We start from the raw sequence: 72089 nt of genomic DNA, 5'->3' as shown, positions 1-72089 counted from the left end.
GAAGGGAAAGGAAGAGGAGAGGAGAGGAGAGGAGAGGAAAGGACAGGAGAGGAGAGGAGAAGAGAGGAGGGGAGATGAGAAGAGGGGAGATGAGAGGAGGAGGGGAGAGGGAAGGGAATGGAAGAGGAGAGGAGAGGAGTGGAGAGGAGAGGAGATGAGGAGAGGAGAGGAGAAGAGGGGAGGGAAGGGAAGGGAAAGGAAGAGGAGAGGAGACAAGGGAAGGGAAGAGGAGAGGAGAGAAGAGGAGAAGAGGGGAGGGAAGGGAAGGGAAGGGAAAGGAAGAGGAGAGGAGAGGAGACAAGGGAAGGGAAGAGGAGAGGAGAGAAGAGGAGAGGAGAGGAGAGGAGAGGAGAAGATAGGAGAGGAGACAAGGGAAAAGAGGAGGAGAGAAGAGAAGAGAAGAGAAGAGAAGAGGAGAGGAGAGAAAAGAAGAGAAGAGAAGAGAAGAGAAGAGAAGTGTTATGATCTTGTACACCAAAAGCGTGGACTCAATTGCAGACAACAAACAAAAGTCTTTTGAAGGTGTAACAAAATATAATTTATTACACTAATCTAATAGGAGCTGTGAACAGGGCTGGAGTTCCTGGAGGTAATGATCCAGGTCGAGGAGGAGCAGCGTGTAGGAGTGAGCAGGCAGGTTGGTACCAGGAAGCAGCAACAGCTGACAGGTGAACAGACCTGAACGGAGGACAAAACAGGGTGAATCCACAAATCCGAAAACACGAGCATGAGCAAGTCAAAAAGCCAAAAACACAAGGGAGCCTGAATATGTAATGTACCACTGTGGGTGACGGAACGATCTGGCGATGAGTGGCAGGAAGACCGGGGTAGATATACTGCAGGTGTGTGTGATGATTGGTTGATTACTTGATCTCTGTCAGCTGCTCCAGCAATGCCTGCCCAGGAGGAGGAGGAGGAGGAAGGCCACACCTCCCAACATACTGACAAACTAGACAAACCAGGGGAAAACACACAAGAGACAAAAGGGCAGGGAAACAGAGGAAACAAAAGGAAACACTAGACTGCCAACGTCATATCATGACAAGAAGAGGAGAGGAGAGGAGAGGAGAGGAGAGGAGAGGAGAGATGATTCCATATGAAGGGATGTGGCCTGTTTAGGAGCCTGAATCAATCTTTTTGTGTCATTGCATTAGACCATTCAGGCGTTGTGTGTGTGTGTGTGTGTGTGTGTGTGTGTGTGTGTGAGTGTGTGTGTGTGTACAGTGTCATAATAGATAGCCCTGTAATATACTGCAAACAAATTGCTCTATAAATGTTGAAATGGATTACTTTACTGGCCAGTCTGGGTCAGTTTTAGCAGCCACATGATTTTGGACAAACCAGAAAAGCTCCCTCTGTTTCTGTAGTCTGCAGTCTTTGATACGTGATGACATCGTTCTAATAGCTTTGGACTTTGTTTTAAGGTAACCCCTGGCAGAGATGGTGACACAACTGTTACATCATAAAAGTCAAAAAAATGCCTATACAATATGAGTGGTAATCTAATTTTAGCACGCTACCCCTCCACATCCTCTTAACAGCTTTTAGGATCTTTTAACTTTATACAATAACATGCATTATAAAGGTCAGACCGCTGTACGTATTCACCATAAAGTTCTTTAACCTCTTCAGGAGCCCAAAACCTCTCACTTTTCACAACATCTTGTGAAATTGATGTAAGATCGATACCACTTTCATGTCTGTCTGTAGCCAGAGCCAGCAGTAGCAGCCAGCTACTTTCAAATTACACTAGCTTTCCAACATCGTCGACCCTATCTTTAAAAAGTGCTGTAACTCTTTCTTGGCTTGACCTCCTCCTGAGGAGGACTTCTTTTGGAGTGTTCACTTATATGCACAAAATGCTGACTAATCACTCTGAGTTCGTTTGGAGGGCTGAAAGGGACCGAGTGTGAAAACACCCTTAAAGCGACTATTTGTAGCTTTCAGAAATGCTTGTTAACAGCGACACCTGTGGCCGTTAAGTCAATGAAAGTCAGCGTCGGGCTCACGCTTGATTGCTCTAAATGGACATGAACGAGCATCGGTCAAAACAGTGAGGCGACACACGTCAGCTAAAACCACAATATCAATCTATATTTCACCTGATTGGCAGTAATGTTAGCTGACCAGACGAAGGTCTCTCAATGAATAAATGCTGGCTTTTCCTGCCTCAGCCTCCGGGGCCGAAGCAGGAAGAGAAACGTTATTGTCTACCGGCTGCGCCCGCAGGAAGACACCGGCAACCGACCGGAGGCGATAACGTTTCTCGCTGCGGAGCCCCGTCACTTCACAAGACACGGAAAACCTCTCTTGGTCTGGAGGAGCTGCAGCATTTATTTCTGCACAAACGTCCACTGTACATTCACTAGATATTCTCAGAGCTAAACTAACTCTTCGGCAGTGTGGAGTGAGCGCGCATGTTCGTCTAGAGGTGGAGCGAGACAGCGAGAACGCGCGCGCTGTGTGAGTGAAGGCAAGCAGGCAGAGGAGCAGTGACTCCGGCCACATACGCGAGCGTGCATGAGATCCCGCCCCAGTACATTTATACGCTTAAAAAGTTACAAACAGTCCCTTTAAATGTAAAAACAATTTGAAGAAATCACCTTCGGCTTTGGAAAAAATTGTATCGGCCATTTTCCCGTAACAGATAATCAGTTGCTCTAAGAAAACCCCAATCTGATTAAATGATATTAAAGACAATCGTTAGTAACTTGCAACCCAATATCAGAAGGACATAACAAAGCATCCAACCAAAACCTGACCAGCTCATGCAGGAAGCAAAATTAAGTGACTGTTACCAGGAATTGTGCTACACCCACTGTAATATGAGTGTGTGTTTTATCAGTTCAGCCCAACTCTCTCTCAGTGTAAACGAGTCCTCCGCCCAACCTCGCTATCACCTCCCTCGACAACCAGCAATTACTATGAACCCATGTGATCCAATTTAGGATTTATGTTTTACGTGTTATTATTGTCTCTTTCTGTAGTGCACTCACTCTGTGTGTGTGTGTGTGTGTGTGTGTGTGTGTGTGTGTAGGGGGGGGGCAACCTGTCAAGACGGAGTAGACCTCATTGTCACATTGTTGTCAATGCAAACTGACAGGCTGTCAGCAACACTATCTCTTCCTCTCCTTAACTCTCTCTCTCTCTCTCATATTATTAGCATGAACGCTTCAAGAATCAAAATAAGTACGCAATAATAGTAATATTAACACATTAACACATTAAGATTGATATATATTGATATATGGGTAGGTTGAACAACAGCAAAACTATATCAGGTGCAACAAAAATTAAAGTCTCATTTATGCTCAGCACTTACCAAACACTATTTAAAGAATTTCATCCATTACCGTCTCATGCACGGACTCACAGCGCCCATGTGCAAGCATGAGGCCGTATTAGTGGCGAAAATGCATGTTTGGGAAATACCGTACTCCGAATATGACTGGATAAGCGAGACATGGATTATACTGCACGTGAGAGTTCGTAAACGGATGTGTTAAACTGGGCGTACAGTGTACGATTTTAGCCTGTTTCTAGCCCCAATTTTGAGCCGCACGACTCATTTTAGAGTTGGATCTAATTTCAGCTTCATCGGGCGTCGTTTGTCGTTCAGCGTACATTGGGGGACATAACTGCCACATAACTCAACTTTTGCCAAAAGCTAGAGAGGGACAGGAATCACCTTCTCATTATGGGTGTCAAACATGATGCAGAGTGCCAGGTGTGTTCGCTAATAAAATCTGCACTTAGTTGGTTGTGTAATTCACTTTTATCTTGTAATAAATTTTAGAGCTGTGTGTATATTGTTTGAATGATGTTGGGGTTATTCAGACTACTCAGTTGCATCTTAGAACAAATAAGATAAATCACTAAACAAAAGCTGCAGTCCTGTAACAAGACTCGGTCCAAACCGAGTATATGTCTGGACCGTGTACGGTTAGTCCGTGAATATGTGGCTAACTTGTTACACAAATAGTCAGTGATCATGTCTATAATGTTAAATCCAGCGGTACATGTCCACCCGGTCCGGCGAGGACACTAGGGGACGCGCGGCTGCACTCAACTGGCCGTTCAAGCGGTGACGTACCCTCTCGTTGAATGCACCTGATTGGTCCCTGGTTTTCTGATTGATGTTTCAAACAGGAAACAACATGGCTGTCGTTATTCCGCCTGAACAATCCACCAAAATCTACTTCTGAAAACATTTTAAGTGAGAAATAGGCGATGCCACTGATGAATCTGGTTTCATTTTAGAACTAATTCGCCTAGTTTGACAGCTTGGTCCAAGTTTCATGAGCCGGACGCGTCGCGCTCAGTGACAGACTTTTTGCGTTTGTATGGCTGGCCCTCTGCAATCCAGACAACAAAAAGTCATGATCAGTATATATACTGTATACTATAGGCCTTGTGCAAGCTTATGTATTTTGCATATTGTGTGGAAGGATAAACTATGTTGTGTTATCTGGTTGCTAGACGTTTTCAGACAGCGTTACAAGAGAGACTTTGGATGTTCTGTCATAAAAAAACATCATTTCAGTTTCCTCTGTGGGCAACAATATGCAAAAAGTTATAGATTTCTTTGAATTAGAAGCTAACCGAGGCTGATAAACAGAAAGGCAAATGGTCACAAAGGTACAAAGTCAATGGTGATTTCACTCCCGACCTAAATACTGACTGAAGAGTGTGTTGATTCAGTTTAATTTGGGTGTGCTGAGCTCAGTTAAATCTACATATCTGCTTAGTGAATAAGTAAGATGCTGCCAGGTGTGCTGCACTATGTAACTGGTACCATTACTGTAAGTGCATACATTTTTAAATGGCCCCCGCATCACATTCACTGAGCTACACAGGACCTTTAAAGGAGCCCAGTTCAGAGCTTTAGTCGCGTCATTTTCCATTCAGATCACTTCAAAATGCTCCGGTGCAAACTGCAACTTCACTTCCTGTCATACAAGACTTCCCTGTCAGCTATTTGGGTTAAGATGAAAATGCCAAATGACAGCTTGTACATGATATGATTTACAGCGAATACTCTGGGGTGTGTTATAAAAAGATGGAATTTAAGGGGTGCCGTTTTTGCAATTGACTTGTGAAGACCTCACATTCAAATCCTGTCAAATGCGGTTGTATAATTAGAAGCAGAGACGCTGATATAGACTCATACTTGTGAGTGTTTGGACTACTAATAAACAGAGCGACGGAATATGGTAAATAAGTATTATGAAGGGAAAAGAAGAACATTAAGCTACTGTGTACATGTGTGTAAATGCAATATAAGTTACTCTCTAATAAACACAAGAATCATCTGTGTTTTCCTTCAATAAAATTGATAAATCGTACCTCGTTGATGGCGTGGTCCTTGCTAGTGAAAGTCCAACTGAAATCACATTTAATAATCATTTTTGTAGTCAATAATAATGTCAATATGTTTTAGAATTATTGTTAATAGTTCAATATTATTAAAAGGAGGAAAGCGTGTCCTTTAGGGTTGTATCAGAAATGCTCCTTTTCCTCTCAGCAGCTGGGGGAACTGGTTGACGTCTGTGTTTGATTGACAGCAGCTGGCAGGCTGAGCCCCAGCAGGGGAGTTCACAGTAAACAACCTTATGCCGTAGCTTACAAACCATGGACAGACTGTGTGTTGTTAACTGTGGTATTGAAGAGTAATGACCACACTGACCAATTATATCAGATATTTATTCTATTTTTTTAGGCTCCATCAGTTTTATACACATCTCTTTGTTTTATAAAATGAATAAATCAACCAAGATTCAAGATGTTTATTGTCACATCGGTTATACAAGTACAATCATGTGAAATGCTTTTTGCTGGGAAGCTCCATTAAAAAAAGTAAGTTATATACAATACATAAAGGAAATACTAAAGGCAAAACAAAGGCATATTAAGAACATATGTATACATGTATAAAGAGGCAGTGAGATAAATATAGAAGCATATACTCTATGTATATATGTATATATATGGGAGAAGTGAGGTTGGATACTATAAACATATTGCACAGGCATTTAAAAAAAAAAAATGTATATTGCACATATTGCATTAATTGAAGAGAAAAGTTCAATTGCATAACGTAAAGTAGGAATCGATAGATGTTGCATTGGATTTTGGTGCCTGTGTCTTATGTCATATCTCATGTAAGTTATTTAAATTGGTCCCATAAATTTGGTCTTGTCTGTAAAGGTCCCATATTGTAAAAAGTGAGATTTTCAGATCTTTTACATTACAAAGCAGGTTTAAGTGCTATATAAATACTGTTAAACTATCAAAATGCTCAATATACGGAGAATTACACACAGCCTGTTGGGATTTCTGTCCATTTGTGATGTCACAAATATACAATATTTAGACCATTACACGGTTTTAAACGTAAACATTCTAAATGTGTCCCAGTTTATTTCTTGTTGCAGTGTATGTGAATAACATCAGATGACAGGAAGTAAACATGGACCCAAACTGTTGCCTAGCAACGCAATTCCGTTGAAATTCCGCTAAAAAACACTAAAACGGAGCGTTTCAGACAGAGGATAAATACAGGTATATTCAGGCTGATGGTACGAGGAAAATAATGTGTTTTTTGAACATTACAGCATGTAAACATGTTCTAGTGGAAACACAAAATACAAGTATGAACCTGAAAATGAGCACGATATGGGACCTTTAAAACCTGAATCGTTACAACAATGGCTCCAGGACACCACCTCTTGTCTACCAAGCTCCAGATAGATTTGGACTTATCAGGATTACATCCCAGTCCTGGTATCCTTAAACACTAGATGATACATATATTAATGTAAGTATGAATGGTGAATCTGAATGTGCTGCATTTATACACTAGAAGAACACTACAAGAATAACATATTGGTGCTGTTATTTGTAAGTAGTTAGTTTACCCATGTTTTACCAATACTTGATCCAGAACTGGGTTGCACGGTGGTGGTGTGTGGAGTTTGCATGTTCTCCCCGTGTTAGCGTGGGTTTTCTCCGGGTTCTCAGGTTTCCTCCCACAGTCCAAAGACATGCAGGTTAATTGTTGACTCTAAATTGGTGTGAATGTGCGCATGAATGGTTGTCCGTCTCTATGTGTCAGCCCTGCGACCTGTCCAGCGTGTACCCCGCCTTCGCCCAATGTCAGCTGGGATCGGCTCCAAGCCCCCCCCGACCCTGAATAGGATAAGCGGTTACGGATAATGAATGAATGATCCAGAACTGCAATATTAACAACATCAAAGCCAGCAATACTTAGCACTGTAAAAATAGACAGAGAGCAAAAGGAAGTCTTTTCACCCAGTGAGAGCAAAATAGATGGCTAATAACTACAAATTCTATGTGGTGAATAATCTAACTTTGGCTCAAATGTGCATTGAATTTTTCTGCATGTCACTTCGTTTGTGTGTGTGTGTGTGGTGTACAGCAGCATAATAAATAGCCCAGTATGAAATAATGATGAGATTGGGTGTAAAACAGTGACAGCATGGAAAAATAGGCCTGAATGATGCATCAACCCTCAGCTAAAAATGTGCAAATGAATTCAGTGGACTTGACATTCATCGAATATGAGACTGTCAGATCAGAGGATCTCTGTGTGTGTGTGTGTGTGTGTGTGTGTGTTAGATAAAAAGCAGAAATGAGAGAGAGAAAGAGAGAATATGTTGGTTTGTACAAGGGTCATAAAAGTTAATAATAAATCTGTTTGTCTAGTTTTTTTTTTTTTTCAATATGACTTCTCCCTTTCTCTTCCTGTTGAAAGCGTCCAACCTGTTGTCCTTTCCTTTTCCTAAATTGAGTTGTTGACCTGCAGATGTAGATCATGGCGCTGATATCGACAGTCAAACATTACTTGGAATTGGACGTGAGGACGTGTGCAAATATAAAATGCATGTCCACATTTTGAATGTTAATGTTCCTTAAAGGAATAGTTCTGGTTTATTACAATTTGGGTCCAGAGTCAATGACAACAGAGCTATCGCCATGACAACGGAGCACACTCCATGCAATGAGGAAATGGTTTATAAATGGACTATGGACTTAAAGGTGGATTTAAAGGAATAGTTTAACATGTTGGGAAAATGCCTGTTCACTTTCTTGAGAACAAGAGTTAGATGAGAAGATCAATACCACTCTCAGGTCCGTTATATATAAGGCTACAATATAAAACACGTAAATAAATACCTCACTCGTGAATTTTGAAGCCTTTAATGTGTCTTTAAAGAAGTCGGTTGCTATCAAGTGGCTAAATGAGACTACTAAACATCATCACGCCAACTTGTCCTCTTTACAGCCTCGTTGTGTATACTCACGCTCATGTGACCTTGGTGTAGTTTGTTGTAGCCTAACGTTAGCTTTTAACTTCTGGTGATTGCATTCACGCTTCAAAAATCATTAAAGTGGTGTTCATTAGTGGAGATTATCTTGCTGATCAAAATGTGGAAGTTTCATAAACGTTTGTTCACAACGGAGCTTATTTTCTGAAATAATACAAAACCCAATGTAGAAATTTGGGCTTTTTGTGGAGGGAACCAGGGCGATGCTAACTTCTTGGCTGGCCTACAAAAATACATCTTCCGTGCAGCACTCTATGACCTGCGAGGTGAGGGTCACAAGACCAAAAAGCTAATCTGCTCTCATGTACTGCCGGCTGTTACTACACTGTTATCTAATCGACCACACTGACTGTAGTTGACTATATTGTTTTATGAGTTTGTATTTGAAAAAGATGTGCTGGACTACTTCCTGGAGGCTCTGCTGGAAGTTGCTGTTGCTAAGCTAAATGATATTTATCTATTATTATATTGTCTATTATTATTGTGAGTGTTTAAAGGCATACTATGCAGGAATGGCGCCTACTGCTTGTAAATACAACATTCAAAGTTGTCCCAGAACTGTCCCGAACACAGCAAAATAAGATTATTTTTGTATGAGTCTAAACATTGTTTATTAGGAGAATCCTGCATACTGTAGTATACTTATACTTATAGTATATTATAGTATACGTAGTATACTTTTAAAAATATATTTGTCAACAACTAGAGCTTTGGGCACCCATAAGTAGAGGCTGCTGTATCAACAGATAATGAATGACAATATAATAAAACACAGATATGATATCAAATATGTCTTAGAAGTTCTAATTGCTGAGAGACACTTTAAATATTACAACACATTATAGTGTACTAATTTAATGTTTATATACTAAATGCTGAATAAGGGGGGTTAAAGTGTCGTTATACTACTACTTCTCAGGAAGTCATATGATAATAATTAAATGTTTAATTTAGTTAGTTTAATTGTATTGCAACAATGTACATGAGATGTTGATAATTGTAGTGAAACTTATTTGTGTTTTAGGATAATTTATACTAAATCTAATTATAACAAAATTAGTAAAATTCATAGTTTGTTGGCCAAAATGGAAACACCCTTAAGATTATTGAGCGGCGCCAAGACCACCAAGAGAATGTGAGTGTTTTTCTTCTATATTATACATTTACTGTATTTATATTGGACCACAAATTGGAATTGGACCGCATCTAACTCTCTGCTTTTTTCCCCCATATTCAATATGACTAAACAAGGATGTGTTTTATTTTCTTGTCTTTTGCAGTCAGTGGGCTAAAATGAAAGGTTTAAATGCAGTAAGATAGCGAAGGTCATGCTACATGGTGTTTATATCAGAGCAGAGCCGTAGATGAGCCACGGGGGCTTTGGCCCCGGCTGACATCTGATCTGAGCCTGGCAGCTCCTGACAGCACCTCATTTCCTCTGGTTCACATGGTGACAGTTGAAACAAAAGCTTCAATCACTAAAACGTAAGGACTTGAAGGTCTCTGAGGTTTTTATTCTATAGAAACAGGGGGCGGAGGAGGACAGCTATGACAGCTAAAGTATGAGAAACAGTGAGGGGCAGCAGTCGGAACATACATCAGTGACACTTGAGATGTAAGTATACTCATTGAAAAGGAGACTCGACTTGGTACCAACTATGTCATGCTAGCTTGTCAGGAAGGAGGCTAAATAACGTTTCAAAGTTATGCAAAATTTTTGCGGGGAGGGAAAACTGGCTTAGCCATTTTCACAGGGGTCCCTTGACCTCTGACCTCCAGATATGTGAATGAAAATGAGTTCTATGGGTACCCACAAGTCTCCCCTTTACAGACACTTTATGATAATCACATGCAGTTTTATGCATGCAGTATAAATGTGTTATTTTCGCCTATTCTAAAATGGTGTGTTTGAATATTTCTGCATACTGGGGTCCCTAAACAGTTTTGGAATTACATAAATTGGGTATCACTGTAAAGCTGAGACTCTTGTGGATCCAATGAGCCAAACTGTATTCATGTGTGATGATGTTAGTCCTCATAGTAGCCATTTCATTGTAGTGAGACCATTTTTTTTTTTAAACTTGACCTCACTGTATAAAATGACCTGTGGTGACCTCTAGGATAATCACAGCCTCATGAAACTTTACAGCCACAAACTAGAGACCTAGAGCATTCAGAGGATGGATGGCTTTCCTAGCTACACTGACAATAAGGGGGTTTCTGAGCAGTTTACACAACAGAAGTGCTCGCCATCCAATTGCCAAAAAATGCGATTCTTACAGAAATCTCCAAATGTCCAAAGTTTTTTATACCAAATCACAGCATGGCTTGACTAGATAATCTTCTCTTTTTCATTATGCCAACTTTTCTATTATATGCAATATTTTAGATTTCTCAAATTTCTCACTCAAATTGTTTATCTACAAATTGAAAATCTGCATACGAACAAGTGAATGGAGACTCAAGGTGTCAATGTTGTTTGTAGCTGTGATCAGCAGCTCTATAGCTGTGTCAGTTGGTTGGTCGGCCGGTCGTTCTAGAAAAATTCCTCCACCCTTTGGAGCCACAGTTTTCAGCCTCAGAGGCTGAAATTTGGCACTGAGATCAAGTGTGTGTTTGTGTTCATAACAATTGGCAAAAAGAAGGTGTGGCAGTGAGAGTGGCCTTTAACAACGTACCGTGGCCAAACTCGGCGTGGGTTAGCCCTGCCCCCTATACTTAAGCCATGCCCTGTTTCATAACTCATAACTCATGGATGCATGCACGTACTGTACCTGGTCGCAGCTATTATGAATTCACGCTTCTTTCACCACATATGGCATAAAAGAACTATTCTATTCTTCTGCAAGTGTGCCCAACCAACTGCTCCTCCGTTGTTACATCACAGAACTTTCTAATAAGTTCTAGAGGAGATCCCAGAGTTTAAATAAAACACATCTCTCTGGCTGAATTTTGAGGCTCAAAACATCTACATTTAGAATACCTATTATATTCCTGATAGAGATAGAGCATATCACAAACCTTATTTCACATGAAATGTTGCCTTTGTCACGCAAGGTAAACATTAGAATAATCTCATAGTATAATCTACCGAGTATTTTCCCTAATAAACTCCTTTAAGCTGATTTCCTCCTGTTTTTTGCACCTCCTCTCTCGCAGTGGAAAGCACCAGTATAATATACCTAAAGGGCTGGCTGTTCCTACCCAGGAGTGGATTGCTGTGCTATGAATCTATAATGTAATCCCCGACATGAAGAGACACACATCATTCAAATGCTACAGTACATTACTATTTCAACCCATCAGATACTGTATGGTGGAAAGCTCATGCATGGAAATCTGAGAACAGTAGCACAGTGTGTGTGTGTTGTTGTAGTATATATATATATATACATATATATATATATATATGTGCTAATGCATATGGTGCAGAACAGTCATGGTGCGCATATGTTGCAGTTGTGTGTTTGCATCTGGGGGTTTATATCCGTGTGTGTGTGTGCATGTGTGGGTGTATATGTAGAGTATTTAAGTGTGTATTTGATTGGTTTAGGGCATATGTGCATGTGGTTTAGTGCGTGTACACTGTGTGTGTGTGTGTGTGTGTGTGGAGTTTTATAGAGAGGAACTGTGTGTGGGGGAGGAGAATGTGCAAGTGAATTATGTCTTTTTCAGAGGGGAGGGGTGCATATATATGTATGTGCGTATGTGGGGGGGATGGGCGAAACGCCCACTGTATGTATGTATGTTCACTAAGTACGTGTGGGCTGGTTTGTGGCGTGTGTGTGTGTGTGTGTGTGTGTGTGAGGGAGAGAGTGTTTGAGAATGCATGAAAAAGAGAGAAAATGCATTTTACGACACCTATTTGTGTGTGTGTATAAAATCAGCAGATGTGCATTTATATGTACTTGTGTATCCAAGGTTTCCAAAATGTACGTTTGGATCGTATATAAATGTATGTTCTGTATAGAGTATAATTATGTGTATGTCTGCAGGTACTTAATGTGTGTGAGTGGATTTTTGTATTTGATATGCATGTGTGAGCATCTGTTGAAGTGTACTGTATGTGTGCGTGTGAGTGTGAGTGTGTGAGTGTGAGTGTGAGTGTGAGTGTGAGTGTGTGTGTGTGTGTGTGTGTGTGTGAGTGCGTGTGTGTGTGTGTGCGTGTGTTTGTGTGAGTGAGTGAATGGGTGGCAGAGAATCTCTTTGTTTATGTGCATCTGTGTACATGTATTTATTTCCAGATAATGGAAATGTGTTGTTCTGTCATTGAAGATGATCCATACAGGCGGAAAACAGCATCCATTCTGCTTTGGTTATTGAGTGTTGAATAGTCTCTGTTTCTTTCTCATGCACACACAATTTACACACAATATGAATTTTATTGGAAAAATCACCCATATCAACATCATATGGTGACATGAATCCATGTGATTATGTATGCAGCGCAAAAAACTAAATAATAAACATTTGTGTGGAGTTCCTCTTTAAGTCACTATTACTGACACTGAGGGTGTGGTTATGCGCCACTACTACACGTTGTCCGACCTCTTCGAAAGGAAAAAGTGTTGTCTTCAACAGCAACAGTGGAAGGCAGAGTAAAAAGTTGTCATAGTGAATGAGCAGACGCAATATTGTTTATAATATATACAACATATAGGTAATATACACTGATCAGCCATAACATTAAGACCACTGACAGGTGAAGTGAATAACATTGATTATCTGGTTACAATGGCACCTGGCAGTGGGTGGGATATATTAGACAGCAAGTGAACAGTTTGAACTTTGTGTTCTATCTATTTGGCGTGGAGAGGAGGTTGTGTTGCTCTGGCTCTATCTGTTTGGCGTGTAGACGAGGTTGTGTTGCTCTGGTTCTATCTATTTGACGTGGAGAGGATGTCGTATTGCTCTGGCTCTATCTTTTTGGCGTGGAGTGGTCTATATATTTTTGCCGTGGAGAGGAGGTTGTGTTGCTCTGGCTCTATCTGTTTGGCTTGGAGAGGAGATTGTGTTGCTCTGGCTCTATCTGTTTGGCGTGGAGAGGAGTTTGTGTTGCTCTGGCTCTATCTGTTTGGCGTGGAGAGGAAGTTGTGTTGCTCTGGCTCTATCTGTTTGGCGTGGAGAGGAGTTTGTGTTGCTCTGGCTCTATCTGTTTGGCATGGAGAGGAAGTCGTGTTGCTCTGGCTCTATCTGTTTGGCATGGAAAGGAGGTTGTGTTGCTCTGGCTCTACCTGCATGGCGTGGAGAGGAAGTTGTGTTGCTCTGGCTCTATCTGTATGGCGTGGAGAGGAAGTCGTGTTGCTCTGGCTCTATCTGTTTGGCGTGGAGAGGAGGTTGTGTTGCTCTGGCTCTATCTGTATGGCGTGGAGAGGAAGTCGTGTTGCTCTGGCTCTATCTGTTTGGCATGGAAAGGAGGTTGTGTTGCTCTGGCTCTATCTGTATGGCGTGGAGAGGAAGTCGTGTTGCTCTGGCTCTATCTGTTTGGCATGGAGAGCAGGTTGTGTTGCTCTGGCTCTATATGTTTGGCGTGGAGAGGTCTATCTATTTTTTCTGTGGAGAGGAGGTCGTATTGCTCTGACTCTATCTGGCTCTATCTGTTTGGCAACGCCGGGAAGCCTCTTGACATCCTCCTGGATCCATCTTCTCCACAGCGTGGAGCTCCAGCTTGATGGACAGATGGGTCTTCAGCAGCCCCTTCGATGCTTCGATGATGATTTCTCTGCGGAGAAAGTTGGAAGACCGTTCATCATGGCACCAGTGCCGCGACCCAGGCCGAGCTCAGCTCACACAGAAGAGAGAGAGAGAGAGACTGTGTTACCTCTGGCTTAATGAATCTGTTGGGCTGGAAGTGAAATGACAGCTTTGATTGCACAAGGAACTGTCGACAGGCAGGAAGATGTGGCTCAACAACCTATAGGGGAGGGGGAGAAACAAGACTTCTGAAGGAAGAAAAATCAGACCCACCAGCAGAAACTAGAAGTGCAGGAATGAAAAAGATCCTGAGATGTCAAACTGAAACACAAGATAGTATGAGCCCTAGCTGGATTAACCCGTCGGGGGAAACAATTCTGTTGGGCTCCTGTTGAAGTCAATGCAGAATGCGAGCACAATACAAACTAAAACAATTACAAAACTCCATTTGATTTGCTGATATTGTACTTTGGTTGTGTGGATATTTTGTGTTAAAATAATCAAATTACCAAGGAGATTGACATGCTGGGTTTTAGGGTCCCTGGGGGGTTTAGGGATATGGAGGACGGAACCTGCCAAAATAAAAAAAATGAATAAATGAATAAATAAATAAATAAATGCTTCGATAAATAAATAAATTAAAAGTAGCAAAAATAATATTTAAAATAATTGTATAATATAATAATATAACATGTTTTAATTTACTTTTTTATTTATTCACCTTTTTTAAAGCAGCAGTAGGTAGAATTGGAGCAAATATGATTAAAAAAAAGTTATTTTTTATAAAACGGTCGCTATAGTCTGATAGTAATGCATGAGAGGATAATAACCAAACAGAGCCGAGCTGGAGCCTTGTCGTTTCTGAGCAGCTGTCATTCACTCATAAACGCTGATCAAATGGTCGAACTAGGCAGCGCTGATTAAATATTCTGTTACTGTCACACTTGAATTACAATATGCTGAAAGGTTATTATGGAATTTTTGCCCAATAATGCCAAAAATATTCTGCCTCCTGCAGATTTTAATTCCCTTATTAAATACTCTTCTGTTTAATTTCCACTTTTATTTATTTATGTATTTCTTTTTATGAATTTTTAAATATATTTACTTACTTTTGCATTTTTTTATTCATGTATTTATTTTTACGTCTTTATTTATTTTTGCATTTATTTTTTATTCATGTATTTATTTTTACATTTATTTTTTAAGTATTTATTTTTGCATTTATTTCTATATTTGTTTTTAATTTTATTTATTTATGTGTTTAAACATTTATTTATTTATGTATTTATGCATGATTTGCACTTAGTATTTCACCCCATTATTTATTTCCCAAACTTATTTATCTCTTTATTCTTTTCTTTGTACATTTATTCATACATTTGTTTTTACATTTCTTCATGCATTTCTGCTTGATTATGCAAATGAGGGGGTTTTGCTTTCATGGTGTGTCATACTTTCAGTCTTAGTAATCGAACTCAGAAAGGGCAGATCAGGTAGGAAGGAAGTTATGAGTGGGTTCTGGTTCTGTGCAGTATTAATTAGCACCATGGACAGCAGACACTATCAATAATGAAAATAACTCTTTTTTTTTTTTTTTTTGCTTTGTTTCTGTTAAATCATCCCTATAATTTAAACATTCGCTCACTCAGTTTATTTATGCCAGGGGTCTGCAACCTGAGGCTCCGGAGCCACATGCGGCTCTTTAGCTCCTCTCCAGTGGCCCTGTGGATGTTTTTAAATAGAATTAGTGGAAATTAATGACTGTTTTTTTGTTTACATTTTCAATTTTATTTATCATTGTTGTGGGTCTAGAGCTACGACGGTACGACGGAGTATTAGGGCCACATTGAGGAAAAAAATAAATAAATAAAGTCATAATATTATGTGAATAAAGTCGTAATATTATGATAATAAAGTCATAGGTTTACGAGAAAAAAAGTCGTAGTATTATGAGAATAAAGTCATAACATATGTATACAATACAAGTATTTATTTTTTTCTCGTAAAGTTCTGTTTTTTTTTTCGTAATATTAAGACTTTATTCTCGTAGAGTTCCGATTTTTTTTCTCGTAAAGTTATGACTTTATTCTCGTTATATTACGACTTTTTTTCTCGTAAAGTTATGACTTTATTCTCGTAATATTACAACTTTTTTCTCGTAAAGTTATGACTTTATTCTGTAAATCTCAGATTTTTTTCCCCTAAATGTGGCCCTAATACTCCGTAGTACATTTGCTCTTTGACCCTCACTGCATTAGAGTTATATACTATATACTTAGACTATAAACTGTGTTAACTTCATCACAATGCTCAAATGTTTTGCGGCTTCAGACAGATTTTGTTTTTATTATTTTTGCCTAAAATGGCTCTTCTGATAGTAAAGGTTACTGACCCCTGATAATTTATGCCAGAGAAACACCTGGCTGGTCCTTCTGGCACTCTCCTCCCCCTCTAGATGGAGCACATGGTGCCTCCTTTGGATCCTGTTTGTCAAGGTGGACTCAAACGGATGTTGTCGATTACTTTCAAAATAAAATGCCAAAGAGGGATCTGCAAAAGTATTTTTTTTAAACAACACGCTGCTGAAGTTTTTTATTATAGATAATGAGTCGTTTGAATTAGTTTGCTGTGTCCTTTCCAATCCCTTTAAAAAAAATAAAAATAAAAGATTCTCTCTCTCTCTATCTCTCTCTATCTCTCTCTCTCTCTCTCTCTCTCTCTCTCTCTCTCTCCCAATTCAATTCAATTCAATTCATTTTGATTTAATAGCATGACATTGTCAGGTGAACAATATTGCCAAAGAGTCAATTCAATAATAAATAAAAATTAAAAAAAAGAACAAAATAAAAACAAAAACATATATATACATATATACAATTCATTAAACAAATTACAATATATAGATATTTGAAAAGAACATGCATGTGGAATGGAAGAAAACAATAAAGAAGTAATTTATGTTTGTTGTGTCAATAAAACAAACAAACAAATAAAAAACAATTAATAACAATATATTGCAATATCGAAGGATAAATGTAAAAAACAACAAAAATACACAAAAAACTAAAACAAAACATGAAGTAAAGAAGTAAATAAATTATAGTAATATTACGACTTTTTTCTCGTAAAGTTATGACTTTATTCCCGTAATATTACGACTTTTTTTCTCGTAAAGCTATGACTTTATTCTCGTAATATTACGTCTCTCCCTCTCTCTCTCTCCTCTCTCTCTTTTTTTTTTAAATCTGTGCTTTTATTGTGTAAGAAAACCTACATCCGGGTTCCTTGCGGTCTAACGGTTGCTCGCTTGACGCTCGAGCTCTTTGTATGACTTGGTCCGCGAGGCGCCTCAGCACCGAGCACACGCGCAGCAGCAGCAGCAGCAGCATCGGGCGGTTGAGGAACATTCAAACACAGAGTCTGGGACTCTCTGACAGACAGGGTCCAAACCACGTCCTCCTCCTGTCCGAACCGAATCAGAACCAAACCAAACCGAGCCGAAACCACCGCCACTGGATACACAGACGCTTAAAAGAGGGAAAACGACGCTTTTTTTCAAAGTAACGGCAGGTTATTGGTAAAGAAGTGGCTGCTTTCACCGGGAAGTTTGCTATCAGTTATAACCGTTGAGCCGGTGTAGGAGAGAGAGGAGAGCATCCATCTCAACTTCACTGACTACATTAAGCTCCATTTAGTCGACTTTTTTGCGTTTATTTCCCAAAAAAACTAGTTTTATTGGACTGTGGTTGTTCCTCTGTTTGGTTTCGACAAAAAAACATCAAACTTTGTTAAAAAAAACCATAGAAATAAGAGAAGAAAGAGAGTCGAAGAAGTGGATGTAACCGTTTACAGCCATGGATGTAACCGTTTACCCGCAGCCTCCTCCTCAGTCTCTGGCCGCCTCAGAGCACACCAGGCTGGGGCAGCTCTCCTACCAGGACCCGGCCTTTGGGACCAACAAGGTAAAGCAAAGAAACACCTCTTGTTTTCCACCCATTGTCTTTCCCCATTGTGGTGTCAAATATCTTTTGATTGTCCTCTCTCTCTCTGTGTATTCTTCTTCTCTTGCCCTGCCAATTAATTGGTAATTAAGTGGTAATTAAGTGGTAATTAATTGCTTTATTCAGGCTCCACACTTTCAAATCTAGACTCAACACCAAACTGTTTTTTTTTAATTGATCAAATGCTGCACTTTACTGTCTTTTGATTGTTTTTTATTATCCTTTTAATTTTTTTCTTTTAACTTATACTTTTATATTCTTTTATTCGTTTTTTATCTTATTGCACTTTGTGCTCTTTTATCTTGCTTTTATATATGTTAAGCACTTTTAATTGCCTTTGTGTATGAAATGTGCTATATAAATAAACTTGCCTTGCCTTATTGATGCAGCTATTGAAGGTAACTACTTTTCCAGTGTTACTCATTTCATTTTGAGTAAACTCACACTGTACTGGCTGTACTTTTTACTTCCAGTTTTGTTGTCAGTGATGTAAGGACACCTTTAATTAAAACCTCACCTCTTGGTAATTGTATGGTAATTAAGCTTGCACTGCTGCATTACATGTACAGACAGTTATGGTTAGAAAGAAATACATGGGAAGTGCCTCTCATTTCTGTTTAGAGATACTTAATTAGTTAATTGGTGTTTGAGAAGCTGTTGGATTTCTCCATCCAGACCAGAGCAAGGTCAAAGGTCAGGGTCAGATTCACAACAGGAACCTGGATCTTGTGTCTTGCTTTAAGATACCTCTCAAGCATGAATGGATGAATCCTTGGGTCATGAAATTATATCTAATCAGTATAGATCTATCTATCTATCTATCTATCTATCTATCTATCTATCTATCTATTAGGCCTGCACGATATGAGGAAAATTGTCAATGTGCAATATCATCGCTCAATATTGCGATGACGATATGACTCGCGATATATAAATACATTTTGAAGTATGCATATTAGCTATATTTGTCAGCCTGGTTGTCTTTAAATTCAGAACCGGATTAGAATTGAATATTTTAAATATAACTAGTCTAAATGTTGTTTCTGGAGCAGCAACAGTAATGTTTACAACAGCAAAGTCACTATCTGAACTAATAATTACTAATAATATCTCACTGGAAACAGCATGATAACGAATATACTGTATATATGTAATATAATCTATCTATCTATCTATGTATGCAAATGGATGTTTTGTTCATAGTAAGGTGTCTGGGTACCGTAGGACAGACACGAGACGCAGTGTGGGACCATGCTCTGCCCATTTGACAGTGATGAATTGCTTAATTATTTAACTAGGTACAGCTGATGAGTGCAGCTATTAGAGTAAATGACAGATTATTAACCACTCTTCAATCTTAGCACAATAAAATAATGGAACACATTCATTTTGTTGGAAAATGCAATTTAATTTTTTTTCCCGCCCCTGATATTTAACATAGATAGATAAATAAAAATACTTTATAAGTACAAAACAATGTTAAAATATACCTTTTAAATCCCTTTAATCACTAGTTTTGCTTGTCAAACTGTGGCAAGCTGCAGGCATGCTGTAGCCTATGGAGTCCTCCGTCTCTCAATTCAAATATATTTCAATTAACTTTATTGACATGTAAATATATTTGTGCTGCTAAAACATATAAAGGAAAACGATCAGCATACCCGTATCATACACACACACAGCATGGCAGATATTTGATGTAAACCCAAAATAGTGACTCTACACAATTAATGCTTGTATTCTATCATCATTTTTTTAGCACTGTGGGACCCAAACTGAGCCAATTAATGTTCCCTGCTGGCCCAAGGGTTATTAACACTCACAGTACTTTGGGGAACCATTTTCTTCTCTTTTGCTGGCTGCTTTTAAATTATAATCTCTGTCGTGGAGTTAGTGATGTCAGAATATAGTGTCATCACCGAGTGGCTGGTGTACGATTTAATGATTGATCGGATTATTCACAGGCCCGCTTGTCTGATCCGGCCCTGCTTGCTCACATTTATTAACTTCTCCCTCACAGCATCACTGCTGCTTTTCCTCTGTTTAACCCCCTCAGGAACAACAGTGCGATGTTGACTTGTGGTTACAAAAACGTTGCTTTAAACAGAAACGCTGGGTTCAAACTCTCCGCTAGCAAGCACCCCCTAAAAGTGCCACCACTGCACTGACTTTGGTTCCATATAAAGTACTAATTTTAAGCATGTTTTGGGTTATGTAGTGCTGTTAATGTAAACTATTGCTTTATTACATGTGTAACTATCCCCATATACCTCTTGTGGAATAAAGAAGTCCACAACAGGGTTTTTCCTGGCTGAAAATGTGGCAGAGGTACGATCCTTTTAAAGTTGTACATTTTAAAGTTAAATCCATCAATCTGGTGCATTTTGAGAGCAAAATTAAGAAGCTGGATCTATGAAGAGTCTAGACTAGATCTTGTGTTCTTGTAAACAATGTTGTGCTCTAGCAGTGAAGTACATTAAGCTACTGAAGTACTGCACTTAAGTACAATTTTGAGGTATTTGTACTCTGCTTGAGTATTTCCATTTTATGTAACTTTATAGGACACTTCTACTCCACTACATCTCAGAGGGAAATATTGTACTTTGTACTTTACTTCAGTTATTTTTTTGACAATATTATTTTTTTTTGCTGTGGTGGTGAAGACGTTACCAGCGGAAACAGACTGTCGCTCCAGGCTCTTTTCTTTCTCTTTGGCAGTTGTTTGGCAGCGCCTTTTCCTTGTTATGTAGTGTGTTTTGAGTGTACTGTTAATGTGCAACCATCTCCATGTACCACCTTGAGTGATCATCAATAAAGAAAAATCCAAGTTCCACAATGCAACGTACAAAGAAAATGGAGACACTACTACCTACAACTGTATTGAAAAAAAGACAATTATTATATATAGTAGGTAGACCTGCAACGATTAATCGATTAGTTGTCCACTATTTTGATAATCGATTAATCAGTTAAAGTAACTTTTTAAGAAAAGAAAGTCAAAATTCTATGATTTTAGCTTCTTAAATGTGAATATTATCTGGTTTCTTTACTCCTTTAAGACAGTAAACTGAATATCTTTGAGTTGTGGACAAAACAAGACATTTGAGGACGTCATTTTGGGCTTTCTGACGTTTTATTAGTATTATATATTCAATACTTTATACATTCATTATGTAGTTTGAAATTGGAGCATGGAATCTGATTCCCTTCCCAGCTTTGTAGCCGACTGTGACCTCTGACCTCGATAAGGGCAGATGAACTTAGTATCACATCTTTATGAGCTAGATCATAGTTATACGTACTGTGTTTTATTTAACCCTCAGTATTTTTAATGACTGCACTCTGCTGCTTTTATGCTCATAATCTAACATCATGTGTAGAAACGTTCTGCACACAGAATCATACAGTATTGCATTGTGTTTTTTTGTTGTTGTCAGTGAGTATATTTGTTTCAGAAAGAGGGAGGGAGAGATAGAAGATGTAGACGCTGGGGATGTAGAGAGAGAGAGCGAGCTGTGTGGTGTGGTGTGGTTGGGGGTAGGGACTGAAGAGAGAGGGAGAGAGGAGAGAGGGTGGTTGGGGGTAGGGATGTTGTAGATGAGAGAGAGAGGGAGAGAGAGAGAGAGAGAAAGAGTAGTGGGGGGTGGGGCCACTAAGGTTTGTACTATATTTCTCTCTCTCTGTCGTTTGATTCACGGCTGTGTCGGCCTGATAGAAGAGATCATATTACTGTGTGGGGGAACAGAGAGAGAGAAAGAGAGAAAGAGAGACAGGGGGTATATAAAAAGGGAGAGAGAAAGGCACAGCAGAGGAAAGAGGGAGAGAGACAGGAAGTAGGAGAGGAAAGAAGGAAACACAGAAGAAACTAAATTAGAAAAAATAAAGAAGAGGAACAGAATAGAGAGAGGTTGAGTGAAATACAGTGAGTCTGTGTGTGAAATAAGAGAGAGAGAGAGAGAGTAGAGGTGTGTCCTACAGATGTGTTAATGTAAAGACGTAATACTATGGCTGGGCTACATTTTCCATTTTAATTACATAGAGAGAAAATCCTCTGCACAATTACCCCTGAAAAGTAGGGGTGTGAATCTGTAGGCAGCTCACGATTTGATTCCGAGGGCTATGATGCGATTATAAAGCGATTATTGATGCATCCAAATTTGATTTCTATACACAATTTATTTATTTCTCACTGTGTTACTGCTGGCTACTTTTAAAATAGGGGTGGGAAAGAGTCGATTCACCTATGTATCGCGATTTCTTTTACGATTTTTCAATGCCAGAATCGATATATTTGCTTCATCTGAGTCTATGCGGAGGTAGAAGGAAGTTACCACTTTTAATTTTCGTAGTCTGATTAACGTGACATCATATCCGCTCAACCTAAACAAATCGCAGCGAGCAGAAGCGAGAAAGTGGAAAATGGTGGAGGGTCCGCATGTAAACGACCTGCACCCTGACGTGTTAAATCCAACATGGTAAACACTACACATCCAGTAAAGGATGGAAACACTTTGGGTTTCACACATTGACAGGAAAAAGCAGAGCTAGACATCACGGCTAAAGCTGCATGTTAACTCTGTCACATACAGGAAACGTTATTGTATTGCGGTAACGTGGCGGTTGAGTCGGCCGTCACTCTCATCTCCGTGGTCAAATGGGCCGACGCTACGTCTATAGAGCGCCCATATACTGACATTTATGTTTTTCAAACTAATTTGTGAGGGAAATGTCTTTTATTCTTTGATTTTTGGGTTGCTGGAAATTTTTTTAGAAACAATTTCTGCCAATGACTGATATATTTGACTTCAGGACATCTCTGACTACATACATGCTGAAAATCAAACATTCTTACTGTATTCATTTAGATATTTTCCAATGTAAAAGTCCCCTAGAAGTGTATGATTCATCTTTTTCTCACTTTTTTATGTGCACAAGCGCTGAGAAAGTGAGCTTTTCATGATATGTCCCCTTTTAAGTTACTGTCATTTGGTGAAAGATGCGTCCATGGTTGGTGTCAGGGTCTACCAGTCCAACTGAACAAGACAGTATTTGAATGAAACATCAGAGGAAGGTCTGTCTGGAAAACTCAACTCAGTTCCAAACGGTATGAAGTTTAGTCATAGTTTAGTCATAGGCTGAAGATGGTGGTTAACGTGGTGGCAATAAATGCCAGGCGACCACATGCTGTGTTGAATAGAATAGCTGTGTAAATCTACACATTATAATCATTGTTGTTTTACTGAAAATCCAATACATATGGTATATATTCATTTCTATAATCTTCCTTTTTTTGGCCTATAATGATGGCCACTGTGATTTTATGTGTAATCTTAAAATCATTAAAAAAAAAAAAGTGTCCGACTCAGTGTCGCTGTTGGGATGCACGTGTACAGTTTAGTCACATGGAGGGCTGGCTGGATGAACAGAAGTGAGCGAGCCACGCTGAGCTCTGATTGGATGACAGTGCTCATAATGGGTCTCTCTCCACAGATGTGAATAGGAGCAATTCATTTGATACAGAAGTTAATTGATTGCAATATCACGAAGGGGACTTCAGCATCTGTGTGACATTATACAAGTATTTGTGGTGGAAGAGTTTAAATAACTATTGAATTAAACCCTGTGAGAGACAGAGAAGAAGAAGAGGATGAATCAGGGAGTGTAGTAGAGGAAGGGAAGGCTGCGAGAGAGAGAGAGAGAGAGAGAGAGAGAGGGACTAATGTAAACATGATGATTGTGAAAGCTGGGTGAGGTATTTCTAAAGCAAATAGAGAGAAAGAGAGAACAGGGAAGAACAAAATAGGCCTTAGTAAAGAACAGGAGAATATAGATAGAAAGAGAGCAGCAAAACAGTAGTCAGAGGACACGATGAAGCACAAAAGGGATAGAAATAAGAGAAACGGTAATATGAAATTGAAGACATAATAAGGAAAGTCATCAAGAGCTGTAAGAACTATAATACTGTATGTATCCTATGAGGTTTAAAACCTTAACACTCTGACGGCGGGCCCGAACGCTATTCTGTCTTACAGAAGTTGTAGCGGGCTCAGTTTTCAAGCTAGAGTGAAGATTTTGAATATAAATGTGTTATTTTCTCCTATTCTAAAATGGTGTATTTGAATATTTCTGCATACTGGGGTCCCTAAACAGTCTTGAATTACATAAATTGAGTATCACTGTAAAGCTGAGACTCTTGTGGATTCAATGAGCACAGCTGTATTCATGTGTGATGATGTTAGTCCCCATAGTATTTCATTGTAGTGAGACCATTTTTTAAAACTTGACCTCACTGTACAAAATGACCTGTGGTGAACCCTAGGATAATCACAGTCTCATGAAACTTTACAACCACAAACTAGAGACCTAGAGCATTCAGAGGATGGATGGCTTCCCTAGCTAGATTGACAGTAAGGGGGTTTCTGATCAGTTTACACAACAGAAGTGCTCGCCATCCAATCACCGCAAAAATGCAATTCTTGCAGAAACCTCCAAATGTCACAGTATGGCTTTTTCTATGGTGATCCTCAAGGTCTTGGTGTCTTAATGTGGTATTTTGGAGGGATTATTTATCATTTTTTTCATCAATTCTCAAGTGGTTAAAAAATGGTTAAATTTAGCACCAAACCTGTGTAACAAATGGTATCAACCCCAAAAATTGCCGCAAAAAACTTATGAGACATAATAGAGCATGAGGATGGACATCATATACTTCTATCATGTTCTAAGCCCTCACAATTTATTTTAATTAATTTATTCATGTTTATTTCTGATTTATGACAAGAACAACTTGACACACAGTGCTGAGCTGCATCTCAAATTAATCTTCAGATTCCCAGCTTTCAGATGATGTGCACCACTTCTATGTTATCTACCCCTAAAAAGAAAATGTAATTCAGCGGTGTTACAGGAAGTTTAGTCTACTTTACCAGGGGAACATTATTATACACATCTATATATGTCACAGAAGACATTTTGACACAGTTGGAAAATGCAGTCGAATGCAGTGCAGGTTACAACCCAATTAAACAGGCATACTTTTAACTAAGACATGCCATAAGTCTTAGTACTGCTTTTTTATGTGTATTTCCCCACAAATAAGTTCAAGATTTTTATATTGACATTTTGCAAAAATTCCTAAATTTCCGAGCTTAACTTCCCTTGGAAAGAAATAGAATGATTTTGTCCTTTGCAACCATAATCAGCAGTATTTTGTTAATTATCGTATCTCATCTTATTTTATGGCCCCATCCCAGTGTTTTTTTTTTTTCTGTATCACATACTCCTATTGTCCCCTCCTACAGTTTTCTAACCAGCCACAGTGTCGGCATCTCATCTAATTATCTATCAGAACACAACCAGTCAATCTGTCTGTCCGTCTGTCCATGTTGGCTGTCATTCCCGCTACTGAACACCTCGCCAGACCCCCCCCCACACACACTCTCCCCTCCCCTCAAGCTCACCGATGATTGGGTGACTTTCAGCACTGTTGCTTGTGTTTCGGTGCATCTGAAAGCCTTTCAGTTGGTTGAATCGCGGGGACGGAGCGATGAGGGACTCCTGGTTGGTGGAGGGATGCCAAATGGAACAGATGGGCGGAGATAGAGCGCTGCCAGAAGAGACTAATTATCAGGATTTCGTTTCCAAAACAAACATATTGCAATCAAATCACATACTGCAATCATTGCGGCATTGTTCTCTGTGTGTGTGTTTGTGTGTGTGTGTGCTGTATTAGTGACAATAACTTGGATCAATTAAGTTGTGGTGGAAGAGATTGGACCAGTTCCTGAGGATTTTTCTTCAGCACTCCGCTTTTGTTCACGATCATACAATGCTAACTGTGGCGGTGTAGTGCTAATTACTGTGGATAGATAAAAATAAATAAGTCACTTTTGAAATGCGTAAACTCGTGTCTGTTTTGACCCCGTTTCCTTGTGGTATCATAAACTTGACTTGAGTTGACGCCAAACAAAGCTTTCCGCTAATCTGTGGATTTATCTGCTACTTCTGTTCAGTGCATACAGCGGGAGTCGTCACATTTGGATTTTAACTACTTAGAAAAACAATCGGCCTCATGTAAGAACATTTTGTGTATTGTTATCTTCAATCTTATTACTTTTTCCACGAGGCAAACTCTCTTAACTGCACAAATTTGCCGTAAATTGCTCGTCTTAACTTGGTGAATGCTATCTGTTCATGAGGAAATGCGCTTTTTGTGATCATTAGCATAAATTACACTCCTAAATTGCTATATAATCCTACCTGTTTTCACTCAGTTTTCAGTCACAAAAATGTTACTCAAGAGTAAAAAGAAGAGCTTCAAGTCCTGCTGTCAGATATCAGCTGTTGAAAAGTTTAGTTTAGCAGTGGCATTAGTCGCATTATTGGACCGGAAATGCTTGAAATATTAATACAGCTGCCAGTAATGTGTCATCAGGGTAGTGCATAATGTGACAGAAATAAAGAGAACATGGTTTGCCTTGAAGTTAGAAGCTATAAGTCTAAGTTATAGTATTATAGTAGTATAAGTTAAGAAGCAGTGAAAGTGGAAAATAATATTAATTCACATTTTTGTCCTCTAAGGACATCAGAGCAACCTTTTTTAAAGGGATGCACAAGGGTTAAATTAAAACCCTGTCAGTCTTTACTGGAAGTAGTCTTACACACTTGTAAGAAATACATCTATTTCCTCCACACACACACCATCTAGACTTCTAGTCAGGGTGAATACAGCTTAGCCAATAAAACTTGGTTTATATTGCTGTCATGGTGACAGAGATAAGACAGATAAACAATTGCTGAGCTGAACTACCACAGCTGTGTGAATCTCCCTCCTCTCTCTCTCAGACAGAGTCACCCATTAGTCTTCCTCTCTCTTTCTCCATCTATCTCTCACTGTACAGACTTGATTTATGTCCCCTGATGCAGTTCAGAGTCAACTGAAATCCATTCAGTCCAGTCCAGACAAATAGTTTCACACACCACCCAAACCCACGAGTGATGAAATGGTCTCCCGCAATTTAAAAAAGTCTTTTTGACACATTTACACAAAGAGAGCCTCACAACCCGATTTTTAACTATCTGACAAACATCTCTAAGTATGCTTTATTCTGTTTAATTTAATCAGATTCTTCTGCGTATAACTATCGCGCTGCATCACGCTGCATTGCGCTGCATCGCGTAGCATCGGAAGCTCTCTGTCCACACTGAATCCGTTAAATTATGCACTTCTGTTAGGACACTCCATTAGAAAACAACGTAATGAAGCTGATTTCGTCGCTGATGCTCGCTCGCGTCGCATCCAGATAGGACACGGTGTTACAGCAAGTGGCGGACTCACTGAGGTTAGGTTTTGCAGTAACAACTAAAACAAGCAGTTGAGTAGTAACGTTACGAAGCACAGAGAGCCAGAGTAAATGAGTAACAACTTAATGCTTCATCCACTCACTTTTGTCTCAGCAGAGGAAAGTACATTGCTATCACCAGATGAGTGACAACTTTGTTCAGCTCATTTCTATAACCTGTGTAGTATTAAAGTATTGTGTAATTAACTAGCTAGTAGTGATGTCATGGTGAGGAAATTTTCCCACCGGTTAATAAACTTGACAACACCAGTGTTACCGATTACACCACATTTTACAAGAAAAGTTGCTCAATATCTGCAGAGTGCTTACTTTGATCTTCCCTGTTGGGTTTCTGGCCTCTCCGGTCCTGCTTTCGTGCGGAGCCGCAGGTTTCCACCCGGCGCTGTGAACGCTTTGTTTTCCGCACAGTGATTGCCTCATTAATGTTACGTTTCTCTTATAGCATTGGGTTCAAATCTGAAATATTTTCAAATAGGTGCTTTTGCTTTTCGCTTTGACACCAAATCCTCCGCCATCGTCTTGTCAGTCAACTCTCTCTCGTCCCGTGTGTGAAATCTGACTCCTGCTACTCTGTGAGATTCCGTACGGAGCAGACACTTTCCGTCTCAGTTTGTAGCGTCCGACTTTGTATTCATTACACGGCGCTGGTACACGGACATGAATTAAATGGGTTTTATTTCTGTAAAAAAAAGCAAAACGACGGTGCTAATGTAATCGGTGTATGCCGGACCACTGTGTAACACCGGTAACACCGACTACCGCGACAAGCCTACTTCTCAAATGTGAATATTTGCTGCTTTTCTTTGACAGTAAATTGAATATATTTATTTATATGTCATAAACTAAATGATTAATCAATTAATTTAAGAAAATAATTTCAGATTAATCAATAATGAAAATAAACGTTACCTCCAGAGAACAGAAAGTATTGCCGCATCTCAAATGAGTATTTTTACAGTATGTGCTGTGTGTGTGTTGCAAACGTTACAGTGAGGGAACTAAAGAGGATAGCGAGGTTTGTAGTCAAACCAAATTACCCTCTCTCTCTCTCTCTCTCTCTCTCTCTCTCTCTCTCTCTCTCTCCCCCCTTCATGCCTCTGTCTCTCACTCTGTGTGTGTGTGTGTGTGTGTGTGTGTGTGTGGGTAAAGCAATGGTTTGAATAACAAGCAGCCAGCTAAGTGGGTCAGGGTCGGAGGAAGGGGGGAGAAAGGGGGAGAGAGACTATTAGGATGACAGACAAGGACAAAGGAAAAGAGAGAAATACAGTGTATCGAGGAAAAAGGGGAGCAGCGTGAGGAAGAGAGAGAGAGAGAGAGAGAGAAGGAGAGGTCGGGAGAACTGAAATGTAATGGATAAGATAAGGAGATGGAGAAGGAGGTAAAGAGGGAGGTAGGGGGAAGACGTAAATTGGTTGAGTGTGATTTCACACCCTTTCCTTCAGAACTAAAATGCAGCCAATATTCTGTTTAACAGTATTCATTCAGGCTTTTAAAGGTAATAATACAAAAAGCAAAATGAATCAGTATTTAATCCGAATTTTTTTTATTAAGTGAATGAATTGTGACAGTGAGGAATGAAGAATAATGAAAAAGGAGGACCATGGAAATAGAATAGGGAGTAGAACGGACATTGAACTGTTTTCCGTGGTCATTTAACTAGTGCAAAAGAAAATGGTGATTGTTGTTAGTTGTTATGGTGACAACAGAACACACGTCAGCTCTGTGCTAGTTAGCTAACTAGCTAGTAGGCTTGTCACGGTAGTTGGTGTTACCGGTGTTTGCTTTTTTTATAGAAATAAAACCCATTTAATTAATTTTGGCATATCAGCGGCGTTTTATCAATACATAGTCGGACGATGGACGCTACAAACTGAAAGTGAATGTGTCTGCTCCGTACAGAGTCTCAGCACAGTAGCAGGAGTCCGATTTCACACACGGGACGAGAGAGAGTTGACAGACAGAAGACTTGGTTGTCTAAGCGAAAAGCAAAAGGGCCTATTTGGCAATATTTCAGATTTAAACCCAAAGCTATAAGGGAACCATAACGTTAATGAAGTATTCACCATGGTCACAGCCAGTGTGCGCGGCGCAGCGGCGCCTTGGGAAACCTGTGGCCTTGCAGCGAAAGCTGGACCGGAGAGGCCAGACACACAGCCATCCAACGTTAAAGACCAAAGTAAACACGCTACACACATTGAATATCATCTATCCTTGTAAAACGTCCGGTGTAACCGGTAATACCTGTGTTGTCACAAGTTTATTAACCAGTGGGAAATTTCCTCACCGTCACATCCCTATTGATGTTTAGCAGTTTTGCTTGAAAAAATTATAACTATAATTAGCCAATTCATTTCAATCAACGAATCGATTAATCGACTCGTTGCAGCTCTAATAATAATATCTTCAAATCTAGGTGAATGTTTTTTTTTTTCTTTGTTTTGGAACTTATATCAGTACATTTGAAGTGAAAAACAAAAACACCCCAAACAACACCTTTTTCAAGAAAAAGCCCCGACATGATATGACAGGGTCTTTCCTGCCTCAGACTGAGGCGCAGGTGCTACCTCAGCTGTGACCTACTGAACCCTGATTTATTTATTTATTTATTTATGATGGAAAATTAATTGAAACGTACACTATGCTGAAGCGCTGTCTGTAACTTAGATGTTCTTGTATCTCTGTGATGGAAAATATGACTGCAGCGTTTTTTGTCAGCATATTCAAATTTCCAAGGTGGTAAAACAGTAAAGATTACAAAGATATTTTTTTGTCATCTGTTAAACAAATGGCACCCAAAGAAGATGACTGGTTATGAAACAGGCACGCATGGCGCTAGAGCCCAGACCGAGTTAGCTACCCCGCTACCTGCTGATGGTGAAACACAGACGGTTTCTCTTAGCACATGCTCCCCATAGCTGACACTGCTATGATTTAGGATTATTTGGTTGTATTTGTGTGTGCATTATAATGTACGTATAGTACAGATAGCTGTGGCTTCATATTTGCCAACCTTGAGACCTTAAAATAATAATTTCATCCCAACTGTGGAGTGTTGAGCGACCAGGCATACACAAAGTGTACGTCACTGACAGCTGCTGAGATCTCTCCATAGAGTCTGTCTGTCTGTCTGTCTGTCTGTCTGTCTGTCTCTCTGTCCCTCCCAGGACTGATGAAGAGCGTAATAGGTTCTACTCTGCCTCTCACACTGAGCGCTTGCTGAAAAGAAATCATCACTCTTCCTCCCTTATGGCTTTTTTTCTCTGTCCGCTGTCCCTCTTATCTTTTCTCTACTGATAGTAGTACTTACTGTAGCTTGAGAGCTGTATTTGTCCTGTGGATAGCAGGAACACATTAGCCACTTAGTTTACCATCTACAAATGACTCTATTTTGTAGCCTGATGCAGTTTAAGGTGACATTTACCAGCGTATTTGGCATCAGTAGTTCTAAAAAAGCAGTTATTGTGTAACCTTAGTTTTTTTTTGTGATTTACAGCTATTGATGCTGAGAATAACACCTCAGATCTGGACTTGATCTATCATCTCCAGTCATTGGGCGTCAACATCAGGCTGACGTTAGACGTAAGCAGGTTGAGCTGGTTTAGATAAGGGTAGGGGCAGGTGGTCACACTGGCTGTGCTCCATTAGGTTGTGCAGGTGCGAGGGATGTTACATAGCAGTAAGGGCGGGGTTATGCTACAATGGATGCATGCAGCACGTGAGGTGGCAGGTGTGGTGTCTGAATCAATCATCTGATCTCAGAACAGTGGCAAGTAGTGCGACAGGTAGTGTGAAGCAGTGGCTACACTTCTTGTTTAGGATCGGTTGTGATGAGGTGTATTAGGTGTAAAGCATAGACTGTATACAAGAAGTGGATATAGTCACCTTGATGTCACCCATTGGTTTGTGGACTGCTGTGTTGAAGCCTCAAGTTTGGCATTTTGGCTGTCGCTACCTTGGTTTTTGGCAGTGACTTGACTATGACTTGCCCCAAACTGCATGTGATTATCATAAAGTGGGCATGTCTGTAAAGGGGAGACTCGTGGGTACCCAGAGAACCCATTTTCATTCACATATCTGGAGGTCAGAGGTCAAGGGACCCCTTTAAAAATGGCCATGTCAGTTTTTTCTCGCCAAAATTTCAAAGACGTTTTGAGCGTTATTTAGCCTCCTTCGCAACAAACTAGTATGACATGGTTGATACCGATGGATTCTAGTTTCATATGATACCAGTATCTTCACTCTAGCTTTAAAACTGACCTCTGAAATACCCATCGGATTTTTAAAAAGTACATTAAAAATCGTGTCGTTGAAACAAATTTGCAGCCCTAATTTTTTACTTAATGTTATCTTATTCTGTCTAAAAGGCTTTGTGACATTTTCACTTTAGACTTATTGTGTGCGTCTGTTTTTAATGTAAGTATGTGTGTGTGTGTCTGTGTGTGATCCATGTGGTATATCAGGTCTCGTCAAAGGTAAATGGATGAAGCTAATTTGACAGTGAGGTCAGCTAGTCTGCTCTTCTCTTCCTCTCCTCGGTTTTGTCAGAAAAGCTTTGATTGCTCCCAGAGAGGAAGAATGAAGATCAGGCATACAGACGAGACAGAGAGGAGAAAATCTCGTCCTCTGCTCTCACCACTCACTCACTGTACTTATTTTTTGATATGTGTTTATTAAGTTCCATGTAAAGCATTAATAACTGTTAATCCTATTAGCCACACTGTGTGTATGTGTGTTATGTTCGTCACAACACTGTTTTAGCTTTCTGTTGACTCTGTAAACCTACACCATATTTGGATAATACCCAACAGCTGGCGAACGGATAGGGCAGTTACACCTGTCTGTCCACCTGTGTTTGTATTGCGTGCGTGCGTGCGTGTGTGTGTGTGTGTGTGTGTGTGAGAGAGGCTGTGTGTATGTGCTTTGCTTCTACCCACCTGTTCAAATGTTTGTTAACCAAGACAATGATTATGTACCTATGAATTATATGAATATGTTTGTTGTTTTGTTTTCCTAGTGTTGGCTGTCGGGTTTGACCAGTAATAGTTACTGCAGCTGATGCTACAGTGTTCAGATTGAAGCTACCAATAGCAGCGCCAGTGTTTAATAACTTTAATTTGACTACTGCTATAACAAGTTAAAGCTACTACGAGGAACTTTCATTTTCTGTTGATTATGGACAAAAGCGGGACTGTTTCCCAGTTCCCTTCAGAAAACCTCTCATTTTACTGCTGCAGTGTCTGACAGTCCTGGTTCTGGTTCTCCCGAGCCGCTGCTGGCGTGCGCATTAAAAATAACTATATAGAAATAGCCAGTCGTCTTGCTGATGGTCTCATTTACTTATGTAGTTCAAATAGAGGGTTGGGTATTAAATTGATACTGTTTCATAACCAGTTAAAAGTTCCTCACAGTAACTTTGAGAAAACTTTATTGTATTTATTGAGAGGCAATTTGTAGTACAGCACATTAAACAGAGACACATCACGGAGCAACTACGTTGAAGAAACAGCAACAACACATTGCATCCCAGTATCCTTAGTCAATAGAAATATCTATAACGATAGTGTCAGCAAATTTGATATTGATAAATATTTATCAAGTAAATATTTACTGGTTACAACTTTAAAAATGTGAGGACTTTTCCTATTTAATTTTTTTAAACAGAATAATTCTTGTTCTTTGACCCTTTGCCAGACAAAATAAGCAATTTAAAGACATCACTTTGGGCTCTTAATGCCATAGTAGATGACACATTATTTACTGATCAAATAAAAAAACAATATATTTTTCTGTAATGAAAATAATTGTTAGTTGTAGCCCTAAATTTGGCAGTTTTTAGTAGCTAGTAGCCATGTTTCATGATAACAATCGATCTTAGAAGTTAAGAGGGTTTTCAAAGAGTGTTTGAATGCTCTTAGATTTATTTGTGTCCCAAAGCAACACTTTAGAGTGAGTCCACGCCAAGCAGCATGGCAGGAAAAGTCTGTCACACATTATTGCCTTTAAGTGTAGACTTAATTGAATTAATTAAAATGAATAATTGACTAAAATGTGTTTCCTGATAAATCTAACAGTGGACAAAAAGTTTATCATATCAGAAGGAGACAACATGAACTGCTTCTAGTCACTTTAAGTTTGTATGTGGTATCAGTACAGTAGCTGTGTAGTTGGTACCCACTGTATGACATGCACTGCTGTCTGTAGCGAAGGACAAATAACAGCTATTGCATGAAAGAGGAGAGAAGAGGCCCCCGCCACAGGAGGAAGTGTAGGGGAGATAAGAGAGGGAAATGAGGAAATAAAAGTCCATACTGCATACCAGTAGGATTCATTGTATGCTATGTAATATATACCGTTTATGCTGATAGTATACAAGACAGAAAAATAATTTCCTGTTTTGGACATAACAGGAAATGATGTAACATGTACACTGACAGATGTCTATCACACTGTGGCTATGTTCCAAATTGCATACTATTTCTTTTTTTACTTTTACTACATACTGCAGCTGTCTGGAAATCTCAAAATCTCCACATGTCAAAGGTTTCTGATACCAAATCACAGCATGGCTTTTTCTGTGGTGTTCCTCAAGGTCTTGGTGTCTTAATGTTGTATTTTGGAGGGATTATTGATCATTTTTATCGATTCTCGATAGATACAAATTTGTTAAATTTAGCACCAAATCTGTGTAACAAATGGTATCAACCCAAAAATTGATGCAACAACTTATGAGACATAATAGAGCATGATAATGGACAAACACCCCCTGTACCCCTAAAAAAAAAAAAAGACTAAAACGTGTCTATTGTGGGTCTCAGAGGGTTAATGTATTTCTATATTAGATAGTGTATTGATAGGCACTTTGAAGAGTTGTTATTGAATCATCCCATGTGGACAAGGTAATACTGTGAGGTTCTGTCTGTGGTTTCAGCTGGAATTTATTCTGCTGCACTATATCCTTCAAACTTGTCAGTGATGTCATTATCCTGTTTGGGGGGGGGGGGGGGGGGGGGGGGCGTTTATTAATAACATATGGTCCCCTCACAATACGTGTCCTACTCTAAGTGGGAAGGGTTTCAGAGGAAAAGCAACACATCAATACCTGGCTACTAATGTGGATCCTGACATCTGACCTTCTGTAGATCCTGTAAATCATCAAATATTTGGCTTACAGACCATAAAATAACCTCATCTCAGCCTCTGTGTCACGGACAATAAGACAATATATATATGGCAAGCCGTTTTAACATTTAATAGCTAGACAGGATATTCATTAGAGATATCTGCAACGTCATTTTGCCTCGTCAAAACTCGAATTCAAGATATCCCTAACTCTATTTTGATGAGGCAAAACTACATTTTGACTAGTACGGTTTAAACTACTTTTGCCAATCATGTGTATGAGGTTTCTCATTACAGATATCTACAATTCTGACTAGTCGTAATTCCAGTTTCAGATATCTACAATTTAATTCTGTCTAGTCAGAATTCCAGTTCAAGATATCTCACAACGTCTATCTAAAATTAAATTTGGACTAGTCAGAATGACATTGCAGATATCTTGAACTAGAATTATGACTAGTCAGAATGACGTTGTAGATATCTCAAGCTGGAGTTACAGATAGTCAAAATGTAATTACAGGTATCTAGAATTAGTTTTGACTAGACGAAATGACGTAGCAGATGTCTGTAATTACGTCAGAGGGGGGCGGGATGGGACGTTAGGCGGAAGCTATTCAAACATACTGTGGCGCTGCACTGCAGCCGTATGGGTTTATAAAGTGTGCCTGGAGACAATAAATCTACAATAGGCTGTAAATTTCTACCACAACTCTCTAGCAAACAAAGCTCTCGTTGGCCACAGATTCCTTAATGATGAGCTCTTTCTATTTCATGTCATTTTCTAACTATCGTTTCTCGTCTCACATTGGACGGCTCGTTGTGATTAAAATGTGCTTGTAGCTCGTCGTCTACCTTACTACGGTTATAAAGAGACGTCGTGCTTATGAGTTGTTGATCCGGGTAGATGAATCTGTGAATATCTTTCCAACATTACCGAACTATCCAAGTTAGCAAAAGCTTCTGCTGACACTGTTCAGATGCTTTGTTGGGCCGATATCCAATGGAAAGCCTTGCATGAGCAACGTCATGCACAACAATTCTGACTAGTCATAATGACGTTTGAGATATCTGTAACTGTTATGTAGGATAGTCAGAACTGAACTACAGATATCTCTAACTGTCTTTTTGACGTTATAGATATCTTGAATTCTGACTAGTCACAACGTAATTACGACTAGTCAGAATGCAATTGTAGATATCTGTAAGATTAATTCCGGATAGTCAAGCTTAGCTATTAAATGTTAAAACGTTTTGCCATAAATATAAGTCTGTTCAGAAAACTGATTGTTGGTGGAAAACAGGGCCAAGTGAAACCTGTGGTCACTCAGGCCACAAGCAGGATGTTCAGTGTCTGAAGGAGATGGCACACAGATAGCGGACTAATCGTTCGTACTGCCTGCTGCTAGTCCTGTAATCTCTTACCTCCATCTCCACTTATTGTCTCCTTGCTGTCTCTTCTCCTGTTTGCTGTGTTTGATTACAGTTTGTTGACACTGTTGCTCTTGCGTCTTTGTTCTCTCCAGCTGGACGGGGACACCATGTTCCTGGGTATGCCAGAAGCAGGCCTTGACTTTGCCTCAACCAATCAGGTTAGTGTGTATTGCTTTGTTCATATATGTGTGTGTGTGTGTGTGTTTGTGAGACACAGACAGAGCGAGCGCCCTATGAAGCTGTTTCTCTGACATTTCATAGTTTCTAATTACACTGAGCTATTTTCTAAATGGAACTAATTACTTGTGAAACTGTCGTAACGTTTCACAACAGAATTCGGTGTGCTGTATCTTGTCAAAACACTCTTCAAAAGTGGAAATAACTCTCTCAAACTAAACTAATATACGGCACAATTAAATGAGTATTCATTTAATTTCAATCATCACATTGGTACACGCATGTCAAATCCATTCTTCACAGGGGTGATTGGTTTCCCAATATCTGTTAGGATTCAGCTATTAATTATGCCAGGACAGTGAAAACAAACAGTGAGACAATGTGATCTCTGAGGCCTCAATAAACTACTTTCTATTCTACTATCATAGCTCGGCTTTATTGTACTTGACAGTTGGGGAATGCCACTCTGATGAAGAGCCCTTCTTAAACAACCGATCTTAACTCAAAGCAGTTTCAGGGTGTTTTTTGCTCACCGTTGGCCTCGTTTTTTCACTGCAGTATATAAGTCTGCACGTCTATGGAAACAGCACAATCGTGGCTAGAAATAGGGTGAAATCAAACATGTCTGTTGTGTAGTATAGCACCCTTTTCATGCCATAGATAATTTATAAAAAAGAAAAAACGCAAGTTCAATTACTTTGATAAATAATTTTACATTTTTCTAAGTGCCCACAAGTGTTACCAATACTAGAAAAAAAATGGAAGTTCCATATGCTACATTATAGGGGTGTAAGAAAATATCTGAAAAATCGAATATCGTGATATTATTATCGTGATACTCAAAAACCCTGTATTGATTTTTAATTAATCGTTTACATGCAAAGATTAACTCAGTCAATACTTTATGTAATTTTCAAAGAGATGCATCATCTCAAAGTAGTGCTATGATTTAACAGGGACTGTGATAAATACAAATACAGATCCGGCTGTTCTGATTGCATAAAAAAAGTAAACTTTTTTAGATTTTTAATGCACATGGTGGTGTGTTCTTTATACTATGACAGCTTTCCTAAAATTAGATAAAAGGAATTGCAATATATTGCCTTGCTTACAGTATCGCAATATATTAAATCGTGACTCCTGTATCGTGATACGTATCGTATCGCCAGATTCTTGCCAATACACAGCCCTAATGCTATCCAGTGACCTTTTTACATTTTTACAACCTCTACTTACAGCCTCTCTTGTCCTCTCCTCCCTCTGTGTAAACAGCCTGCAGTTCAGTCAAAGTTTCACTTAATATTTGTCACGTGACTGTCGGTCTCAGCCGAGTCAATCATGGCTTCCCAGTTGCGCCAAGGAGCACTGAATTTAATGTTTTTTACAGGATCTGGTTTGTGCAAACGTTTTATTTTTGGTGGAATTTTACATTAGAGATTTTTGATGAAATATCACTTTTTTGGAAATTTGATAATCCGACGATAGTTTCTGTTTTTACAGTTTCTGGCTACGATAAATGGTGTAATTTTGAAGATTTTTTAATAAAAATAGAAAAGATATCTTTCAAACACGCTGGCGGGCTGTGGGGTTCAGAGTTATTTAGCTGCACTGCAGAGAGAAGAGAAAGTTTTGCCATTACGCCCATGTTCAGATTAATTTACAGTGTAGTGCATTAATGATATTATTTTACAGAAGATTTTTGTTGATGCTTTCTTTATGATCATTTGATCATGCCCCACTGTGTCTTTGAGCTAACCTTTAGCTATTTTCAGTCTTCAGTTATTTCCAGTTGCATCAAACCAACTTTTCCTCCCATCCTGTTCCTCAAATCAATATCACTTACTGCACTCAACCTGAGGCACAGAAAGCATTACAATGATTTTCTATCTCTACGCTTTCTCTTTTCTTACACAAATAGAGAACTACTGCAGTACTACTGTGTAGGATTATTGAGCAGTATGTGTCGATTGCCGCAGGAGTTACTTATTAAATGCAATTCTGGCTTGAAAAATAGTTCCTTTTTATTTGGGATGTTTGAATAGAGTTAGGGGGTTCTTTCACACCTGTAGTTGGGTTCATTTGGTCTGGACCAACAGGAAAACTGACTCATACACTGACACTATACAAACAAACCAGAGGAGTAAACAGGAAGTTCAACAGACTGACAAATAACTCACTGATTGTCATCATGCATCATCAGGACCCACGGACCACGGGAGTTCACGGACACGCGCATGAGGCGTCTTGTACAGTAATGATTCAGGGCTTATTACTGTGGGACACACTTTTTAATGGAGTTAATGAACTGACAAAGTACACAGAGTCGGATACAAGCACAGCAGTTTTATCAGCTTTTGACCTTTTAAATCAGGGAAAATACCTACACCGACATGCTCATCTACATGGCCTTAAATACAGATCACTTCCTGAACAGATTTCACCATCAGCAAGTGGATTTATTAGTAGTTTAGCTTTTGAAATCATGCTAAAATGATCACATATCTGCTATCATAAAATCCTGTGGCTGGTTTGTTTGCTTTCACACCATTTTGGCGAGAAAAAACTAGCATTGCCATTTTCAAAGGGGTCTCTTGACCTCTGACCTCTAGATATGTGAATGTAAATGGGTTCTATGGGTACCCACGAGTCTCCCCTTTACAGACATGCTCACTTTATGATAATCACATGCAGTTTGGGGCAAGTCATAGTCAAGTCAGCACACTGACACACTGACAGCTGTTGTTGCCTGTTGGGCTGCAGTTTGCCGTGTTATGATTTGAGCATATTTTTTATGTTAAATGCAGTACCTGTGAGGGTTTCTGGACAATATTTGTCATTGTTTAGTGTTGTTAATTAATTTCCAATAATAAATATATACATGTATTTGCGTAAAGCAAAAGAAAGAGTATTAAATACTTGACAAATCTCCATTTAAGGTACATTTTGAACAGATTAAAAAATGTGATTAATTTGCGATTAATCCCAATTAACTATGGACAATCATGCGATTAATCGTGATTAAATATTTAAATCGATTGACAGCCCTAATTTTAACTGAATGAAAAATGATGATATGATAATTTGTATTAAAGGGAGTCTGATTAAAGCTCCAGCCCCCTGAGACGCTAAACAGGATAAGAAGTGTAGAGAATGGATACATGGATGGAAATTTCCACTGGTGAACACTGCGTAAAGTGAGATCTAGGTTTAAGGGTAGTTGATGGTGTATGTACAGCTGTCGTGTTACGTCACCTCAGTGCGATGACCAACGTATTAAAGATCAGCTGTTTTTAGATTCCTAAGCAACAGCCCTGGAACAGCAGTATGCAGCAAACACTATGTTTTATATGGCTGTGGGTGTAACTGCAATTCACTGTGTAGTTTCCAGAGGGCCTAGCGAAGCCTCTAGAGAGTAAGATGTGTGTTTGTTAGTACAGAATTACCTCACCACCAAGCAAAGCCCATATTAATAAGAAACACCACCAGAGATACATTATTCATAGAGCACAATGTAGAGAATATTGTGTGGTATAGGAATCTGTGATTTGATGTTTTATTCATCGTGTTTGTGCCATAAGAAGATGGGGAGTGGTGTATGGAATACGAATTTATGGCTTTATTATTGAAGTACCATTGCTTCCATAAAGTCAGAGGTTGTTGTGATGAATGTGACCAATTTTAGTCCGGTCTGACCCTCGCTCTTGTCATTTTTTGAATTGTTAATGGAGCAGCAGTGTGATGTTACTGATCTTACCCTGAAATAGAGGGGAGAGGGAGAGGCTCAGTGAAACAATATGTGTAGGTTTGTCAGTGACTCTCCTGTAAAGACATTAAATATTATCATTAACATACACCGTGACAGTTTGTCTTTTTAAAACCAAGGAACTTCCCCTATCATTTGGATTTGAGTAAGGCACTGAACTTCCAACTGCTCCTTAAAGGTGCAATGTGTAAGATCTGGCCACCTGCTCTAAACAAATAGGGGTCAGCATTTCACCTCTACTTCTGGCTCCATACAATTTAAATTTACAGTCATCAGTTATACATATATAAAAAAATACTACCAACTAACTAACAGCAGGGCGTGAATACGCAAAATTCAACCAAGCTGCTGAAACTCTGAGAGCCAGTCAAACACTGCTGTCTTGTAATCTTCACATGTGGCGGCGGCCTATAGTTTACGCTAGCCATCTGTGTGTTTATTGTGCCTCTAACTGAGGCTGTACAGTCCGTGTACGCTTTGATAATTTGTTTATTGGATTAAACCAAAGTATTGGATAAAATAAGTTTGATCTGATGAATGCTCTGAGGAAAAGTCACCAGAGTTATTACAATTCATCCTGAGAGGAATGAAGTTTCTCTCACCTTCCAACATATTTTCACTGGTCACAATCGACGCTGACAGTAATTGGCGACATCGCTCGTAGTATATCTGGACAATTTTTCGCGCTTCATTCACCAGAGTTTGCTCACTTGCTGTACGTTAGGAAGAGGAGAGTCAGGACCCAATAAACCGAACTACAGGTGTGAAAGCACCCTAATTAACACGATATGTATCTTTTGTTTATTCCGTACAAAGAATAATAAGTTGTGATTTAATGGGGAGTGACGAGCTGGACTATTTCTTGAGGATTTCCTGACGCACCAAGCCGTCGGTCGGCCGTCAGACAGTTCGGGGCCGTCGGCGAGTGTCTGTCGGCCTAGTTTTTTGCGGTGTGTCCCGCCACCGTCGGCTGTAGTCTGCCCGTGTCGGAGGTTTTTCGGCCGATTCAGCATGTTGAATCGACGGCGGAGCTCATCAGTGAGAGAAATCACTCTGATTGGCTGTTCAGCTTAAACGAATCAGTGCACGAGAAGAGAAACGGACGTGAGGAAAGCAAGAAAACGAGTAAAGTCAAGAGGACACACACAGAAGGCTCTTCTCATTTTTCATCTTCATTCATTCCACTCAGTGAGAGTAGCGAAAATGGTCGGCGGACGCTGATTTGTTTCATGTACGTATCATAACAACGGCTTGTATATCCGGCGTCCTCGGTCTTCCACTTTCCCTTTTTGAATGACTGATACAGACTATCGCCACCTGCTGGTGTGGAGAGTTATTTCCTCTCACGCAAGCGCAGAACGTACGGGCTAACTGGCCGTCGGCTGTAGTCTTTGCGGTGTGTTCAAATGCAACTCGTCGGCCAAGACAAAGGCGACGTGAGGCGACGCAACATTCATTGCTGCTAGTTCTTTGGTGTCGTGTTGGTGTGTCTGGGCCTTTAGCCTGTTGCAGTGACTCCCTGGAGCTTCCGCTGGTTGCCTGGACAGAACTCTGTTTCCAGTCTTTATACTAAGCTAAGCTAACCAGCTACTGGCTCCAGGTTCATATGGAATGGACAGATATGAGAGTAGTATTGATCTCTCCATCTGATACTCTGCACGAAAGAGAATATGCTTATTTCCCAAATATTGAACTATTCCTTTTAATCGATATAGTGTCTGCCCAGGTTTCTAGAGCTGCTCAGTGGTTGTGGTTATAGTAGGAGGCTTCCAGGTGTGAAATAACTCGCCTGTTATGCGCTCATGTTGCTTCTATGTGTTTGTCTTTCTTCCTTCATTGCAGCTGTACAGTACTCGATGTAACCTTTTCTTATCAGGGATTAGCTGCGGAGGGAATGAACAAGCAATTTATTTACAGCCTCTCTCTCTCTCTTATCTCTTTCTTTCTCTGAATAGCTGTCTGACTCATTTTATTTCTCTCTCTTTCTTTCTGTCAACTCAGTTCAGTTGTAGCTGTTAGTTGGTTTAAAAGTAAAAGCAATATTACCCCACCATAAAGATAAAATAACGTTTTGACCTGTGTGTGGGAGACTGTGTGTGTGTATGCTTGTATAGAGTCTCTCTCTCTCCCTCCCTCTCGCTTTGTCCTTGCTCCCCTTCGTGACCTTTTCATTTGACCTCTGACCTTTCCCTGGCCTCTGCGTCCATTTGAACCTTTGTGTGTCTTTGTTATTCCCCCCACAGTTTCGTGTGCCACAGCCCCCTCACCCTCTCAGCAAGGTGACGCCATCCAACCCGCCCTCGCAGCACTGGAGGAGGGACACACACATGGCCGACACACACCGTCTGCCTTGGGTAAATGCACACACACACTTGTACAACACACAAACACAACGTTGTCCAGGCAACACTCTAGTCTTTTGGATGATTTTATAACTCTGAAAGTCACACATAAACACCGAGGTTAACACTTCATTTTATAGGTCTGCAAATTTCATGGTAATTAGGTGATAATTTGCAAGTAACCTATTTGAAAGTTCTTTGGAATTACTGCCAAATTACCCCAATATTTACCTCAAAATGTATCGAAAATGACTTTATTATAAACATTATTTAATAATTAAACGCTAAAATAGCATATTATGGTTAAAATAGGGCCCTTAGGCTTGAGAAACGGCTTTGCGCTGCTCTTCATTGGAGGTGGAAAACTAATAGAAGACACTTCTGATCAGGCACAAATCTCATCATTGTGTGATTTATTGCCTACACAAATGTGACCTGGTAGCTGATATCATGATTCAGGGAGGTTTTTAAGAATTCAACCAAGTTATTTGATAATTATCATCTATTTATCAGCAGACATGGAAATAAAGCATATCAATTAACATTGTATTCTTTTCCTTGAAATGTATTCAATAAATTACCAGCTATTGGGAAATAGCGGAGTATAATTATTAAATAATGTTTATAATAAAGTAATTTTCGATAAATTTTGAGGTAAATATTGGGGTAATTTGGCAGTAATTCCAAAGAAATTTCAAATTTGCGGACCTGTTACCGAAACTATTGTAGTATTATGTATTGCCTCAAACTACAGTATATTAGCCTGGTATTGTATGGTATTCAGGACAGCCCTAACTCTGCAACACCACTGTTAAACTGCGAGTGGACTGAGTGTCTCTGTAGTCCCAACAGCTCTTACAGAGTGATACAGCCTCTCCTATAGACACAGATGTTGATGGTCACACATTATTCATGTCCAGCAGACATATGTGTTTTTTTTTCATATTGTATGAAACAGTCATGAACATGGAGTTGTGAGAAGTGTGTAATGTTAACACAACATATGTGAAAGGACTTAATCCTGACTACATTAGTCTCTCTAGAAGGGAACAGGCTATTGTACTGACATGAATGGAGGAGCAGAGAGAGAGAGAGGAGTAATTTATTCAGAACTTGAAGAAATGATAGAGAGAGGCAGACAGACAACAGACAGGCAGTGTAATTTATGCAGCGCTCTGAGCTCCAACAGGACACTGTGTCTGAGAAACAGACTGGTGGACTTGTATAGTAAGGATAATGTTGGATATGACGAGGCGTTCAGGCTCAAACTCAACATGTAGACGGAGAAAGTGGTCAAACAAATGAGGGTTAGCTCTTTGAAACTACCTGACTTGATGCATGGCTCTAGAAAGAAACTGAATTACTAGATTCTTTATTGCAGAATAGGACTAAAGAAGTTGGTGGGTGACTGAACAAGAATACAAAGAAACTAGGGATGCAGCGTTACCAGTACCGGATCGGATATCGGGACGATACAGACTCAAATAGCTGGGTCGGGTATTGGTGAAAATGGGGCCGATCTATTCAATTCAATTCTATGTGTATATACTATATACATTATATACTGGAATTTGAATTCCAAGTTTTAACCAATTTGTTGCTGCATTAAAAGGGTTTGCACTTGAATTGTAATTCCTGATAATTTTGAAGATTTCTTTACCAAGTTGTTGGTGTACTTTATTTTTTTAATAATAAATATCAATTCAGTAAATTAAATATGTATTTATTTTTTACATTTTGTTTTACAAAGTAAGGTAAAGCAATGTTTAAATCAAGCCTAATGTAACAGTCACTTCCACACAGTGAGGCATACATCGTATTAATTAAACTCTGGTATCAGATCGGTACTCTGTATCGGCCGATACCCAAAGTACAGTTATCAGTACGGTATCGAGACTGAAAAAGTTGGTTCGGTGCATCCCTAAAAGAAATGGCTCCATGTACACCTGACCTTTAGTGGTATAATAATAATACTGTGATATGTAGTAATACATACATGAGCCTTTAGTGATCAGACAATAGTTGGATAGCACATAAACATAGTTGTAAATGTATGGAAACAAATAACGGGTATACAGATGTGAATCTTATAAGCTGAACTGATCGATTCCATCCTGGCTCGATTGCTTATCCTTGGTATCCCGGATGCTCAGTCTGAATATCACATGTTGAATTTTATGATCTGAATCTAAAAAAGCCAATTTGAGCAACAAGATTCTTTTGACTTTTTAGATCAGAATTGAGCTTATGAGTTGAGCACTGAAGGAGGGAAACATTTCCATTTTGCCCATGTCCGGTGTCTAATGTTTGCCTGATTAGAATTAGATCCTTGTGAATCAACAGCAGAAAGGGAGATAATGGGAGGCATTTTTAGTTGGTCGGGGCCCAATGTGTGATCATTTCCATTATCTGTTTCCTACATTTTATTTTAAAGCGGTGAAACTATGAACTCACAACCGTGGTTTAATTACATTGTGAGCTTATACATCACATCACTCGACTCGAAACTCATCGCTCAGCTCACAAGTCACGCAACTCATAACTCAACACTGCATATGGGTTTGAGATAGAGCAGAAAAGAGTGAGAGAGAGAGAGAGAGAGAGAGAGAGAGAGATGAAAGAGAAATTGAGGATGAGAGTAGGAGAGCGAGAGGGCAAAAGAAGGGTGGAAGGAGAAGGATGGTGAGAGATGAGGAGCAAAAGAGTGCGAGAGGGAGAGACTGGTGTGGCCAGCCAAGCAGAAAAGGCTGTCAGTCTCTATAAAAGATCTCCTCTGTCAGATTAGTATGAGACTAGGGCTTCTCTCTCTCTCTCTTTTCACCCTCGCGTCTCTCACTCTTCTCTTGCATGATTCTCTCACTCCATTTCTCTCTTCATGTCTTTGTCTTTGCTCTCTCCGAATAATTCATTATCATATACGGTACTGCTGCTGCTGGCTTTCTTTTTGTATGTCAGATTAGCATTGATATACTGTATTTTACACACTGTGTGTATTCTCTCAGGCAGAAGGGGGCTTGTACGTATACATTACTGTGTTGTTCTGTCGCTCAATCAGTGAGTATTTGCTCACACGGTGCTTTTTTTTAAGGCCGAGAATATCATTAATTAGTCTGTGTGATAGGAGCTCTGGCTGGGTAACACTTTATAATAACCCTCGTGTGTAAATGGTAAATTAGTAGTTAATTAAACTTAGTTAATAGTTATTTCACTGTTAACAAACCATGAAATGACAATTAATAATATTTACTAATTAAGGCTGTCAATCGATTAAAATATTTAATTGCGATTAATTGCATGATTGTCCATAGTTAATCGTGATTAATCGCACATTTTGTATCTGTTCAAAATATACCTCAAAGGGAGATTTGTCAAGTATTTAATACTCTTATCAACATGGGAGTGAGCAAATATGCAAATGTATGTATATATTTATTTTTTGAAAACAGTTAACAACACAAAACAATGATAAATATTGTCCAGACACCCTCACACGTACTGCATTTATTATTATTCATTATTAATTATCATGTCATTGTAAGTTAACAGTAAAACAACTATTAACTAAGTTTAATTAACTATTAATTTACCATATATAAATGTCGGTTATTATAAAGTGTCACCGAAGGATGACTACATGACAGAGCACAGAGCTGTAGTTCAGACTGGATTCAGCATTCTGGGGGTAATAATGATGACGGACAGTTTTTCCATCTCCTCCATCTATTATCTCTGACAGTAATGTTTTATGACACTCTGGTCTCTTATAGTCCCCTATGTAATTCTTATTGATGTTCTCCAAGTTGTCACTGTGCTGAAGGCAACGCTGCCCGTCCGCCCGAGCTCTATCACGATATTCTGGCTTCCCCTAAACTTGACTTTGTCCCGCATCAGTAAAGATGGTGAATGACATTAAAAACTAAGTCAGGTGTCTTTCTCTCTGTCTCTCCGTAGTCGTACTCGGTGGGCGGTTTGAGCGACGAGGACTTCAACATCCCGCCCATCACTCCCCCCAACCTGCCGGACCACATGCTGTCCCCTCACCTCCCCCACGATTCCCGCTCTGGACCGTACCACCCTCTGGACCCCCCCTCCAACTCAGCTCCCCACCACCCCTACCAGCTGCAGGGCATGGATCTGCCTAGCATGTCCGGTAGCCAAGATGGAAGTGCTATGTTGAACCAAGATGGCGGCACGTTCAGTCCGGACGGCGGCCCGATGACCAGCACGCTGTCTGTGGTGAGTGCTCATAAATAATCACACATAATAATGACTGTTTTGCTTCAGTAATGAATGAAATGGAAGCGACGTGGTACAGTATGCAGTAACATTTGGAAGTTGGACTTGTATACATGACATTTAGAAAACATGACCTTTTGTCTGCTAAAACCAATACCCGAGTGAGGGCAGCTTCAGTTTGCAGGCCCTGCACACCCACTCAGATGCTTTCAGTAGTACTAGTTCTGATTAGACCTTTAGTTTAGTGTGCAGTATACTGTATGCACACTGATACGGGTGAGGAGGATGCAACTCGTGAATGTTAATGTTCTCCAAAATTTAGATTGCTTAATGTTTTGCTGAGCAGCAACAGTGAAAGTAAGTTAATTAGCATAACACCTTTCAAATTCAAAGAGGCAATTCAATGTGCTTTACAGTACTTAAAGAAATACATTAGAACAACATTTAAACATACAATGAAGAGTAAAATACATTTAACCCTCTGAGACCCACAATAGACCCGTTTTTGTCTTTTTTAGGCAAGTAATAAATTATGAAAGTGTATAAGGGTTTAGAACATTATGATAGTATAGTATATAAAGTATATGATGGCCATCCCCATGCTCTATTATGTCTCCTAAGTTGTTGCAGCAATTTTTAGGTTGATGCCATTTGTTACACAGATTTGATGCTAAATTTAACCATTTTTTACCACTCGAGAATTGATCAAAATTATCAATAATCCCACCAAAATACCACATTAAGACACCAAGACCTTGAGGAACACTATAGAAAAAGCCATGCTCTGATTTGGTATCAAAAACTTTTGACATTTGGAGATTTTTTGCAAGAATTAAATTTTTCGGCGATAGGATAGCGAGAGACTTCTGGTCTGGAAACTGCTCAGAAACCCCCTTATTGTATCATGCCATGTCTAGCTCTGCTTTTCCTGGCAATGTGTGAAACCCAAAGTGTTTCCATACTTCACTGTTATGTGTAGTGTTTACCACATTAGATTTAAAATGTGAGCGTGCAGGTGGTATTCATATGGAACCTCCTCCGATTTCTACTTTTTCGTTTCGGCTCGCTGCAGCCGGCTTGTTTGTTTTGCTTTTTGAAACGGATATGACGTCACGTTACTCAAACTACAACAATAAAAGTGTTAACTTTGCTCTACCTCTGCATGGACTCAATTGAAGCAAATATATCGATTCTGGCATTAAAAAATCTATTTCAAAATAGTAAAAAAAACAGCCCCACCATCTGAGGTCAAAGTGATCAGCTCAGGGATGATACTCCAGTATCTAAACTGCCACAGGCAGGTGTGTTAGATGATATTTGGTTTGTTAGCAACATACTGTGCATACAGATGGACAGCAGAGAAGTTCATGATGCTGTGGGAGTTACTTTAGACATTTCTATGAAGGTTTAGATCCTTTGATCACTGTAAAATCCTTTCACCAAAGAAATCATTGAAACTGAGATGAATTGATGCTGACCAGCTGCTGCTCCCTAACAGTGACTACACTCTTTTAACAGTTGTGCTTTATACTCAAAAGACATATTTCAGGGCGGATTATCACTTTGTGTTTCGCTCAGAGATACTTTGACTTTACTTATTGGAAGTAAATGTAGGATCTCAGCGAGTCTTAAGATCTGAACTGACAGCCAGCTGATACATTTGAACTATATTCTTTCATATTTTATTCAGTTTTAACTGTGTGAAGTAGGCTATCGCCCGGGGCGGTGTTATTTGCAGCTGGTCGATGTGACATTCTCCTCACATTTTAAGTCTTCATTTCAAGTGAAAATCTTGCTTTCAGCTGTGACATTCAGATGTGGCTGACTGTTTCATACAGTAAAGAAATGAAAGCTTCACCTTCACAGACGTGTAGTTACTTCAATTGTCAGAGAAACTGAGTATTCAGCGGGGTGACAAAGGCATATATGTGTCAGTATCTGTAATAAAGATTTCTCCCGTTTTATAAAGAATGAAACTTGTCACCTCCCACTCTTGATCTTTCAATCTGTCTGTCTGTTGTCTCCATCTCCATATTAAATCCACCTGCTGTAATATGAAGTGTCTGTCTGAAATCTCACGATGAAGCTCTCAACCCTGACTGTGGTTGAATTAGAAATGACTATAACATAACATAGACAGTTTTTTAATAACTTTTAATGAAATCCTCTTTTTCCTTTGATTGTGCATAACCCGTCTGTTAACCGTGTAACGATGGAGATAATTATTTTAGTGGCCTGAAGGGAAGCTCTTATTTTCCATCTCTGTCTGTCTGTCCTACCTTTTTCTCTCTCTACCTCGCTTTTATATTCTCATACTAACATTCATTTACTGCTAGTCCATGAATGATGGTTGCCTAGCAACAGTGCCTGGCTCAGCCTAATCGGGGTGGATGGAGGGGCTAGAAAGATTCAAGTCAATGTGTGTGTGTGCATTATTCCAAGAAGAGGCAAGACTACTCAGTTGCAGTTAATATTGAGACTGCTCTTTTTTTTATTTTTGGCAGCAATCTGAATGAAGGTTAATGTCTAAAACGATTAGCTTAGAGAGCTTCATTTGGTGCTTTTCAGATAGTGATTTTGTTTGTTCAAAGTCATAACCCATGATGTTTACATTTAACTATAGTAGGTGACAGTCTGTTATTGATGAAACACAACAGTAATTCAACCTGTAGACATTTCACGAGAAGTTTTCTGTTCTAAACATGTCCCGTTGGATTAATTTACTAACAGCAGTTTGTTTGAAACAAACAGGAGAACTGAGAAGTTTGCATGAGCAGTGGTACGGATGAACAAAGAAAAGAGCACCACCCTACGGAAATGCTAAATTTACTGACATCACAGACAAATATACTGTCAATCGATTAAAATATTTAATCACAATTAATTGCATGATTGTCCATAGTTAATCGGGATTAACTCCATCGCAAATTAATCACACATTTTTTTTCTGTTCAAAATGTACCTTAAAGGGAGATTTGTCAAGTATTTAATACTCTTATCAACATGGGAGTGGGAAAATATGCTGCTTTATGCAAATGTATGTATATATTTATTATTGGAAATCATTAACAACACAAAACAATGACAGATATTGTCCAGAAACCCTCACAGGTACTGCATTTAGCATAAAACATGGCAAACTCATTACCAGCTGACGCTAGCGCAAGCTTGGTTAGCAAGGTGCATCTGTAATTCACATTAATTGGGATGCTAATTTTGGCTAGCAAAAAACATTCTTAAAACAAAATGTACTTTCGGTAAAAAATGAACAGCAGACTCCTTAGATTGCCTTTTAGTACAACCGTAGACATTTTTAGTAGGGATGGGTCATGATTTTTGAATTTTCAAATTGCTATTAAATTATGAATTATTATTATTACTTAAATAGTTAATGCAACTATCGTCTTGTCTTAAAAAAAATATTTCCCCTTGTTTTTACCGTTGCAGGCGCTGCCAGTAAAACGTGTGTGGCACGTTGAGTTTGGCTCTTTTCAGTTGGCGTGTGTGTGCCGCGCGGCGCCCCCGTAGTTTCAGCTGTGGTGGAGCATTGTAAAACACACCTTATTTAAAACTCAACAGAAACAAAATCAAACTAACCAAAACAGTCTCGGTTAGTTTTTGGACTGTTCTAGCAATTTGGTTGAAATAATTTGAGTTTGATTTGAAAATGCTCTCCGTCTCTCTCTCCCCAGGCGAATTACAATTAACTTTCATGAACTATGAAAGGGTGAGTCTGAGGGATAGTAACCACATTGGCATCATAGACACCATCAGCACGATTCTTGTGGAAAGACCTAAAAAACTAAATGGAAATTTTAACATCTACAATTCCATGACAATTAAACAAACTCATTCATGAAATACAAAAAATGCAAATGCTGATTTTTCCAGACTTATATCAAGAACAGATTCAGAATTTTACCGCAGTACTTTTCATATTGAAATCCTGTCATCAACCACACCTGTGTGAAGATATGAACGCTCTGTGTGTAGCCACCATGAGTCAGTCATTACTCGCCCTGTCTTCATCAGGGGTTTCCCCTCTATTGTTCTCTTCGGACAATGTCAGAAATGTTTTTCTGATTTCCCCCCCTCCCCCCCTCAGGGGAAAATCTGATAAATATATATTTTCTCTTCCATTGGTAATGCTTTTAGTTCCACAAGTGTTTTCCGATTGCGATACGTTAGTTCCTGGGTGTTGTTATTTGTGACCTTGTGACCTCCTGTTCCCGTCAACAGACGCCGCTAGAGATGTTACTACTGAAACCCTTTCCGTTCTTTAGATGTCTTACTCCGCATTTTCCTTTAGTGCATTTTGGTTTTGTTATGTCAACATTTTTTTATAAACCAAAGTTTGACATCCTGAGCCAAGCGGTTTTGATCAAATATTACATACAGTCATAATAATGATTTAACATGTATTGTAATCAGATATAAGAATTTTCAGTCATTAAATTTTATCTACAAAAACTAAATGTTTTTTAGTAAAAAGAAGAAAGTTTTTATTGTTTTGAAGTATTTTTATCATTAAACAATTCATCATCGATAGCTCAGCTTGGTGCTCAGGTCTTCAAACAACTATTTTTATTTACATATTTACATGTTTTATGTACGTGAGGCGAGCTGTCAAATGAATCAGACAGAGTAAAAGCTCTCTGGAGAATTATGACCGTATGACTGTTAACTAATATGACATTTTATTGAAGTCCCAAACCAACCAATGCTGAACCACAGCTATTATTTTTCAGCGTTTCTACAAGTGCACACGTCAATCTGAAACCTCTTCCCGTGTTAGTGAAATGTCACTCGGTGTTCCATCTAAATACCACAGCGGTATTCAGAGGCTGCTGCCGGTAACCGAGTTCAGGTAATGCGTTCCCGAGAGGGGCACAGCCGCAACGCACCAGACCACATCCGTTATTATTCGATGCTTACTAAGACGAAACTCTAAATACACATCATCAACCGAGTCCTGTCTTCATATTTGTGACTATAGGTGTCAAAAGTTCCCATGCTGAGGGTGTGGGCAATCATTTTTGTTTAGGTTTTGTTTTCCTGAGAAATGGACAGAATGCCACTGATGACTGAGTCACTGTGCGAGAATGCTCATATTTTCGGCAATGCCAGTTAAGATTGAACTGCTCTACACAGTGGGCTCATGAAGAAGAAGGATCACACACCAAAATATGCCCTCAAATAACATTTCTCCCATTTGTCCAAAACTACTTTAAAGAGAAATAGCTGCTTCTTCGTGGCAAATAATCTGCTTTATATTAACATGAGGGCTGTCAATCAATTCAAATATTTAATCATGATTAATCGCAAATGAGTCGCTCATTTTTATCTGTTCAAAATGTACCTTAAAGGGAGATTTGTCAAGTATTTAATACTCTTATCAGCATGGGAGTGGACAAATATGCTTGCTTTTATGCAAATGTATGTTTATATTTATTATTGGAAGTCAATTAACAACACAAAACAATGACAAATATTTTATTTACACAATGTTTGCTAGTGGAAATTTCCATCCATGTATCTATTCTCTACACTTCTTATCCTGTTTAGCATCTCAGGAGGCTGGAGCTTTAATCAGACTCTCTTCAATACAAATTATGAGCCAGTAACCGTACATTTTTCATTCAGTTAAAATTAGGGCTGTCAATCGATTAAATATTTAATCGCAATTAATCGCATGATTGTCCATAGTTAATCGCAATTAATTACAAATTAATCACACATTTTTTATCTGTTCAAAATGTACCTTAAAGGGAAATTTGTCAAGTATTTAATACTCTTATCAACATGGGAGTGGACAAAATATGCTGCTTTATGCAAATGTATGTATATATTTATTATTGGAAATCAATTAACAACACAAAACAATGACAGATATTGTCCAGAAACCCTCACAGGTACTGCATTTAGCATAAAAAATATGCTCAAATCATAACATGTCAAACTGCAGCCCAAGAGGCAACAACAGCTGTCAGTGTGTCAGTGTGCTGACTTGACTATGACTTGCCCCCAAACTGCATGTGATTATCATAAAGTGGGTATGTCTGTAAAAGGGAGACTCGTTGGTACCCATAGAACCCATTTTCATTCACAAATCTGGAGGTCAGATGTCAAGGGACACCTTTGAAAATGGCCAGTATGGCCTAGTATGCCATGGTTGGTACCAATGGATTCATTGGGGTTTTCTAATTTCATGACGCCAGTATCTTCACTTTAGCTTTAAAACTGAGCTTGCGTTATCATTGCGTTAACTTTGACAGACCCAATTAACATGCATTTTGATGTGACATTAAAATGTTAACATTAATGAACATTTTGTATCACTTAATTTGGTTGTATAAAGATTGATTCGGGCATTTTATTCCATTTTATGTGACATTTATTCACGATTGTTCTCATTGTCTCTTGGGAGACATTTGTTTTGAAAGACAATGAAACATTATGCATTCATGACACAGGTGTGACAGTAAAACCGTCTGGTCACTTTATATCCTGCAGTATATCAGCTTTCTGATAAATTACTGAGGACATGGATGCACGAGGAAATAAAGCAAATGCTTGTATCTATTCAGTCTGCACCTGTGGACGCCATAATGTCTCCTCCAGATAGAAGCCGTGGAGCAACTTCTGCCGAGTGCAGCAAATGGAGTTTAGAATCTCTATTGATGTATTTACACACCAGCGGGAATTGATGTTAAATGACTTCTGATCCCGTCTTCTCTCTGACCTGTATTGCCTGTTGCCACGGTTACTATCAGATTTCATTATTAGTGAATCCTGGACTGCTGCACACTGTACAAAACCTGTGAAGCAAAAGCAGACTCTGTCTCAGAGCCCAGCTAGGTCTGTTATATGAACATGTTTTGTAGCTCAGATACTGTTTCAGCACACCTTCTGTTCATTACGATATGGAATCTAAGATACTAATCTGATTTTAGGGCTGTACGAGCTCCGTCAATGACGCTTAACGCAGTGTTGATTGACTTTTTTCCCCCCATTTGTGAGCAGTGGAACATGCTGTCAAGTCAACATTAGACATATTATCATCTTATAAAGTTATGTTATATGAAGGTGTTGGCAAACAGAAATTTAAAGGTAAATTATGTCACTTTTGCTGCATTAAAATGTCTAAAAACTACTAGACCTATGTCATATATTTTGTTGAGTTGTGTACTCACATTATCCCAAATGTTTCCAACAATTTTGAAACCTAAAGAAATCTGTCATTTTAATCACGTAACGGTTTAATTTGGTCGCCTGTCAGTGGCGTCTTATTCCCTTTGTGCATGCGTCAGCGTTGTGGTTGTCTGCCAGAAGCTGTCATAAATTGATTTATATCCGGTTTTAAGCCACATTCTTACGATACTCTTCTTAGATCTTGGTGTTGGCCTAACCCTAAACCGTTGGAGATCAATGCCTAACCATAACCATTGGAGGTCAATGCCTAACCTTACCCATGGGAGGTCAATGCCTAACCTTAACCATTGGAGGTCAATGCCTAACCTTAACCATTGGAGGTCAATGCCTAACCTTACCCATTGGAGGTCAATGCCTAACCTTAACTATTCAAGGTCAATGCCTTACCTTAACCATTGGAGGTCAATGCCTAACCTTAACCATTGGAGGTCAATGCCTAACCTTAACCATTGGAGGTCAATGCCTAACCTTACCCATTGGAGGTCAATGCCTAACCTTAACCATTGGAGGTCAATGCCTAACCTTAACCATTGGAGGTCAATGCCTAACCTTACCCATTGGAGGTCAATGCCTAACCTTAACTATTCAAGGTCAATGCCTTACCTTAACCATTGGAGGTCAATGCCTAACCTTAACCATTGGAGGTCAATGCCTAACCTTAACCATTGGAGGTCAATGCCTAACCTTACCCATTGGAGGTCAATGCCTAACCTTAACCATTGGAGGTCAATGCCTAACCTTAACCATTGGAGGTCAATGCCTAACCTTACCCATTGGAGGTCAATGCCTAACCTTACCCATTGGAAGTCAATGCCTAACCTTAACTATTCAAGGTCAATGCCTTACCTTAACCATTGGAGGTCAATGCCTTACCTTAACCATTGGAGGTAAACGCCTAACCTTAACCATTTGAGGTCAAAGCCTAAACTAAACCATCTTGCGAGAGTTTCGCAATTTGCGTATTACCTTCTAGCCACGACCAAATATCTGGCTCCAAATATCTGACTAATGCATTTGCTACTGTCTACGTCCAGGTGATATTTCTTCAATAACTTTGCATCTCGACTCATCCTATATTGAATCAGTAGTTGATTTACCATAATCTACAAGAAATACTGGCACCAAATCCCAGTGGAATAATGGAAAGGCAATGTTGTAGATGTTTGCAGATGTTGCAAAAAGACATACCCATGAAGTCATCAAACTCCACATGTACACCTGATATTTGCGTTTATTTACTAACTGACACGATCATATGTTGTCTCTGCACAGATGCAGCAGATGGTGAACTCTGACTCTCGGTTCACCAGCAGCCAACAGCCAATCGAAGCTGCGCTCGGACCCAGGAGCCAATCGGGCATGAGCCAATCGGGCATGAGCCAGCAAAGTCAGTTGTCCACCATCAACCAATCCCAGCTGGGGCTGAGCGGAAACTCCGTTACCCACAGTTCCCCATCACCTCCTGGAAGTAAATCCGCCACACCGTCTCCGTCCAGTTCAGCCCACGAGGACGAGAATGATGACGGACTCAGGGTAAAAAACAACACACACCGACACTGTATCTCCTGTTTCTATGAGTCACTGAGTCATACCTCGCTGGGCTGTAGCAACCATTTCTGTTCTGAGTATTTGTGTGTGTGTGTGTGTGTGTGTGTGTGTGTGTGTGTGTGTGTGTGTGTGTGTGCGTGTAGACAGTGGATAGTTGTTATGATAATGTTATGTGTCATAATAGAGCCATTCTCCCTGCATATCAACTAGATGGAAATCAGCTCCCTCACTGTTGGGTATCTCACACTGAAACAAGCACTCTGTACCAAACTGACTGTTCATATTCTGGGGAAATGAAACCATTACTGTTCTGCTGAATAATATTTACCACCTTCATCATTCTCATTGGTTATGTATAGAAGAATTTCAAATGGGCAAATGGAAGCAGGTATACAGGTAGTGCTTGCTTCAGGGCGGACAGGGAATAGAAAACAAAATGGACATTGCTTATAGCTTTACGATCTACTCCTACGCATCTAAACAATGGCTGCTTTTGTGAAGATACACAACATCTAGAATTAGCTGTTACTCTCACACTCACACACACACACACACACACACACACACACACACACACACACATATATATATATATATGTACAGTATATATATACACAGTATAAATAGGCATTGAGGCGTTGTGTTTCTTCAAATTTCAATTCTTCACATTAAAAGCAGTCTACAGGCTGATAGAGGAAACCCAGAAAGTCGCAGAATGTCTCATTTTTTAGGTTAGGTTACAAGCTGTTCACACATTGGCAATAAAAAAAACAAATTAAAAATGTTTATAGGTGTAAAACTTACGTACAGTCCCTTTTAATGTAAGTTTTTCCACAAAGAATCATACAAAAGCACCACTTTAAATCTAGTGTTTACCAGAGATGTGCTCATACGTTTCTAGGAAATAAGTCATTCAGCATGAAAAAGCATAAAAGAAATATTAACTGACTGAAGAAATCTTAGTCGACTAAGACCAAAATGACGGATTAGTCGACTAATCGACTAAGAGTGGGCAGCTCTATTTTTTATTTAAAGATATTATCAATTTACTACACAGCACTGATACTACTATTCTCAATTTACAAATTCATACCACTATTTTAGTTTGTTATACAGAACTAAACTCCATCCATCCCTCTATCCATCCATGTATTCATCCTCACCTCCTTCCTCTCCTTCCTTAGCTGGGCGGTGGAGCAGAGAAGAGGCCAGCAACAGTGGACATCTCCAAGAAGCCCAAAACACCAAAGAAGAAGAAGCGAAAGGACCCCAATGAGCCGGTGAAGCCAGTGTCTGCCTACGCCTTGTTCTTCAGGGACACCCAAGCCAACATCAAGGCCCAGAACCCCAACGCCACCTTCGGGGAGGTGTCCAAGATCGTGGCCTCCATGTGGGACGGCCTGGGAGAGGAGCAGAAACAGGTAGGGCCTCTAAATCTTTAATTTAGCATGTCTGGATGCCTTTCAATGTTATTGATAGAATGGTCAAATATATATGTGGTAGTTATCTTTAAACTAATATTAGATGGATTGCAATGAAATTTGGTTCATGTATTCATGTTCCACACAAAAATGTGGTGGTTTATGACCAAATAACTAAAACTATTTTATTCAGCTTCAGCTGTACTTTGTGTTAAGTGCTAAGTAGCAAGTGTTAGCATTAGGGGTGTCAATCTGTTGAAATATTGATTGTCCAGAGGTAATCGCACATTTTGTATCTGTTCAAAATGTACCTTAAAGGGAGATTTGTCAAGTATTTAATACTCTTATCAACATGGCAGCGGGCAAATATGCTGCTTTATGTAAATGTATGTATATATTTATTATTGGAAATCAATTAACAACACAAAACGTTGACAGATATTGTCCAGAAACCCTCACAGGTTCTGCATTTAGCATAAACATATGCTCAAATCATAACATGGCAACCTCAAGTCCAAGGGGAACAACAGCTGTCAGTGTGTCAGTGTGCTGACTTGACTATGACTTGCCCCCAAACTGCATGTGATTATCATAAAGTGGGCATGTCTGTAAAGGGGAGACTCGTGGGTACCCATACAACCCATTTACATTCACATATCTGGAGGTCAGAGGTCAAGGGACCCCTTTGAAAATGGTAATGCCACTTTTTCCTCGCCAAAATTTAGTGTAAGTTTGGAACGTTATTGCGTTAAAGACATTATTTGCATTAATACATTATTATTAACTTTGACGGCCCTAGTTAGCATGCTAACACGCTAAACTGAGATGGTGAACATGGTAACCATTACACCTGCTAAACATCAGCGTGTTAGCATCCTCCCTGTGTAGCTCTCAGAGCAGCTAGCATGGCTGTAGACCCTCAGTCTTGTGTCTGAATTTTGGCAAAGGCAGATGATGAAAGAAAGAAAGATATAACATGTTTATCCTCTTCACTAAAACGCTAAAGGACAAGTGAGAGGGACAGAGAGTACCTACCCTGTCTTCGTGACAGGAATCAACAGTTCTGCAGGAAAACATGAGCTCTAACAATACCACTGAGACTACCAATCATTACTGGGCTCGCAAAATTGCCAGAAGTGGCATGTCAACTGAATTTTAAAAAGTTCACTTTCAGATTCAGAGTTACAGTAGGTGCCTGGGGAATTTATTATTGCAGTTATGTGTTGTTAGATAACTGTGTCAGCTGAGGGAAATACTATTCGCCCCATGATGGTTATACCTGAGTGATTATTGAGATGATTTAATGCAGCCGCAATTCTCACAGCACGTTGGTGCTTATCACACAGCTACAGTTCACTGAAGAGTTTTCACATTAATAAAAACTACTTTACTAATGATGTACTGCTGATTTGCAAACTGTAATAGAGGTTGATAGTCCAGTAGCTGGTAGGGGTGTAAATCACTAGCACCACTTGCTAACGTCGCTAGCACTGTTTAGGATGTTTAGGACTGAGGTGCACTTGGACGGAAATGGTGAAACAGACATGCCATGGGAATTTCAAAATAAAGGCGTATCTTAAAGATGATGATATGTATCAATGTTTTCACTTTGCATCGATAATATTGGATTGTTGGATCATTGAGTCGATACATCCGCACCCCTAGTAGCTGGTAGAGAAGTCATGTGTTTGTGTTTCAGCTGTACAAGAAGAGGACAGAGACGGCTAAGAAGGAGTATCTGAAACAACTGGCTGCCTACAGAGCTAGTCTGGTCTCACAGGTACTACACACACACACACACTGATAATTGAAGTTCTTGACATTTAATACGTGCCTTAAAGGGATAGTTTGGATGTTTAGAAGTGGGGTGGTATGAGGTACTTATCCATAGTCATTGTTTTACCTACAGTAGATGACGGTTGGCACGCCCCCAGTTTGGAGAAACAGACAGGAGTATGACACAGCAATATGTACTGCTGTGGATTTTAGAAACCTAATAGATCAATATAAGTTTAAGTGTATGCTATATTTAGAATATCTTCACCGCTTTACCTTGCCGTCAGACAGCCCTTTACGACGGGGAACTGAAGCCGTTATCAAAGCCACCAGACTCCTGTGACAAAAACAGTAATTTTACCTCACAGAACTTGGGAGTCTGCTGGCTACTTTGCTGGTCTACCGCTGCCTCGATCGGCTAGTTTGTTTGTGTTATTTTGTCACTTTTGTGTTTTAAAGGGTTAGTTTGGATTCACCAAAGTCACACAATAACACAAACAAACTAACCGGTCAAGGAAGCGGTAGACCAGAAACTCCTGTGCTCTGCGATGTAAAATTACTGTTTTAATCAATGGAGTCTGGTGGCTTTGAAGAGAGCATAGGCTTCAGTTTCCCGTCAGAAAGGACTGTCTGACCGCAAGATAAAGTAGTGAAAATATTCGCAATATAGCGTATATTTAAACTGATATTGATTATTTTAGGTGTCTAAAATATGTTTAGCTGCTGCCCCCGTCCACAGCATTACATTGCTTTGCTCCCGTGCTGCTCCCGTGCTGGTTTCTCTAAACTGGAGTCATTCCGACCTCCATCTACTGTAGGTAATACACTGACTATGGAGAAGTACCTCATACAACCTCACTTCACAACACCCAAACTATCCCTTTAAGAAGTAAATGGGTCAATCTGAAACCTGCAAACTGACTTTCTGTTATATTTTTTCTTGTTCTCCAGAGTTACAATGATCCATCTGATATGAAGCCGCCCCACTCTTCCTCCGCACCTTCCTCTTCCTCTACCTCAATGTTCAACTCCAAACCTTCGGTCTACCCCGGTCACCCAGGCCAGCACCACTCCTCCAGCTCACTGGCCCACCCTCACCCTCTCTCTCCCCATCCCCATCAACACCCAAGCATGTACATGCCCTACCCTCACCCGTCGCACCCTTCCCACGCCTCAAGCCCCGGCCTCAGCCCGCACCTGCCCCCTCCTCACACCCAGATCCACCCCCAGCTGCAGGCTCTGTCCTCCAGAGGGACCGTGCCGCGGTCCAGCGTCCCCCACCAGGGAGCTCTGTCCCTCGGCAGCATGGCGGCTGCGTCCACCCCTCCTCTCCAGGTCAGCCCTCCCCTCCACAGCCAGGCACACCTGGGAGGGCTCCACAGTCCACACCATCAGCACCATCAGCAGCACCATCAGCACCAGCAGCTCAGTGGACACTCACTGGGAATGACGCACTCGCCTGGCATCCCACAGGTCAGTCACGCACACTGAATGAACATCTTAGAACTTTGTAAACTTGAATCCGTTTGTACATTGATAGTATTCAGTGAGTTGGACATGAAGTCTTAAAGGATAAATGTCAGTCTGTCTCCTGTCTGGAGCACTCAGCTCCAAGCCCAAACATTTAGTTCAACAACAGGACGCTGTAGTTTCCAGAAAACGTTACTCAAACAGGAGGAAATAGTGTGCAAAAATCCACATTTGGTGCTCTAGTGTGTATGTGTTGCAGCAGGATGGTGTATGTGGGATTGAGTCCAAATAAACTACAGTGTGTGTGTTCATGGTAATGAAGGAGCATGTCATCCAGTGCAACGGTGTGACTCATCGATGTGTTTGTAATAGTTTTTGGACAACAATGGAGCTCTGTAACAAAGACAAATGAGATACTGCATATCAGGCTTTAATAAACACACAGTTCATTGTTGGTTTTGGCCTTTTCCGGTGACCGCTGCAGTGGCAAGTCGGAGTGACGCTACTGTTTGCTAACAGTATTAACTGGTGACTTTCAGTCGCACGCGTCTGTGGTTGCTTGTAGTAACTTATGTAAATGGTTGGCGTAGATAATAAACACAGATGGGTATGTATTTAAAATGGGTTAAAGTCAAATTGAAGGCTTTTACGGGGACACTTACATGTTCTGTTAGTGTTTTCAACAGCTGCCGTCACTACGAGCCACCAAGACAGCTAACGTTAGCTAAGCAGTGTTAACTTAGCTGATGTTAGTTGTTTCACCATAATAGGCTAATGTTATTATTATTATTATTATTAAATTGGATTTTCCACCACTTTTAGTTTTTCTTCTGACAGCTTTAATTTAATATATAGCAATACATGATTTTCAGTCAGAGAAAATATTAAAATAGCTTCTATTTAGACGAGCAAACTAATGTTAACACGGATTGCTTTTGACCTCAAAGGGAAATAAAATAAAGGGTTACAGGATCGTAAAAAAGAAACATCAATCTTTATGCATGTATCCTGACCTTTTTTTTTTTTTTTTACTTTAGTTTGGAATTGGGGACACAGCTATTGTTTCCTCGGTAGTTCTTTCCTCTATGGATCATCAAACCATTTCTCACACACACACACACAGTCAGCCTTCCTATATCCTCGAGGTAACGGCATGTTGCTGATTTAAAAGCTGCACAGAGGTGAATGGAGATAGATGAATATATCAGCAGAGGAGACACACACAGTGGAAATGAGATGGGTGCTAGAGTGGAAGAGGATGCATCAGCATTTCCTTGAGGACCGCAGCACTAGAATAGACTAGAATTGTATGGAATTGAAAACTGAAATATCCAGCCTATCCTATTAATCTTAATTATTATCCAGTCGTCTCGAGCTATGCTATTGGATTAGTTGACCTCTTTTTCTCGCTGTCTGCCTGTAGACATGTATGCGTGATAACATACAGACTAGTAGAAATCAGGGCTGTCAAAGTTAACAGGATAATAACGCGTTAACACAAATTTGTTTTAACGACATTCATTTCTATAACGCATTAACGCAACCTGAGATTTTTAGGTTGTAGTGGGCTCAGTTTTAAAGGAATCCATTGGTACCAACCATGTCATACTAATCACATGCAGTTTGGGGCAAGTCATAGTCAAGTCAGCACACTGACACACTGACAGCTGTTGTTGCCTGTTGGGCTGCAGTTTGCCATGTTATGATTTGAGCATTTTTTGCGGGTTTCTGGACAATATCTGTCAACGTTTTGTGTTGTTAATTGATTTCCAATAATAAATATATACATATATTTGCATAAAGCAGCATATTTGTCCACTCCCATGTTGATAAGAGTATTAAATACTTGACAAATCTCCCTTTAAGGTACATTTTCAACAGATACAAAATGTGCAATTAATTTGTGATTAACCACAACTAACTACGGATAAGCATGCGATTAATCGTGATTAAGTATTTTAATCAAGTGACAGCCCTAATAGAAATAGTTTGGATGTTAAATGGAGACAACCAAGTTCCTTTTTAATCATAGAAATCAGTTTTTGGTTGAACTTTAGTCGGACTTTCTCTACTTCTGTCTGTCCCTGTCCACCTCTCAGTCAGTTGATAGTCACTCTATCAAATCAGGAGGAAGAGGAAGACGAGTGGCCGTGATGTTTTTAAATCCCACACTCCCATAATCCCTCATTTCTCTCTACTACATTTTGCATATTTCTAGCAATAAAAAGAGAAAACAAAACAAAAGTAAAAAGTGAAGGGAAAAAAGGAGAGGACACAGTGACAGAGCTCTAAACTTTATGTTTCTTCGAGTGAAGAGTGAGAAATGATGGGGGAAGGGAGAGAGAGAGAGAGAGAGAGAGGGGGGAGAGAGAGAGAGAGACAAAAGAGGCAGATGGGGTCTTTGTGAAGGAGTGAAGGAGAAGAATTTGCTCAACAATGGATGAATAGGTGAGGTAGAGGAGGAGAGGGGGGAGAACCCAACCACCTGCTGTCCTCCTCTTTCTCCTCTTTCACTCCCAACACTCAGATTAACTTCCCTTTCAGCCTCTCTCTCTCTCTCTGTTTGTGTGTCTCTCACACACACACTCCTGCACTTTGTCACTCATTTTTCTCTCTTTCCATCTCTCTCTCTCCTCCCTCAAGTATCTTATGGTTGGAGTCATGCTCACCTCCTCTTCCTCCTCTCCTCTTACCTTTTCATCTCCTCTCCACTCGTCCACAGCTCTCCTCCCCCCCGCCCCCGGCAGATGATAAAATCACTCAGTAACTCTGTAATTAGTGCTGATGAACCTGTGACTGATGTCTGTCTCCTTTTCACTTCACTTGCATTCATTCATATCGCCGTCAATCAGAAACCATTTTACCAAAGAAGAGCTAAAGGTTGGTTTGATAGAAGCCCGTCAGATGTCTATGGACTGATTCAGGTTGAAGGAGGATGTAAACAAGCCGCCATTACTGCGAAGGCATTTCACATTCAAACCTGCGCAATAGCACCGTGAATGAATGTAAAGGAGTTAACTTTTCAACCACTTATGCCAAGAAATATGACCTTATATACATGTCAAAAATATAGTCCATTCCATTGAAATGAAGGTTATAAAATAAAACAGGTTTCCAATGTTTCAGTGTTTACATTTTTGGACATTTTGACAAATTAAAAGTGCCGAATTAGCTATTGGCAGTTCCTGTTTGCAGTGGACCCATGGTTATACAGACAACTGTTACTGGATTACTTTGATACTGAGGAAAAGTTAAAAATGTGATGATTCTCAGGCAAGTTCTGCAGTTATAAGGAGCGTCTTTTTCCTATGATTTCTTAACGGATTATTCATGATGGACATTAGATAAATATGTCCTTGTAGGTAAAGGTGATGTCTTCCAGCATCACCTATATTGCAAGGACACACAAATGCATCTTGCATCTGCTATAGCATTGCTCATGTGGTATCTGTACGTGGCTGACCAGCCAGTGTGATCAGCTGTTCACACACTCTGTCTGCATACATGATGAATTATTATGTAATTTAATATAATATTATTTTTGTTTTATTATTATTATTCCAGGGCTACCACCCTTCCCTCCAGTCTGACTACCAGTCATTAGGAGGAGGCATGCTTAATGGTGGAGCAGTGATGTCATCAGCAGTGGACTACCATCAGCTGGGTCGACACACGCCCAACCACCACCCCTCTCTGGACTGGAGCACCGATTACCATGGCAACGGGTAGGTATGAGGCTCTGACCTCCTCTCTCTCACCTCGCTGCAGTGATGTACAGGTGTACTCCACGACACTGTGACATCACGAACGAATATATTTGCATCATACATTCCGAAAATCAAAAATTCTTACTGTATTAATTTAGATATTTTCCAAAGTAAAAGTCCCTAGAAGTGTATGATTCAACTTTTTCCCATGGTTTAGTGTTAAAAAAGTTAACAAAAATCGTATTCCAATAAATCGCAATGCTTAAAAATCGCAATACATATCGAATCAGCACCCAATTGTCGTGATAGTATCGCATCGGGAGATAGGTAAATCGTCCCAGCTCTAATAGTTACGGATATTACATTACATTTCTGAAAATAGATCCCCCAAAATCTTACACACTGGTCCTTTAACAAAGTCACGTAGTAAAATGTCTGTTGCCTAAAAGCAAACAGAGTAGCACCCTTCTTCTGGCTTCTTGCAGCCAGCCCCATACATTATATGGAAACTATGGGACACATGTCAGATCCAGTAAATACCATCGCACCGCTTCCTTTAGCCCATTGTTTTGCCATCTTTTATCCTCACGCTTCGTTTCTCCTCTCTTCCTGCAGCGGTCTGCAGAGAGACAAACCTCTCTATCTGAGCTAATCTCAGGACAAAGTGACACCAAACACCTTCAACTCAAGCCCTTCGACTGCCTCTAGCCTCATCTCTACGTGAACCCAGGAGGTACCCCCGAGGACTCCACCAACACACCACCTACCTACACCTGGACTAAACTAGAGTTCGGCACTTCAAACTGAAGCCCAAGCAGTAGAATAATGCGACATGTGTCTGTGTGTGTTACTACCATGTCTCCTCTAAGGGACAACAGGCCAGTGTTTAAGAACAGGAAGTTTGTGCATGTCCCTCAGCTGCTCTGACATCTGTTATTGGCTGTATTTTGTTCTACTGACCATTTACAGCAGAAGTTATGCTTTGAATAGAAATGATGTATTCCAGCGAGGTACAGGTCCTGTGCTGTAAACCAAGGCCCTGTTCAGACCTGGTATTAACATGCGTCCTCAGTGATCCGATCACAAATGGACAGCTCTAAGTAGTACAGGTGTGAATGTGCTCAAGACGCATTGAGATCGGATCTTTCAGACCACATTCAGAGGTGGTCTGGGCTGCATATGGCCACAGTCTTTTAGCAGTGAATGTGTACGGGAATCTGTCCTGGGCCACATTAAGGACCGCCTACTCCACTGACGTCCTGCTGGGATCCGCGCGTCTCTCTGCGTCAGACAGATGCGAGTGCTTGTCTGCCTTGCAGCATGGAAACGTCCTCTGTGCTCTACTGTATCCTGTCGGTACAACTGTATTTTATTAAAATATATCTCATCTATAGGCTACATATCTACAGACTATCGGACTAGGCACAGGAAGTGCATTATTATTATTATCATACTGTCGGAGATGTGTCGGTGTTTTTGTTCCGCTGCTTTGCACGGAGCTGACACCCGACCGCCCGCTCGCTCTCTCTCCTCCCCGGCTCTCTGAATAATATTTTGATGTTAATAAAATGTACCCGAAGTCACGAATATGTAGGATATTACTACTGACATTCCTGTAGTATTACGTCACAACGTCTGCTGTATTAGCCGTGTGTTTACTACGTGTTTATTAGCATATAGAGATGGAAGTGAGATCCGATCACTCATGTGGAGACGCATTCTAACGCCAGGTGTGAACAGACGTACTTAAAGCTGATCACTGAGGACGCATGTTAAATACCAGGTCTGACCAGGGCCCCCTGATAATAGGTGTATATACTCCAACTGTTTAACTTCCTGTCTGCCCTAACAAGTCCACATCGGTGACGGTGTTAACCGTCGGTTCCAAAAGGCTCTGAAGAGCAAGTGTAAATTACTGTAACATAATAGTTTGAGCTGTCGATTTAAAAAAGCCAATTGACTTGTTTTTCTTTTGACCTCATAGTCGCTGAGTCCTTCTACGGCCAAAGTAAGGAGACGATAGGTTGATATAACCAAATACGACACAAATAGTGTCGTCCCCCCCGCTGGTTCTTTAATTATATGAATTTAAAGCTTGGATTTGATGCAGTACGGACTGAAGTCCCTCACACAGAGAGTGAGTGATAATGACTGAATTCACACTGCTTTATTCAGCTAAAGATAAATAAGAGGAAACGGCACCTGAAGCAGTTTTGTTGTTGCTCTTTTTAACCAGGCGCCGGCTGTGAATAATTGTGTACGATTAAAGAAGTTGTATTGTCCTCTTCGCAGCGAGGCTCAGATCTGCAGGGTAGAAATTCAATGTATTTTAGTCCTTGAAATAATGAAAATGTCAAACAATTCTTTGTTGGAAAAGAAAAAAAAAAAAGAGAAAAGAAACAAAAAATACTCCTTTGTACGATGACAGCTCCTCCTCCTGGCATATGTCTGTTGATAATATTGATTTGGATCCAAACTGTGTGCGTGAGTGAGCGTGCGTGTGAAGTGTTAATGAGAAGGTTGCATGGTCTCTTTTGTCATCTCTATTTCTCTGTGCACAGAGGCTATTTAAGAAACTATAACTGTTGCTGGGTTTGGCTGTTTTAATGTTGTTTTTTTTAATCAAATCAAGTTTTGTTTTAGTGTTAATGATGATGATGGTGATGATGATGATGATGATGATGATGATGATGAGAGACACGTCTCTCTCGCTCTGTATCTCTTTGTATTAATGTGTTTTTTTTGGCAGATGAAAGGACTCTGGGCAACAACAACCATGAAGATTTTCTTATTTTTAGATTCTAATAACGTGTTTGAGAATAAAGTCAGCGCTGCATTTGATGTGCAGTCATTACTCCAACAACCTGCCTCTTTTTTTCTCCTTTTGTTTATTTCTCAACACTTTGTGACAGCAGCTCTAATTAACGGCACATAATAATGTAAACCTTTACAGGCTCCTGCGACACGGTACACTTTGTAACCCGGCCTTTTGCGTTTATGCAAAGCAGCCGAGCTGTAATTGCAAAAACAAATGTCTTTGAAGTCTCGGAAAAATCTGTATTTTTAACCTCCTGTGAGCTCTGATCGGATCTTGTCAAAATAGTTTTAACGGAAATTTCATTACAGGCTGGTTCTCAACACTTTGTGAGCCACGTGAGCCATGTGGCTGAGCTAGAGATGGAAATATCAGAAGGTCGATCCAGACTGAAACACCGTGGGGCTGATTACATTTTGTACTGTATCGATGTTTATGGACTCTAGAGGAACAATCCTACACTGTAAGTTATTTCACTGTTCATTCACAGTAAATTACAGGCTACTAGTTGCATTACTTTCACAGTACAGTACTGTATCATTTTTGCAGTAAGGTATTGGTTAAATGACAGCTGTATACTGTGACCTCACAGTTATGCCAGTATCTTACTGTGATTTAGCAGTTTGCTGCTGTAGAATAACTCTATTTAACTGTAACTTCACAGTAAATGTTTAGATTACTGTGATTCAGCAGTATGCTGTTGTAGAATTACAGTGTAAACTGTAAAAATATTTGACTGACAGTAAATTACTGGATACTAGTTGCATTAATGCGACTCAGTAGCCAGTACTGTGCTGTTTATTTATAAATTTACACTTTAAAACGTACTGTAAAATACTGAAAAACAGTTTTATCCGTTAACCCATCAATAACTTAAAACATTGAAAAATTACACAAAAAATAAACACAAAAATATGATACATTTTACACATTCATTTAGCATGTAGAGAAACCTCTCCTGATGAATTCACAGTATAGCTTGCAGTAATCACGGCTGTAATAAACTTAACTTCACAATAACATTATGAATACTGTATTATATTGTGAATATCACAGTTAAGGCCAGTAATGTAATTTATTGCGAATTATTACAGTTGCATCTGGTGAAATCCTGGTAATAATTTACAGTGTTCTGACTTTGGTGATCCTCGATTGCATTTTGGTAGCCGATATTAAATGTAGCCTACTGGATGAATTAATCACTGTTGTGATCATCATCTGACTTTTCATCTAGCGCTGTCATCAGGTCAAAGTTTCACTTTATGTTATGACCAAATACCTGAAAACTCAGCTGTAGCAAACTTTAGCATTTAGCTGGAAGCATCGCTGTGACTCCTCACAAAAATGTTGGCAACATTTTGTCTGGGCCCCAACCAATTTGTGCATCATGTATTAGCATTCGTTTTACTGAAAGATATGAAAACCCAGGTGGTCGTTTAATAGCACAACAGCTACAAACAAAGGTAGCTGTATTTGACATCCTGAATTATTATTGCACAAAAATATATATATATAAAAGCTTTTGTGTCTGAAAATGTAAAATAACAAAAGGAAAGTGAGGCAACTGTTGGCTAACAAGTTAGCTTTAAAAAAATTCTCAAGGTGATAATAGAAGGCTAAATTCCCGCCCCTTCCGATGGACCACCATGGCAGCACGCCGGTCACAGCGCATCGGAAGACGGTTAGACATGTTGCCGCCGTTTGAAATGCAATTTTGGACGTTTTGGAGGTGCGCCGTCCACCAGCACCGACACCACACCAGGCTGCACTGTGATTCATTTATTTCTCTAACAGGACTTTTTTTTGAGCTGAAAGTTGTGCTCCCCATCATTCGGACCTGTTAGAGGCCCGCAAACCTCCGGTATCGGCTGCTTTCCGTTAATTTATCTCCAGCAGGAGGAGACGGTAAAGAAGAGAGCGAGTGAGAGAGACAGTCAGTGTGTTGTTTTGTGTAATCCACTGCGTTAATTTCACCCGTTCACCCGTCACACACAAATGCCATAGTGAAAATAAACACACTAAACTAAGGTGGAGGAAACTAAACAATAAATTAAACCCCTCAGTTAGATAATGCAACAAGTTAGTCTAGCTAACTACACCTAACTAGTTAACTAATTAGAAGACAAACTGACAAATACGCAGATTTATCAGTTTGCTGCTCAGACTCAAACAAGCATGAGTGCACCTGCAGCATGGAGGATGACCTTTGACCTGCAGCTTCTACTATAGTCATACGTCATATTCACATTTTACCAACAACCTTCTTATTTTTTTTTTTTACTTTGAGCACAAATGTTATTTATCAAAAAAATAAAAGGCAAACAGTGTGGCTGGTGATGACTGAAATAAATATGAATATGGCTTTAACCAACAGGAGCTCCTTTCTCGCTTTAATCCTCATCTTGATGGTTTTTGGTCTGATTGACACTAGTGAGCTTAATGATTAGTAATTAATTCATCTACATCTGGTGCATAATGAGGAGTAGTGACTGTTCCAGATGTGAGGGAGACACATATAGTTTTGACATGTGAGTCCATTATTTCCATTTTCTAGTAGAAACGAGCCTACAGTGGGTGTGGGGGCGCGTCAGAGCCCACCAGGCATTTCTTCTCTTGCATTCAACATTTGCATTTCATACACACACACACATACATACTGTACATGCCTGGGGACACAGTTACATTATTGCTAACAATATGAGGTGTTGGTGTCAGTGCAGGCTGGTATTTAGTCACATCAATCAGTCATATTACCTCTTCATTTGTCTGTGAAAAGGTTTTCACTGGGTCCTGTTCCCCAACATTAACAGTGTTCTGTGTCAGCTTAATTGTTGATTTCAGTCTATTTATTTGATACCATGTCAAGTAGTGTGTATAAATGACACAAGATGGTTTAGTTTGTTTTATAGGTTCATAGGATTTTGTAGTCCTGCCTGGATATCGGGGTGGATCAGCTGCTCAGCAGCTCAATCAAGGAAAGTGCAAACAGGTTTGCCTCATTCTGTCCTCTGAGCAGAGAGGAGCTGGGCTCTGTTAAGATGTAGGATGATATAGGTGAGCTAGTTCTGCAGTAAATGACATTATATAATGGTTGGTGTGCTCATCGGTGTGTGTGTGAGCACCCCTATAGACTGAGATGTCAGCAGTAACTTAGAGATCTTGTATTAATGGTCTGTTCATTATTCTGTGTGAATTTGGAGGCCTGCTCGGTTTAGCTCCCCCTATACTTACCTGGTCAGGTGGTACGTTCCAGGTAGGTGAGGCTGAGGAGATAAAATCTCATTTACTGGAGTAACATGGGGTGAAAGATGGAGGTGGCAGCTTGCTGTGAGGCTGCAGATTTCTTTTGTTTGGTGTTTTTTTGGTTCAGTTTAAATGTAGTTTTATTGAATTTCCCGGGTTTCATTTTTGCTCTTTGTTTCAGTGAACTTTTTGTTATCAACCTGGTTCTTCAACATCCCTTTTTTAGAGTGCCAAACCAACTCATCTGGCCTTTATTTGCGCTACATTGTCTAAATGGTTTCATACTTTCATCTATTTCCAACAAAACTGATTACTACCACTGTCAGTAGTTAAATCTTAATCCTCAACTGTCCCCAAGCTCTGCAAAATATCACACTTTTTCTGTTTTTCCTATAAGTGACAGCTGGATATGAAACCAAATATGAGAAACTGCTTTGATTCTGCTCCGTCAGCCTTTCTTAAATAAATGTTGTGAAATAATTTGTTCAGGCAGATTCGGTACTGTTCTGCTTTAATTACATTTTGTGTCCAGAAAGTGCCATTTTTTTCAGTTCAGTTCTCAAAGCTTCCAGCTCCACTGAAGACCAGTCAGCAGGTCCACACTGACCCCTGATGGCAACAACAGAGAGCTGCAGCTAGTTCCTCATCCAACTACACAGTTCACCTTTGAGTTTTAAATCAACAGTAAACTGGTATTTTGGGGTGTTTTAAATCACTCTGAATCAGCTGTGCTGCCGGTCCCTCTTGTTTTCTTTTTGTCATTATTATTATTTCTAGGGAATCTGCCTTCCCATGCATTAAAGGGACTATTTGTAACTTTCAGAAATGCTTGTTAACAGCGACACCTTTGGTCGTTAAATCAATGAAATTCAGCGTCCGGCTCGAGCTTGCTCGCTCTACATAGACATGAACGAGCATCACTCAAAACAGTGAGGCGACACACGTCAGCTAAAACCACAATATCACTCTATATTTCAGCTGCTTGGCAGTAATGTTAGCTGACCAGACGAAGGTCTCTCCATTAATCAATGCTGATCCTAGTGTTGGCTTTTCCTGCTTTAGCGTCGGTGCTGGGGCTCTGAAGCAGCGGAGCTCCGCAGCGAGTAACGCCTCCCGACTGCGCCCGCAGGAAGACGCCGGCACCCGGTCGGAGGCGATAACGTTTCTCGCTGTGGAGCCCCGTCACTTCACAAGACACGTGAAACCTCTGTTGGTCTGGAGGAGCTGCAGCAGTTATTTCTGCACAAACGTCCACTGTACATTCACTAGATATTCTCAGAGCTAAACTAACTCTTCTGCAGTGTGGAGTGAGCGCGCGTTCACGTCTAGAGGTGGAGCGAGACAGCGAGAACGCGCGCGCTGTCTGAGTGAAGACGAGCAGGCAGAGGAGTGGGGACGCCGGCAACACGCGAGCGCGCATATGCGAGCGCGCATGTGTCCCGACCTGGTACATTTATACGCTTAGAAAGTTACAAACAGTCCCTTTAACTGATTTGGTGTTTTTGTAGTAATGATGAGCCACTATTTAACTATTTTACCAATTTAAAGTGGTGAGATGAAATAGGTCAACATATCCAAAATGATCTTGTATACAAACATTACTGGTTGCGTGTGCATTCAGGGGGGAAAAACCACTTTGGCAGTCGACCGTTGTAATCAACGTATAGATTTCTCATTGTTTGTACATTCTTGTTGACTATACTAGACCCCAGATACCATTATCATATGACGTATTAGTATGAGATTTGTTTATTATTATCAACTGTTATGAAACGGGTAACGTTGGATTGGGGGGACCAGGATCTGTTCGGTTCGGAGTGCCGCCGCCAGACACTTTTCCGTGCCTGTAGCATTTTATCATCAATAAATCATTGATGAATTAATTGACGGTCGACTACTTTGTGTACTATCTGGGATGGGAGACCCGCTGTAAAGCTTATGGCACAAAAGAGAATGCTGTTGCAACAAGAAACAACACAAATTCTATCAAGGAGACAAAATGGATTTGATAAGAATTCACCGATGTTAAAATGTTAAAATACTGACCACAGGCAGCACCTTCAAACAACAGATCACAGTGACTCAGAGGGTTCGAGGAAACACCAGCTCCGGTGAAGACGCTCAGACGGTAAAGGTTTGGTAAGCGTAAACTGAACTGCAGCTGTAGGCAGCATTTAGAGGCCCGTCAGTGTGACCATGTGAAACCCAACACACTGCAAACAGCCGCCCTGGTGCCAAAACAGAAACCCAACCCAGCAGTGACACACCGAGGCCTCGGCAACCTGCTACAATCAGCACAGAGGTCAAAGTCACTGCTGGTTCAGTTTGTTTCCTGTTCAGGTTCATGGGTTGCCTTCATCACTGAACTGTGAGGAGTATTGCACTCGGACTGTAATGGATGTCACTGCTGTTTGTCTCAGT

At 39.9% G+C, this 72089-nt stretch overlaps 1 protein-coding gene across 1 annotated transcript; it reads left to right on the top strand.

Annotated features, from left to right (window-relative positions):
• Positions 1-17331: 17331 nt before the first annotated feature.
• tox (thymocyte selection-associated high mobility group box) lies at positions 17332-65073 on the top strand. Its single transcript, XM_037788360.1, has 10 exons — positions 17332-18007; positions 36051-36116; positions 42142-42252; positions 46192-46476; positions 54961-55221; positions 56421-56657; positions 58357-58437; positions 59385-59906; positions 63468-63628; positions 64226-65073. Exons 1-10 carry the CDS (start codon positions 17900-17902, stop codon positions 64260-64262), a joined length of 1869 nt encoding a protein of 622 aa, XP_037644288.1. The 5' UTR covers positions 17332-17899; the 3' UTR covers positions 64263-65073.
• Positions 65074-72089: the final 7016 nt, after the last annotated feature.

Source organism: Sebastes umbrosus, chromosome 12, assembly GCF_015220745.1.
Source record: "Sebastes umbrosus isolate fSebUmb1 chromosome 12, fSebUmb1.pri, whole genome shotgun sequence".
In the NCBI taxonomy this organism is placed as follows: Eukaryota; Metazoa; Chordata; class Actinopteri; order Perciformes; family Sebastidae; genus Sebastes; species Sebastes umbrosus.
The sequence above is the reverse complement of the archived record's forward strand: the minus strand, read 5'-3'. Positions and strand labels throughout refer to the sequence as shown.

What these genes read in the sequence shown, in the direction of transcription:
- tox (XM_037788360.1), top strand. Translation starts at nt 17,900, where the DNA reads ATGGATGTAACCGTTTACCCGCAGCCTCCTCCTCAGTCTCTGGCCGCC. An exon ending in ACTCGCCTGGCATCCCACAG is followed by an intron (nt 59,907 to 63,467) that starts GTCAGTCACGCA and finishes TTATTATTCCAG; the next exon opens with GGCTACCACCCTTCCCTCCA. An exon ending in ACCGATTACCATGGCAACGG is followed by an intron (nt 63,629 to 64,225) that starts GTAGGTATGAGG and finishes CTCTTCCTGCAG; the next exon opens with CGGTCTGCAGAGAGACAAAC.